Source organism: Lathyrus oleraceus, chromosome 3, assembly GCF_024323335.1.
Source record: "Lathyrus oleraceus cultivar Zhongwan6 chromosome 3, CAAS_Psat_ZW6_1.0, whole genome shotgun sequence".
NCBI lineage: Eukaryota > Viridiplantae > Streptophyta > Magnoliopsida > Fabales > Fabaceae > Lathyrus > Lathyrus oleraceus.
The window spans coordinates 508,620,428-508,692,516 of NC_066581.1; the positions used below are offsets into that span (position 1 = coordinate 508,620,428).

General features: G+C 34.4%; 4 protein-coding genes and 1 pseudogene across 4 annotated transcripts; 2 read left to right on the forward strand and 3 right to left on the reverse strand.

Annotated features, from left to right (window-relative positions):
- The first annotated feature begins 23,096 nt into the window (after window positions 1–23,096).
- On the forward strand, window positions 23,097–27,177 carry LOC127128453 (amino acid transporter AVT6A). The gene is made up of 6 exons (XM_051057804.1): window positions 23,097–23,459; window positions 24,090–24,585; window positions 24,963–25,115; window positions 25,303–25,506; window positions 26,078–26,543; window positions 26,677–27,177. Exons 2-6 carry the CDS (start codon window positions 24,150–24,152, stop codon window positions 26,813–26,815), a joined length of 1,398 nt encoding a protein of 465 aa, XP_050913761.1. The 5' UTR covers window positions 23,097–23,459; window positions 24,090–24,149; the 3' UTR covers window positions 26,816–27,177.
- Window positions 27,178–27,496: 319 nt separating this feature from the next.
- Window positions 27,497–29,191, reverse strand: LOC127131872 (putative UPF0481 protein At3g02645; the record flags this gene model as incomplete). The annotated part of the gene is made up of 1 exon (XM_051060763.1): window positions 27,497–29,191. A coding segment is annotated over one exon (1,695 nt), but the record flags the coding sequence as incomplete, so codon positions are not given.
- Window positions 29,192–29,468: 277 nt separating this feature from the next.
- Window positions 29,469–31,899, reverse strand: LOC127128454 (pentatricopeptide repeat-containing protein At3g29290). The gene is made up of 2 exons (XM_051057805.1): window positions 30,149–31,899; window positions 29,469–30,068 (listed from the first exon to the last, which is right to left on the reverse strand). Exons 1-2 carry the CDS (start codon window positions 31,718–31,720, stop codon window positions 29,907–29,909), a joined length of 1,734 nt encoding a protein of 577 aa, XP_050913762.1. The 5' UTR covers window positions 31,721–31,899; the 3' UTR covers window positions 29,469–29,906.
- A 26,173-nt stretch (window positions 31,900–58,072) lies between these two features.
- On the forward strand, window positions 58,073–67,532 carry LOC127128455 (uncharacterized). The gene is made up of 12 exons (XM_051057807.1): window positions 58,073–58,574; window positions 58,662–58,747; window positions 60,012–60,091; window positions 60,916–60,971; window positions 61,750–61,798; window positions 63,078–63,224; window positions 63,347–63,442; window positions 63,784–63,897; window positions 64,021–64,151; window positions 64,413–64,663; window positions 65,834–66,742; window positions 66,827–67,532. The coding sequence occupies exons 1-12, from the start codon at window positions 58,150–58,152 to the stop codon at window positions 66,874–66,876; spliced, it is 2,394 nt and encodes a 797-aa protein (XP_050913764.1). The 5' UTR covers window positions 58,073–58,149; the 3' UTR covers window positions 66,877–67,532.
- Window positions 67,533–69,242: 1,710 nt separating this feature from the next.
- The window catches only part of LOC127131873 (uncharacterized), a 3,715-nt pseudogene continuing 868 nt past the window's right edge, over window positions 69,243–72,089 (reverse strand).

Sequence of the window (72,089 nt, forward strand, 5' to 3'; positions counted from 1 at the left end):
CCGAACCATTTTTTTAGGGCTTTTTCGGGACGAGCCAAAAAGGCCCGGAAAAATATGGGCTCCAAAAATAAGGCCCAAGCCCTAACTTTTTTCGGGCCCGACGGACCGGGCCATGGGCTTCGGCCTATTTTGACAGCTCTACTGACTCCCTAACGAACACCAAACATAAGAAAAATAAGAAATCCAAAAAAAATAACACAAGTATTCATCTGATTCCCTTATTTTATGGCTTCGATAATTCAGTAACACTAACCAATCAACTTCTCAAATTACACCAAGACCAACAAAGACCTTGGCCGAGGTTGAGAGTTCAGAAGACAAAAAAAAACTCTGATTTTCTTGATACCTAAGTGTCGCACCTCGGAAAATGAGAACACGACCTAGCGAAGCGCAATCGCACGCTCGCAATGATGGACTGAACAGAGTCGCCACCGAACTTTATTTATTCCTAAAAATGAAAGGGTAAATATCGATAAAACCTAAGAAAGAACGACAATGATTATGGTCATCGCAACCAAATCAGGGTTCGGGAGTCGATTACGCAAGGGGAAGGTGTTAGCACCCCTCACGTCCGTTGTACTCAACGGGAACCTTAGGCTAGTTGTGCGCATTGTTGTTAGTTTGAAATGTTAGGCTTCTCAAGTTATTAGGTGGGAAAGAAAGAAGAGAAGAGAGGAGAATGCTTTTGGATTTTCGACGAAGGACTAAACATAAGTTTTTTATTAGTGGGCCTGACAAGATTTACAAATCCTGCTCCAACATATCTCAATAGAGAAATCAAGGCTTACGTAGTTCTGGGTAGAGAAATGTTTGTTCGTTGGTCGATTTTAACGAAAGCTACTTTGTGTCAATCGACGAAAACATTGTTGGACTACCCAAAACAGCTGGAGAAACATTGTCTTGCATTATCTTGAAACAAAGTAACTTTTGTTTGAGAAAAGGTTTAAGGGTCAATCGCACGGCGGCGAGAAAAGAAATTGATTGGTTTGATGTGTTTTGAGTAATGGAGAGAACTTGGATGGGCGAGATATCCATTTCGAATCCTAGTCTCAGGAGTGCGTGGTATCCACCATGTTCCATTTCCATTTTATTTGCAGAAGTATTTAATAAGGATTAAGTGTTTTTTTTAATTTAATTGAGAAAGGGGTTTGAAGAAACTGCTTTGACAATTTTGAATGATGGCGAGAACTAAAATAGGCGAGGCATCCACCTCAAATCTTAATCTCAGGAGTGCATGGTATCCACCATGTTCCATTTCCACCTTTATTGAAAAAAGTGTTAAATAGGAATTAAGTATTTTTAGTTTTATTATGAAAATGGCTTGACGTTGGATCAAGCATTGATGGACGTTTTAAGAGAAATTTGAATGAATGTTTGAGAGAAACAGAATAGATAAATTGGGATGATGGCGAGAGCTAAGATAGGCGAGACATCCATCTCGAACCCTAATCTCAGGAGTGCGTGATATCCACCATGTTCCATTTCCATCTTTATTGAAAAGGTATTAAATATGAATTAAGTTTTTTTTAGTTTTTATTGTGAAAATGGCTTGACGTTGGATCAAGCATTTGATGAGTGATTGAGGAAGATTTGAATGAAGTGGTTTGAAAGAAAATGGGTGGGTAGAAAGGGATGAATTTTGTTTATTGAAAAATGCTCGACGTTGGATCGAGTCTTTATTTTCTTGATCCTTTTGAAAAGGTTGATTTTATTCTTGTGTTAGTAGCTAGCTAAAAAGTCAAGCAGATAAAGAAATAAAATAGTAAAATTATTACACATCAGGGGAGTGGGGTACATTTTATCGAATGGGGCCCCCAAAGTAATGCGATAATCAAAACAGACCAATCAATGAGTAAGCAATGCATGAGTGTATGTGTAAGGGAGTTGTCTCATTGTAAGAAAACCCAAGAGTAAGCTGTGTGAGGTGGGCGACGATGCTTAAAGGCAATCGACTTACAAGCGTGTGGAGATGGGACTCGACATTGAGTCGATAATTAGGTGATTTATTTCGGTTTGAATGGTTTTTGGTCAATGAAATTGAAATGGTTTATCATAATTGTAAAATACCACACACATAAAATCAATATTTTGTACAAATGAACGAACAAACACAAACATAATAATTCACATAAATCCAAAAAAACATGAACGAATAATTTCCCTAGTTATATTAAATAATGAGGAAAATATGTTCACTAATTAGATTGTGAAACTATATTATTAAATATGAGTTATTAATAATAATGGTAATAAAGATTTTAAAAAATAAAATAAAATAAAGCTTCATCTAAATCAAACAAAATTTGATTTATTATTTTTTTAAAATAAAGAAAAGAAACAAAAAGGTTAACCTAAACACAAACTTCCCAAGGAGGATGGGCCTTGAAGGCTCCCAAGGCCCACTAGGGCACACCACACTACATAGAGTGGAAGCGGGTCGCAAACCCGAGAGGCCCACTAGAGCAGAATCTAGACGGGTCCACAGAACCCTAGACCGGATCCAACACCCTTTCTACATTCTGCATGAGAATATGTGAGGAAACGAAAGTTCTCCAAAACGAACGGTCACACGAGGTGACCGGAAAAAAAAGATCATTAATGCATAGGGAGAAACGAAGCGGTAGACAATCTCGGGTTGTGGCAAAGAGCTTTGTTATCAACAAACTCTCAGGAAATAAACCAGACCCTCTAGGGAAAAGAAGGAACCAAAGTCCCCCAAACACCTTAACTTCTCTCTCTCTCTCTGTTCAAAATGTTTACCTCCTTCTACTCTAAAAAAGGCTCACAGAAAACCAAGGTCCTACTTCTCTTCTTCAAACGCAAAACAAATTTCAGTATTAAGGGAATACATGCACTCAATATGTACCGATTTCATGAACCTTAATCACAAATCGAACCTAAACACCACACGAAAGAACATAACAAATCATTTACAGAGATGTAAATCACGCACGGAAAAAGTGAGCTACACATACATTCGGCGGTATCAGCATAAATCCAAGTACGACATAATAAAGAAGTGAGAAGAAAAGAACTACCAGATCGAGATTCTTCAGAGGCAGATGAATAGGTATGTGCTTTTCTACTCTTCCTATTTCTTCGAGTCCTTTACTTCTACTCCAAGTTCTTCATGATCGTTCTCTTTTGCTTACAGTGATGTTGTTATGTCTGTGAGGAGGTGATGCGGTTTATCTCAATACACACTCAGGTTCTAATGATGAATCTGAGAGGCATGGTTGCAAGAGCTTTTGGTATAAGGGTTTTTTGAAATTTCTTCAGAATTTCGTTCCGCCCCTCTTAGGGTTCGTCCTCCTTCTCCTTGAACAGTGGTGGCTCCTTTTATAGCCACACTGCTAGGGTTTTTGAATTGGCCGCTGAGATCAAAGGGGTATCGGACTTGGAAGTGCTTGCGGTGCTGCCAGTTTGTCTACCCTATTTTGATGTTTGTTCTGAAAAAGTATGTTGTACCTTGTACCTTCTTTCTTGTAAAAATGTTTGCTTAGTTTTTGTTGCTGCGGATTTTTACTGTCAGTAATTGGTTATTCACTGCTGTGAATTTCGTCGACATACTTTAAAAAAGAATGGACTGTGCGTTTCTGAATTAATGGAATGAGATTGTGTTAACTTGATTTGTTGTTGTTGATACTTGCAGCTTAACATTTCAGATGAAGATATTGGTCCATACTTTCCAAGATGTTGCAAGGCTACACAAGGTTATCATTAATGGAGTAGGAATCTCTTATCTTTGCTTTGTAACAAAAATTATTTCAAGTGAATTTCTTCATTGGTAGCAGCGACCACTCCCTCGGGATAACAACTTCCATTTGAATTTGATGTGATGTCAATAGACTTTGTTGTGGTTGATGTTGTACAACCAATCTCTGGCTAATGGTATAGAAGACAATTGGGTGTTTGGATTCACAGGTGCAAGAGAAACATCAGAAGCCAAAGCGCTTTTTTTTTACTTGCACTCGCCAGAACATTCATAGTGTTATTATTTCTTCCAGGCACTATACTATGACGCCCATCACTTGCCACTTGCCTCTTTATTGACTTATTATGCTTAGAAACTCGATTGGTGCTTGCAACAGCAGAGGAAAGGGGTGGCGTGCTGCTGATGGAATCAGGCTTGGGCTTGGACAGTCCAGTAGGACATGACAGACTAACATCAGTTGGCTGGCAATTCGTAGCCCGTAAATCCCATGCAGTAGGGGGAGCCATAGGCTTTGCAGGATTTCCATTAGGAGGAGAACGTCTTACCATGCTAACAGAGTTAATAGAAGTATTTTTCACAATGGGTTTCTCTGAATTGTTGCTCGTGCAATCATCCATCGGATGAGGCAATACATTCCCTAAACGATGTTCCATGTTGGTTGCCGCACCAGTAATATGTTGAACATGACCAGTTTATGCTGAAACAATTTCATCTTTGGTGAAACTGTCTTCTTGAGAGCCAGTCTTATGAAGATCAAGGCCTACGGAAGATGTTTGAGAAATCCCGCCAATGTGATGCTTGTTCAATGCTGAAGGTACAATTACACTATTGGAATGCACATTATTTTTATCTTTTATATTTTCTTTTTTTTATGTTGTGACTTCATTTTAGCACTCAGTCTTTGACAGTTAGCTGTCGTTGCCACAAAGCGGTCTTTTCATAGGCTGAACGGCAGGCATGACAATGGCCCGTAGATTCGTCCTTGTGTTCCATTTCCCATATATGATGTCAGCACCACACACATGTTTCAAAGCCGCATTTGCATAGTTTTGTCACCTATGGTTGTCCCGGATATTCAGGGTGAGAGCAGAGAAGAGAGAGTAGAGGCGAAGAAAATGTGTGAGTGAAGTAGGTATTGGGATCCTTGGGGTTTTGGGATCAGTTGAATCTTGTCTCATTGCTTAGTTTTTGTAAATCTGTATGCTTATGACTTGTAATGACCATAATGTTGATGTGAATGAAAGATAGGTAACATTGTGGCAAAACCAAACTTGTCCTCTTGTAATTTAAACCTTCCATATATTCATGTGATGAGATGCTTTGTTCATATGCCATATCATGATTGAATGAACGAAATAAATAAAATATGAATGAGTACGTAGAATTCCTTTAATACGAATGGAAATTTTCCAATGTGAATGAAGAAAATATGGATGCAAATTTTGAATGTGAAAAACGTAAAAATATGAAACAGTAAATATGAACATGAATGAAGGAATATGTATGGGATTTCTTCAAATTATGAACGAATGGGAAAGTGAACATGACTGGTGACCAACAACGTTCTTTTGCATTTGACACCTAATTTCTTTGAAGGGAGGTGAAAACTAGTAATAAGACAAATGAGAGGTGAATAATCACCTCGATGAAATTGGAACAAAAGATGAAACATGAGGTTCATTTGATTCTAACAAATGAAAGAGGTTTCAAATCTTGCATGGCTAGGGAGATTAATCATCTTATACCAAAATAAAAAACAAGGCCCAAAAGACAAACATGGACTGGTCGGGGTAGCAAGTCCAACAACAAACGTTGATGGGTAGCATCATGGCCAGATGGAATGGTCATGAAAAAAAAGAATGCAAACGAATGATTGATGGGAAAAAATTTCAGGGCCAAGATCAAGGTATGAAACTAAGCCCAAGGTTTCACCCGAGCCAGGTGTCGGCAGGATAAAAGGCTCCACTAAAAACACAAATCCCCTAAAGGAAACAATGAACTCGGTTGATGGTCCTTCTAATAAAGGAGAAAAATAAATTAACGAACCCATGGTATTGCTTTACACCATGATTTCAGAAAATTTTGATTTCTCGAGTCTACCAAACTTCAATTAATCATTCCTTTACCTTTCAGGGACCGCCACAGTTGGACGAGAATATGGTGAACAAATTCATAGGTATCCTCCGTTCGATTCCCATTGAAACTTTTCTCACATCCACTGGTCAGATTTTATTGATTCCAGTCTTTCATCATTTCATCCAAAGGATAAACCAATTGGTGAAGATGCAAGTGCTTCTATAAAGCTAAATCCTACAGCAGAAACTGGCGTCGACCCACCATCTCCCCCGCAAACTGAATAATTTTACGACACCATGGTTGTTGTCCATGACAACTTGTCTATGGACGATCCAAAAACTAAGAATTCTGAGAAAACAGATGAAGAGCAAGTTGCTCAATGTCGTCGAAAACACGGTCAACTTGGTATTGGTATTCAAAAGTTGTTGGCTGAACTTAACAAACAAAGGGTCCTAGATTCCATGATCCAGTTTTTGTTTGAGTTTGAAGTTTACTTCGATTAGGTATCCCGAGATATCAACCTCAAGAAGACCTATAATACCGGACTCCAGCAAACAAAAGAAGTTATGGTTGTAGTGTGGGACTTAAGTGATGCTTCTAAAAATGAGGTCGATGTGCTTGAAAATCAACTTCAAGAATACTTGGACAAGAAGGCTTCACTTGATGAATAAATTTCAAATCGTCGCGTCCAGATTGCTGAGTTGACCAAAGAAATTAACAATTTGGAAAAGCAAAAAGTTGAGCTTGCATGAGAAAAATCGCTTCCTACTAGAGAAATCATTAATCAAGAAGCGACCAATGGCGTCGGACACGGCGAAGCTGTTTTTTGACTAGGAATTGACGTTGATTCCTTAGAAGAGGCTAGTGATTGTCTGAACTCAAGACTTGAATTTTCCAAGGCCAAGCTTGAAGAATTCAAATCTAAATTCCCTGCTTAAACTTGTACTTTGATTCTCTCATTTCCAATTTTTTGTAATTACTTTGTCATTTTGGCATTTTATGAATACCATTTCGGCGTTTTGTTTTTTATGCTTTCTATTCTGTTAAAATTCAAATTTTATGTAGCATAGGTTTATATCTTTACAAATATTTACCATTTACTCTCAGGATTCAAGAATCAGATGATAACTCTTCGATCTCATAAGCATTATTCGAAAAGACTTGAATAATTTGAAACGGGTCTTCCCAATTAGGATACCATTTTCCCAAAGTCCTATCTCTTTGATCCATAGGAAAAATAACTTTCAATACATAATCTCATATCGAAAATGTTTTGACTTTAACCTTTTTATTATAGGCCTTAGCTACTCGTTCTTTCTGCTTTATCAAAAATCTAACGTAGTTAACCTCTCCTCATCCAAACCGACCAACTCATCTAGCATCATATTCTAATAATGATCAGATGGAATTTCATTTTACTGCTGAATCTTGGTCAACTACAAATATATTTCGACAAGTAAGACGACCTTATGTCCGTAGGTCAATCGAAAAGGGGTAGTATTTGTTGCCTCTTTAGGAGACGTTCAACATACCCATAATAAGACTTGGTTCAGGGTTTTATGCCAATTCCTTGGCTTCTTCCCCATATGCTTCTTTATCAGGCCAATGATGATTTTATTGGCTGCCTCGACCTGGCCATTTGCTTGGGCATAATAAGGTGTAAACGCTAATAACTTAATCCTTATCTCAAAGGCAAATTCTTGCCTCTTTCGACCAGCGGACACCTATCCTTGATCAATTGTAATGGTCTCATGGATTCTGAATCTATAATAATATTCCTTTGGATGAAATCTATTATTTCTTCTTGGTCAGTGTTGACAAGGGAGCTGCTTCTATCCATTTAGTAAAGTAATTAATACTTACTAAGATGTAATTATGACTTTTCGATGATGTTGGTCAAATTTTGCCAATAAAATCCAGATCCCAACCTCTGAAGGGCCATGGTTTCATAATCACATGTAATTCGCTTGCAGGGACATGTTGAATGCCTGCATGTATTTGACACTTTTGATATCCCTTGGCAAACTCAATACAATATTTTAACATCGTAGGCTAATAAATGCCTTGCCGATACAACAACCATATCATTTTGTGTGATGGACACCATATGCTCCACTATGGACATTCGATACTGCTAAATTGCCTCATTTTTGCCAAGACATTTGAGCAAAACACCTACGGGTGTTTTCTTGAACAATTTGTTCCTTGTGATAACATAGCTTAGAGACTTGTAATTAACCTTTCAATCAGTTGATCCTGTTGGATTATGTAAATACTTGACTATTGGTCTTCGACAGTCAATATCAATCAAATTGTCAATGGTAAAGATCTCAAAGTTTTTAGGATCTACTGACCCTAACTTTCTCATTGACAAATTCGAAGGAGATAACCTTTTTGACTTTACTCTTCCTCGAACCTCAATCAAATCTTCTAACTTTTCCTTTGCCATATTGTACCCTCAGGCAATTTGCGTCAACTCATTTGCATCTTGATTTTCTAGTCAGGGGACATGCTGAACTTCGAAAAAATTGAAACACTTAATCAGTCGGTTTACTATAACAAAGTACATGATTAAGTTTCCCTCTATACATTTGTACTCCTTTGTTATTTGCATAACAACCAATTCAGAGTCTCTTATTCCTTCGACTCTTTTTGCCCCCAAGTCTAGCAAAATTTTGAGCCCAACTAACAAAGCCTCGTATTCATCCTCATTATTTGAGCAAGAGCCATCAAATACCCTTGATTTGCTACCACATTTTTCACAATTCCATCATTTTATCAAATTGCTACCCTCTGATGGAGCGACAAAGGTACAACTCATATGCCATGTGTAACACCCCTATTTCATTTTAATATTTTAATTAAATATTAGGATATTTGTTTGTTGCGTGTGGTATGATTTATTTTGATTAATTCTGTTATTTTTAATGATTTTGGTGTTATAAGGGTATTTTGATCATTTAATAATTACTGAAATAGTTGAATTGAGAGCGTTGAGTTTAAAAATTAGAGTTTATTTGAATATTCGTGATAATTAGTTCATTTTAAGATATTTAGTAATAATATAAATAATTATAGTTTTTGGGATTTAATTATAGATTTTAATTAAATAATTATTTAATCAAAATATTTATTTAATTATATTATTTTAAAATAATTATTTAATTAAGTTAATTTTAGTTAATAAAAGAAACTGATTATTTTAAGGTTGGAAACTTTAACGGTAGTATTGGGGGTGTGATAGTAAGTAGGAGGTGAAGTATCCAAATGAGATTTTGGACTATAAATTCTAAAGTGAGTGTGATAATTAGGTCAAAATAGGAAAAATCCCAAAATTGGTGAAGCGGCGCATCTGAGAGAGGAAAGTGGAACTTTGGGAAGGGAGCGACAGGGGCGATAAGATTTTGTGAAAAAGCTTCGATTAAGGTAAGGGGGAATTGCTTAGTGTAAGGTGACTTTTAGGCGGGATGATGAGGGTTCCCTTACCATCTCATCAGCGTCAAGGGATTTTGGCCTGTTAACCGTGTTTTCTTTACTGATTATGTTTTCGCTGTATTTCTGTATCTTTGTATTATACCCAAATGGGGTTTGCTTAACCCCTTTAGTTACCAATCTATAGTGTTGTCTCTTAAGTGTTAATAATAATGAAGTTGTTATAATATATGTTATATATGTTATATATGTATGACTGAGTTGTTTTTAAGATTGATCATTGTTACGACCTGTGACCAAATGAGATTAGTCTCGTTTGGTCACTGTTTGTTGATCGATAAGTTTATTGATGAAAATTTTGGGTGAGCAAATGGGATTCTGAAAAAATCCCTTTTGGTCACCGTACGATGAAAATGGTGATTGTAATAATGTAATTTGTTGTTGATTATAAAAAAATGTTATTTTTAGTCAAATACCAAAAATTGGGTGTAAAGAATCATTTTTCCGTAATAATCATTTTTTTCGTGAGAAATTACTTCTTTTTTTTTTGTAAAAATCATCTTTTTTTGTGAGAAATTTATTTTTCCCGTACAGAATTGCATGGCAGAATCGAAAAGTCGAAAAAATTGCGAAAATCGAAAAGTTGAAAAATCATAGAAATCGTGAAAATCGACAACGGATGGCTGATGATCGGTTGGTGGGAGGAGGATGACCGACGATCGGCGTCGGTTCAGGAAATTTCTGGCATTTTTTTATTGTTTTATCATTTTTTGAGTTCAGATGTCTCTTCTTTGACTTTCGTGTAATACCGAAGATAAATTGTGTTATTTTGGATTAAAATTCTTTTTTTGAATAAAATAAAAATAATTATAGTTTTCATTTGAAAATATAACCTTCGGTGAATCATATTTGATTGGGTGAGCTATATTGTTTGACTACTAGTATTTACATGCATGCACATACATTGGAGTTAGGTAGGACTTCGGTCCATTTGGTGGCCTCATATCTATTTGGTGGAATCGTTGGTCTAGTTGAGAGACCAGAGGTAGGTCTCAGATCTATTTGGTGGGGATCGTTGATTCAGGTGAAGGACTGAAGATTGTGGAAGAAATCAGTAACATACCTCTGATATCCACAAAAGTTTCGTACCACATGTATATAAGTGGTGGAGTTGGTGTATTACATCATTGCATATATTGAGAATGATATATGTGTTTGTATTGGTGTAAGTGTTTATGTATTAATCTAACTTTTGTATTCATTTATCATCTTGTTACTAAATTTCACCACTATTACTTGTAAGTGTATTCTCACCCCTTGTTTATTTTTGTTGAATTGGCTTTGTATATTATTGTACAAGCAATCAGCAGGAGTGATAGATGTGATGTTCGTGAGATGGCTTTGACGTCCTCTTAGTATTTATTATTTTTCCTTATTTAGTCGAATAAATGCTCTAGTCTTTAATATCGGGGTTTGTGGCGTTTGTATTTTATGTTTTGAGATGTAACTCTCTTTTATGGAGTTTTTCAGAATTGTTTTTATCCACTCTTATGACATGTTTTTGTTTATCTTCCGCTGTGAATTATTGAATTGCATGTTTATGTATGAGAGTTTTTTGGTGAATTAACATCCTATGTATGATTTTATCATTAAAAAATTAAAGTTTGGGGTTTAGGGTGTTACACCATGTATCCACTCCTGACCAAGGAGTAGATTATATCTCGTCTTTGATGCAATTACCATGAAAACAGTAGGTCGGGTTATCGATCTAACTGTCACACTGACCTGAATAACACCCATTGTATGCCCTATTTTCCCTTCATAATTAGATAACACCATATTGTGCGGCCTTAGATCAGTATCATATTTTCCTATTTTTCTTAACAAAAAATGGGGCATCAGGTTAACATCAGCCCCTTCATCGATCAGAATTTTATTAATTGTAGTGTTTTCGACCTTAACATTTATGAAAAGAGGCTTCAGGTGACTCTTAATTCCTTCATATGGTCTCTCAAAGAATGCATTTTGATATTCGATGTAGTCTTTATTCATTACAAAGTAGCACGCGGGTTTGTGCCTCACCATTTCCTCCTCATCATAATCCATTGGTTCAGACACCCCCGTGAAACAGTCGTACTCCCTTAGAAGCACCAAAACCACATTACATATTACATCAAAGTCATCCTTCGATCCTAAATCGAAATTATTAGTTACCAACTCATCTTTCTTGGGTGGTGCCTTCTATTTTGCCTTCCCCTTCGACTTAACGGGTTTGGGGAAAAAACTGCCTCCCAACTGGTTTCTTGACCTGATCACTCACTTGATTCTGATACGATTTATTGCTAGTTGACTCAGCAGCCTCTTTCTCATCTTTCTTCTTCCTTTGAAACCTCTTGCAATGGGTCCTCGACATCTGATTCTTCCCTTTGAAGTTGTTACGGCCTTATGAGCATTTCTCCGATACTTGAAACTTATCCCGATACATCCGTGAAGAACCTCTACCCATCTCAAAATTTCTTCATTTCCGGTGACCATATTCCCTCTTGTCAGTAAGCCTCACCCATTTCCCCCGGGGAGAATTGGATGTTGGCATATAGGTGCCAGGCTTGTCCCTCTGATAAGTTAGATACTGCTACCTCTTCTGGGGTACTCCCTTCTTATCGAAGAAGAATCGAGGTTTATTATTTTTCCATTTATCCTTCCACTACGACTATTGAGCATTCTCCACCTTCTTAGCATCCTTCTTGACGAAAACTGCACTGCACCTAGGGTAAAGCATCACCTCTGAATCCTTAGCCTTACAGTTGTGAAGGAAATTGAGCAAACTCTCTCCAGCTTTAAGGTAGACAAACTCTATTTGATTCTCACTAGTTTCGACAAACTCATCTTCAACTTCCATTTCGAAATCTTTAGTAATCTCTACCATGTTAATTTCCACAGGTTCCACATAACTAGCCTCCTCGACCTGTAGTGGATCAAAATCTATCTTCATGGGTGCTTTACCCTTAGCAAATTTCATCCTTCCATCATTCAAGGCACTTTGGACAAAATCCCTGAAAAAGAAAACATTGTGAAGTTTTATGCCCTAAAAATTATGATATTTACAAAACCCTCTTTTATTTTTTTTGTTCTAATGGTGGCACTTTTGTGCCTTGTGACACTAAAATTTAGCCATCTGCAACCAACAAATTGAATATCTCGTTACACTTGGTCACATCGAAAGTATAGGGTTTTTTGGGGAATTTATCACTATTTTCAGGTTTCATAAGGGTTCTTCCCATTTGGTGGTGTAAGAAGTTTACACACATATGGGGGTCCTGGTTTCAATTCGACCAAATCGACCTCGTTTTCTTAGACATAGTTATATTCGACATCTGACGCTAGGTCACTGCCGTCCATGTTGACGTAAGCCACCATTTCTTTCTTACTTTTGTTCACTATGGCTTTCTCAGCCTTCAACCGTTTGACTTTTCAAACTCTATCTGCCAGTTGGGCCATATCCCTTAGATATTTTGTATCTAATTTCTTTCTAATAGAATAATCCAAGCCCCCATCATCCATTTCGACTAACTCGTGTTCAGGAACTTGGGTAAAATACCTCATCTTCAACAGTCAGAACCTATTATGGTAGTCGTCAATGGGTTCAACAAACTTTTGCTTCACACTCGACAACTCTTTCAGAATGATCTTAGATTGTCCCATATAAAACTGTTAGTGGAACAATTTTTTTAATAAAGTCCAATCATTAATGTAATGCACATGGATATTTGTAAACCATGTAAAAGCGTTTTTTAAAGAGAACTAGGAAAATATCCCATCCTTAAGTTCTCATTATTCATTATGTCCCCCGCTTCTGTCAAATATCGAGCGATATGTTTGACTGTAGACTCATTTGTATCACCAGCAAATTTGGTGAACTTGGGGAATTTCCATCTGTAACACTCATTTTTCTACCCCAAATTATTTAGCATATAATCAGAGTAAATAAGCGCGCATATAAAGAAAAGGGCATCACAACGACGTTTTCGAAACTTAAATCTTTCAAAAACCAACAATACTCCTGGTCATTCAAAATAACACATTTCACTCCTCATGAATATTCAAGGAATATGCGTTCGCAGCGGAAAATAAAGAATACTCATGTATTTCATAATATGATCCATGTCCCATACCATGATCATCTCTCAATAATCACCTCAAATAAAATAAAACAATTAATGACATAAAGCATATCAAAGTAAGATATGAGTTCAATACCACTAATCTACCCAGTGTTACATGACCAGAGCATTGACTCAGTACCTAATTTCAAACTAAATACGGAAACTCTCCAGCTATTCTTGAGCGAGCTACCGTCCACCTACTCCAGCAATACTACTCTGTAGTATCTGCATGATACCCATGTAAAGGTAACATTCAAACAGAAAGGGTGAGAATTCAAATCATTATGAAATAGCATAATAAGGCACAATGAATTAAAACACAATTTAAGAATTCATCACACTTGGTATAATCACGTCAATAATATTAACCAACAATCATCTCACATATTTCAAACGTTCATCGCATCCACATCAATACATGCATTCAATGATCACATAACTATAGACGACTCAATGCAAGACAATGTGACTCCATGCATGTGGTACCTCAATGTGAACTCCAAGTTTCACCGCTTTCCGATTCAATATCTAGAATCCAAGCCACGCTTCCGATCCGGACAAGACCAAAGCCCTACGTCTGTTTCCAATGAAGGATCACCGCTTAATACTACGCCTAATCCCAATTAAGGATTAACGTCTGCTACGTCTGTTTCCAATGAAGGATCACCGCTTAAATACTACGCCTAATCCCAATTAAGGATTAACGTCTGCTACGTCTGTTTCCAATGAAGGATCACCGCTTAAATACTAGCCTAATCCCAATTAAGGATTAACGTCTGCTACGTCTGTTTCCAATTAAGGATCACTGCTTGACCACTTCCACAATGAAGTCAACCATGCTATGAATGAATGCACACATACCAACACATATGCAATTAAGACCATCTATATACCGTCTTAACATCCCACATATCACCATGACTCACAATTGGTACATATACACATTCATCACAACACATCAATTACGATTACATATACACATCCATAACCATAAATCATTCACAAATCAGTACTGGTATACATACACATTCGTACAATATATTATTCACCAATATAGGCCAATCATCAAACATGTACACATAAATTTCATTCCAAAACGCACACAACATTTAAATATCAATTTTTCACTTTTCAAACAGTGTTAACCGGTTAACGCCCTGGGTTAATCGGTTAACGCAAAACAGAATGCGCTTCTTGGCAATTTTTAACAGTGTTAACCGGTTAACGCCCTGGGTTAACCGGTTAACGCAAGACAGAATTCAATTTTTTCAATATTATAACAGTGTTAACCGGTTAACGCCCTGGGTTAACCGGTTAACGCAAAACAGAATGCTGTTCCTGCGCTAACACGAAACAGAATGCAGATTTCCCCGCATTTTTCATCGTTAGAGGACTTCCGGACCTCCGATTTCGATTCCGTAAAAAGCTACACGTTCAGAAAATTATGACTCATCCAAATATATATTCATTCACAGTTTTAGCATAATTTAATCATCACAATTCAAGAGTATTTATCAAGACCTAATAATTCCAAACCATGCCAATTAAGGATTTCAACCTAAAACATGTTCCTACCCATTGACCCAATCACACTAACCCATAATAATAAGGATTTCCCCCCCTTACCTTGTCAATTTTATGGAAACCTTGACTCCTCTCGCTTTTCCTCTCCTCTTTCTCTATTGCTTTCAGTGCTCAAGTGAATTCTAATTCTCACTTCCTTCCCTCTTACTATTTATAATAGTATTCTAGTTGGGCTTAAATCATCTAATTTAATCACTAGGCCCAATAATACCTAATATTTAAATACCTTTATTTAAATTCAAATAATTAACCACTCACTAGTCATACGAATTTAATTAATATAATTATTTAACTATATCTCATATCAACTAATTAATTAATTAACATACTAATTCAATTAATATAATCAATTATTATACTACCTCACAACCACTTAATTACTTAACACTCCAAATAATTAAATATAATATAATAATTAATTCCTAAAAATTGGGCTGTTACAACTCTCCCCCACTTAAAAGATTTTCGTCCTCGAAAATTCCTCAAACGAACCACTCCGGATACGATTCCCTCATCTTATTCTCGAGTTCCCAACCTGCCAATGGAAAATAAAACAAGCACCGACAGTGTTCTCACACACATGTCGCATACTAGGAACAAACCTAATTAAACAACCTGGCCGGACGGACGGACCTGCTACTAATGTAACACATTAGTGACTATTGACCAACTGATCGACCATACTCTGATACCACTATTGTAATACCCCTTTTTCTACCCCAAATTATTTAGCATATAATCAGAGTAAATAAGCACGCATATAAAGAAAAGGGCGTCACAACGACGTTTTCGAAACTTAAATCTTTCAAAAACCAACAATACTCCTGGTCATTCAAAATAACACATTTCACTCCTCATGAATATTCAAGCAATATGCGTTCGCAGCGGAAAATAAAGAATACTCATGTATTTCATAATATGATCCATGTCCCATACCATGATCATCTCTCAATAATCACCTCAAATAAAATAAAACAATTAATGACATAAAGCATATCAAAGTAAGATATGAGTTCAATACCACTAATCTACCCAGTGTTACATGACCAGAGCATTGACTCAGTACCTAATTTCAAACTAAATACGGAAACTCTCCAGCTATTCTTGAGCGAGCTACCGTCCACCTACTCCAGCAATACTACTCTGTAGTATCTGCACGATACCCATGTAAAGGTAACATTCAAACAAAAAGGGTGAGAATTCAAATCATCATGAAATAGCATAATAAGGCACAATGAATTAAAACACAATTTAAGAATTCATCACACTTGGTATAATCACGTCAATAATATTAACCAACAATCATCTCACATATTTCAAACGTACATCGCATCCACATCAATACATGCATTCAATGATCACATAACTATAAATGACTCAATGCAAGACAATGTGACTCCATGCATGTGTTACCTCAATGTGAACTCAAAGTTTCACCGCTTTCCGATTCAATATCTAGAATCTTAGCCACGCTTCCGATCCGGACAAGACCAAAGCCCTACGTCTGTTTCGAATGAAGGATCACCGCTTAATACTACGCCTAATCCCAATTAAGGATTAACGTCTGCTACGTCTGTTTCCAATGAAGGATCGCCGCTTAAATACTACGCCTAATCCCAATTAAGGATTAACGTCTGCTACGTCTGTTTCCAATGAAGGATCACCGCTTAAATACTAGCCTAATCCCAATTAAGGATTAACGTCTGCTACGTCTGTTTCCAATTAAGGATCACTGCTTGACCACTTCCACAATGAAGTCAACCATGCTATGAATGAATGCACACATACCAACACATATGCAATTAAGACCATCTATATACCGTCTTAACATCCCACATATCACCATGACTCACAATTGGTACATATACACATTCATCACAACACATCAATTACGATTACATATACACATCCATAACCATAAATCATTCACAAATCAGTACTGGTATACATACACATTCGTACAATATATTATTCACCAATATAGGCCAATCATCAAACATGTACACATAAATTTCATTCCAAAACGCACACAACATTTAAATATCAATTTTTCACTTTTCAAACAGTGTTAACCGGTTAACGCCCTGGGTTAATCGGTTAACGCAAAACAGAATGCGCTTCTTGGCAATTTTTAACAGTGTTAACCGGTTAACGCCCTGGGTTAACCGGTTAACGCAAGACAGAATTCAATTTTTTCAATATTATAACAGTGTTAACCGGTTAATGCCCTGGGTTAACCGGTTAACGCAAAACAGAATGTTGTTCCTGCGCTAACACGAAACAGAATGCAGATTTCCCCGCATTTTTCATCATTAGAGGACTTCCGGACCTCCGATTTCGATTCTGTAAAAAGCTATACGTTCAGAAAATTATGACTCATCCAAATATATATTCGTTCACAGTTTTAGCATAATTTAATCATCACAATTCAAGAGTATTTATCAAGATCTAATAATTCCAAACCATGCCAATTAAGGATTTCAACCTAAACACATGTTCCTACCCATTGACCCAATCACACTAACCCATAATAATAAGGATTTCCCCCCCTTACCTTGTCAATTTTATGGAAACCTTGACTCCTCTCGCTTTTCCTCTCCTCTTTCTCTATTGCTTTCAATGCTCAAGTGAATTCTAATTCTCACTTCCTTCCCTCTTAGTATTTATAATAGTATTCTAGTTGGGCTTAAATCATCTAATTTAATCACTAGGCCCAATAATACCTAATATTTAAATACCTTTATTTAAATTCAAATAATTAACCACTCACTAGTCATACCAATTTAATTAATATAATTATTTAACTATATCTCATATCAACTAATTAATTAATTAACATACTAATTCAATTAATATAATCAATTATTATACTACCTCACAACCACTTAATTACTTAACACTCCAAATAATTAAATATAATATAATAATAATAATATAATAATTAATTCCTAAAAATTGGGTTGTTACACCATCCCCTTGGGAGTTCATTTTGTAGCACATACTCCGACAAGGGAGATGTATAATTTGGCCTTTGCAAACCCATGTTCACACCAATTTGCGTCATTATTCTTTCGACCATGTCTGTAAGATTATCCTTTCCTACCATATTTTTGTGTCGGACTTGATGAACCACTTGGTCAACGTCCTAATTTTGATTAATAACTAAAATTGGTGGGATATCGACTTATCTAGGCCTCTCTTGTTCAATTATGTGGGTCACAAATTATTGTCCCTGATTTACTATGCTTTCTTGAAGAACTATTCCTTTATTTTGAATCAGCCTAGCCAATCGAGGTTGTATAGTTGGTCAAACTTGCGCCCAAGGGGCGCCAAAAAAATCAGCGATTTGAGTTGCCAATTTTTGGTAACTCTAATTCGTATTTTGAATCAAAGGGTTAAAAATAGTACCCATTTGTTGGGTAAGTGTGTTAACCATATCATGTTTACTTTTGTCCATCTGTTGTCTTATCTTCGTCACAAAATTTGCAATGAATGTTGGCATTGCTTGGGAATCGAATCCCATCCCCAGTTGGGGTTGTAAGGTCCTACCATGGTTGCCTATAGCTGATCCTGATGCCAATAATGGAGAATATGCATTTGCAGCATTGTCAGCAAATGTCAAAAGATTAGTATGTAAGTTTGTCATCATTGATGTTGGCATACCATAAGGTTGTTCATGCCCAAGCATATGCATTGTGAAACTTATGGAAAAAGGCCTAAAGTCAGTTTCCATAGTCGGTCTAGGAGTCGCTGGGTGACTTTGTGTTATTGAGGGGGAAAATACCACCCCTTCTTGTGCAACCGTCAGTATAGCCATGGTCGACGACATGACCGTGGTTGACGTTATGGCCTTCATTCTAGCAATAGAGGCGATTGGTTCAATTGAACTTGCAGTGAATGTGCCTGGCCTTATTCTATTGGATGGTTGTTCTCCATTGTTTTTGTTTAGGGGAGTAACCATTCTCCTAACGTATCTCCTCGTTGAATTTCTAACTTCTTTTTTGGTTCTCTTACCACTCCTCAATCTCATGCACACTCGCAAATTTGAGAAGTTTCTTAAATGAAGAACTTTTTAAAAATAAAAAAATATAAGTTTTCACACAAAAGGGTCAAATTTGGTAAAAAAAACAAGTTTGATTTCACTTAAGGGATGAAACTCGAAAAGGTCTCAGGACATATTGTGTGAAAATCAAGGGTTTGAAACATATTTTGACACTGAATTTGAAATATAAAAGAAACAAAAGATAATTTAAATAAAATTCAATGCAGTAAATGACTGAAAATAAAGATTTTGATTTATAAAAAATCGAACGCATATACATATATTCTTGACTCTTTTCTCACAAACACACAGATACTTTGAGATTTACAGAATTTGTATACAATTGCGGACCCCTAAAACTATAAGTGATTGCTACTTATGTACTAGTCCTAACTTAACAGTATGCAATGGTCAACTAAACAAATTATGTTATGTCTTCGTCTTCATGCAACCTTCATCTTCGACAAGCCTCCACGTGTTCTAAAATAACTATCTGGTCTTATCCACTTACACCTCATTAGACTGCATGGAGAATAAACTTTTAGAACTCTAAAATTCACTAAGTCCCAAAACTAACAAAATCCTTGATCTTTAACCAACTGACTGGAATCTCGACCAAGGTCATCAATATCATTTGATGGAGATGCCTCTTCGAAACATGCTTATTCTTACTTGATGGTTAAATGACCATTTTGACCCAAATTAAACAAGACACTAAATTGTCTTCAAAAGTACTAAATCTTAATAAAAGCTTGTTGAAAATTCGAGGTAACACAAACTCAATCTCAATTTCTATTTTGTATCTAAGACATGAAGAAAATAAATAATTAAGTTTGGAAGTACAACAAATATGTATACAAGAGGGTAAAGAAGTGTGTAGAAATGAAAGTTGGTTCCACATCTTTCACTCCACATTTACATTTGAATTTGACCATATGGGACTTGTTAGATATTTTGTAAGTCGGACAAGTCTCATAATACCATCTAAATTTGGAGGCTTTGAATCTTTTGGTAGTGCCAATCGTTGTGGCGAAGCACTCCTTTTATTAAATTGCAAAAACTCAGTCAATAGATGAATAAGGTTATGAGAATTGGTAAGGAACGAATAGAACATACCTTTACCAATTCATTGATTTCAAGAATAGTCTTGACCTCATTCAACTTAGTACATTTTTTGTCAGTGGATTATGCAATTGATTCTAAAGTTTGGGTCTTAGATTGAGACAGTGTTTGAGAAATTTTTGTTGATCCTAAATTGTATCCGTTAATTGAAAAAGAAAAGGTCATTTTCTGAACATGAAGCATATGAATATATGGGAAGTATGAACAATTGCAATCATAAAACTAAAATTGTCATACTTTTATTTAAAAGTCTAAACTCAGGGATGTCTAAATTTATGTGAAGTCTAGAGCCAGACCAAGCGTTAGAAAGGCTTGGTAGTTTAGATGTTGTACCATAGATTGAGAGATATAGTAAGAGCAAATCTCAAAAACAGAAATCACACATCAACGAGAAAGACGATTGATATAATGTGACAAACATGTATTTTTCTTACACCATGCATGTGCTAAGATAATAATTGTTAGACCTATATTGATGTTTGAGTTGTTATAGTTCATGAACTGTTTCTCAAAATCTTCCCACAAGGCAACCTTAATAAAATTCCCAGCTTTATCACGTAAAGTGATATTGGCACATGATTTCTTACCACCACCGGCCATTTGTATCCTCATAACATCTTGTAGAACTCTAATAACATCTAAAGAACAACAAAACAATATAACGAAAGAATGATAGCAAGACATATTGACGATGTTTCAATCCAGTAGTAAAACAAAACAATGATATTGGAAAACATTTAGTTTGCATAGTAAAATATCACCATATCACATATCATATTGGAAATTTCCATTGAGAAAGTGTTCAATGGGCTTAAAATTGAATTGGTCTTACAGTATTTCTAGTATGTCAAGATTGGTAATAGTTGTTCGGTTTCTCCATTGAAAATAAGTTTAAGGTTGTTGGGACAGATTTTGAATGGACCGTCATTTAGAACCAACTCTCCATTATATAGACAATAAGTTTGATATTCCCTAATTTATTCATTCCAATCTTTAAACTCCGGGTTCCGAGTCGTCACATTAATTTGGCCCCCCTAAAATGATTGATAAATTAATACGAATAAAGTCACTTATACAGATTAAATGTAAACAACTATTACATTCCCATCTTGAATGACCAATTTGAGATGTTGTTGTCCATTTTTATCCTTAACAACCCAAACAACTCTCATATTCATTTTTCAAACTTGATTTTCCTTGACCAAGTCCTTGACGAGAATAGATGTCCTTGAAATTGTTGAGAACAAAGGATGTGAAATGAAAAGAAAAAACAGAATCAGTCTTGAATGCTATATAGAATCTTAGGTAAGAATCATTCTTGAATGAGTCATAGTATAATGGTTGACAAGTTAGAGTAAAATGGAAGTGAGAAAAGTGTTTGAGTCTTAATTAAATGATAAAAATTAACGAAAAACATAAACAAACAAAATGCTTATAATAATACTATTTGATAAAATCTTACGTAAATGACAAATACAAACATTGTAGATTTGATCCATGAACAACAAAAGGCAAAGACAAATACAAACAATGACAAATATCATATGTAAATTGTTAAACAAACAAAATAGTAATTTTGACAAACAAATAACAAAGTAATAACCAAAACATATACAATATATATGTTGAAACAGTTGAACAAAGAAAATGAAGATAACTTTAACAAATCAGATGAAAAACATGTTTAAGATCCACGTAAGTTACAACATATTTAATCATTTATCAGAAACATAAACATAATAAATGCACAAACATATGACCGAATCCTTCAAGTAACACACAATGAACAAACAAAATATCATTTTCACTGAACCCTTCGAAAAACATAATAATCCGGTTCAGTTTGGTGAGAAACATGAATGAATCCTTCAACAAACATGAACGAACCGTTTAAGTAACACACATTGAACAAGCTAAATGATATTTTCAGTGAATCTTTCAAAAAATATAATGAGCTGATTCAGTTGGGTGAGAAACGTGAAACAATATGTTAGTGAGAAAAACCAAAAACGGCATCTTATGAAATGGATGAACAACAGACCACATTGATTCAACCTGAAAATGAACAATATTATTTTAAGAGAAACAAAAACTAATTGAAGAAAGATGAGTAAGAACCTTGGAATGAATGAAGTTTGATGAGTTGAGATTGAAGCTTCCCAAAGTGAGGTTGGAGACAAAGAGAGGGAAGGTATGAAGATGGAGTGAGCTCGGAGAGAAAGAGAGAGAAAGGATATGAAGTGAAGTGGAAAGAAAGAGAGAGTATGCGAAGAAGATTCGTATTTTGGTGGGAATTTTTTATTTATTAAAAAACTCAATAAAAAAATGCCACATGGAAATGTATGAGAGGGTATAAGCGATATAATTGTTACATTCATTGATTATTGATTAATCTTTATGGTAGTGTAATTTTTTTAAAGGTGAAAGGCAATTTCGGGAATTAATGACAATCTAGTTGTAATTCGTTGATAGTTGATAATATATTTGATTTGTTCCATAATAATAGTCATATTTTATTATTTTATATAAATTAGATAAATATAAATGAAAAAGAAAATAATAAATTTATTAATTTATCTTTATATTTATTAATTATTTATTATACATTTTTATTACAATAATATACAATATTAAATTGTCTTAATTAGACAATACCATTAAAAATTACATTGATACCATGAATACCAATTTTTTATGACAAAACATTGATTAATTTATCATATGTACTTTTCTTATACTATCAAATAATTTAGCATATGTCCTAATACAAAGGATGACAAAAGCATTTTCCTACCAAACAAAAAAGCTCAATAATGCAACATGCATGTTTCAAATTTCAATCATAAAAAAAATTAAAATAATAAATCTTTTTGACAATAAATAAATAAATAAAATAATATTGCGTGTAATTTTGTCCTTTTAATTTTTGCTATAAAAAACCTCATTGGTCAGCATTCTCAAAAAAACAACTCATCCTTTTCGCTTTTGATTCTCTTGATACCAAATTTTCTTCAAAATCTTCATTTCAAAATCTTCGTGTGAATTTGATTCCTTCTTTCAATTGGAATCCATAAACCCAGAATCTTGTTGTCAATTCTTGGATAATTTACTTGTTTTGCAGCAGAACGTTTGGTTTTGGCCCCAATTATTGATTCTTCTCAACAGGGTTCTGTTGAATTTGAATCTTTGTTGGGGTTGTGAATTCTACGTTTCTGAGTTGAAAAGTTGATTCCTTTTCAGTTTTTGGATTTGGGTTTGTTTCAACTCTCTTCTGGGTCTCCAATAGTAATTTGTTGAAATTGGGGTATTTTGATTTTTTTTTCAGGTAATAAATTGAACTAAGTTGAAGTTATTGTTCATTTTTGAAGTGTATGTTTGGTTTAGCTTTTTGGGATCCAAAAGCAATTCTAGAGTAAACTTGATTTTGGAATTATTTTGACTTGATTTGTTCTTCTAAAGTATAATTAATTATGTCTTCAAAATTGATTCTTCTTAAGCTAGAATTTGGAGTGTATGTTTTTTTTAGCTTTTTGGAATAGGTACAAGCAATTTTAGAGAATTTTGGAATAGGTTGAATTGATTTTGGAATGATTTTGATGTGTTTGGTTCTATTAAGTAAAATTGATTCTACTTAAGCTAGAATTTGTAGTTTTTGATTTTTATGGTTCAACTTACTTTATACATAAATTTATCTAAACATAAATCACTTTATATCTAACTCATCTAACTCACTTTTAATCGGAATCAGTTCTACAAAATCAATTCACGTCACGCAGAACCAAACATAGCTTAATTATTGTATATTATTGTATTGTGTTATTTTTTTTATCATCAGGGTTTGTTTGGTCATTTAAATTCAACTTAACTGAAGTTATTGCTTATAAAGTTTGTATCTTTGGTTAATTTTGTAAGTTGGGTTAGTTCAATTTTTGATTTTTGTGTTTTTGTTTTTCAGGGTTTGTTTGGTTGATCTGAAATTTTCAAGGGTTGAAAAGTGAAAAAAAAGAAGCTGAAAATGACAATTGGAAGTCTTGCACCTAAGACAGAGAAGAAGAAATCAAGAAAGAACAAAGCAGTGGTGAATGAGAATGCACCCTTGTTGCCTAAAAGTCAAGCCAATGAAAGTGATTCCGGGTTCGATGATTTCAACGGAGCTTCATTTTCTGGTGCTGTTTTCAACTTGGCAACAACAATTATTGGTGCTGGAATCATGGCTTTGCCCGCAACCTTGAAACAGTTAGGATTGATTCCCGGTCTTCTTGGTATACTCATGATGGCTTTTTTGACTGAGAAGTCAATTGAGCTTTTGATTAGGTTTACAAGAGCAGGAAAATCCGTTTCATATGCTGGTTTGATGGGTGATTCATTCGGGAAATATGGAAAAGCTTTGACGCAGATTTGCGTTATTGTTAATAACGTCGGCGTGCTTATTGTTTACATGATTATAATTGGTATGATTCTATGACTTTTCTTTAATTTTAGTACTTCAAAGTTCATTGTTAGCATATGTTTAGGATCTGTTTGGAAAAACAACTTAATCAAGTGCTTATCATATCAAAAAATTTATTATATAAGTGCTTATGTAGAAGCTATTAGCTGTTTTTATATGTTATTCTATAGAGCTTGTGGAAATAAGCCGAAAACACAAATTATGGACATGCCATAAGTTGTTTACATAACCTTTCTCAAAGGGTCTTACACGTGTTTATGCAAGTAGATAATCTCAAATAAGTCAATCCAAACAGACCTTTTAACTTTTTTACCTTTGGATCTCTATAAGCAAGGCTTTATGGTTGTCGAATTCAGATTTTTATTGTTTACTTTACAGGTGATGTGCTCTCTGGAACATCTTCGAATGTAAAACATCACTACGGTATCCTTGAAGGATGGTTTGGTGTGCATTGGTGGACTGGAAGGACATTTATTGTCTTTCTTACGACGGTTGCTATATTTGCTCCCCTCGCATGCTTTAAGCGAATCGGTAAGTGTGTGATGTTTGTTATCTATGAAGCATCGACATTTCAGATTGAAAGCACGAATAGGTCCGACAATTTTTTGGTATCCACCACAAACACGATAATGACACACGTGATTACATTCAATACTAGTTGATATTACTCGCTAATTCTAATCCTAATAATAAACATTCATATGCTCTTTGGTTGCAGATTCGTTGAGATTCACATCCGCCCTTTCCGTTGCACTGGCGGCTGTTTTTCTTGTCATTGCCGTGGGAATTTCTGTCGTCAAGATCATAAGTGGAGGCATTAGCATGCCGAGACTCTTCCCAGTTGTTACCGATGCATCATCTATCGTTGACCTATTCACCGTGGTTCCCGTGTTTGTGACTGCCTATATCTGTCATTACAATGGTATGCATTTTATTCAATTCAATTAAGTGCTTAATGCGTAAGTGCTTATCATATAATTGCACATGTATAAGCTATTTTTCATAGTAAAAGATAAAATAAGCCGAAAACTACTTATAAGTTATAAACATGTCATAAAGTGTTTCTATATGCTCTCTCAAACAGTCTTTACAATGCTTATGTCAGTACATAAGCTCAAATAAGTCAATAGAAACAAGCTCTAAATTGAAGATTCTTGCTAGAGATTTTGAGATTGACTTTGGCAACTGTTCCAAAAGTTTCAAACTTATTTTATGCCTGTTTGGATTGACTTATTTGAGCTTTATCTTCTGACATAAGTTTTGTGGCAATATTTGGGAAACCTTATCAAAACAACTTATGACATTTTTTATAAACATTTTTGAACTATTATTTTATCTTTTGTTATAAAAATAGCTTATGCAAATTTAATCAGAAGCCCTTATTATAATAAGCACTTGTGCTATAAACTGCAAATAAGTTGTTTATCCAGTTAGCTGTCTGCATTCTTTTGCAAGAGTCTTATGTGTTCACTCTTTTTTTTGTGTGTGTGCAGTTCACAACATTGATAACGAACTCGAGGACAACTCACAGATGCAAAACGTTGTACGTACGGCCCTTGGTCTATGCTCATCCGTGTACATGATGATAAGCTTCTTCGGGTTCCTCCTCTTCGGTGAAGGAACCCTTGATGACGTGCTTGCCAACTTCGATACCGATCTCGGAATCCCTTTTGGTTCTGTGCTCAACGACGCTGTTCGTATTAGCTACGCTGCACACCTCATGTTTGTATTTCCAGTTGTGTTTTTTCCGTTGCGACTCAATATAGACGGTCTTCTCTTCCCTTCGTCAAGACCTTTGGTTCTCGATAACTTCAGATTCGCATCAATGACTGCTTCCCTTATTGGTGTTATCTTCCTTGGAGCAAACTTCATACCTAGCATTTGGGATGCTTTCCAGTTCACCGGAGCAACAGCCGCAGTCTGTATAGGATTCATCTTTCCAGCCGCCATCACTCTCAAGTAAGTTTTCTCAATGAATTTCTATTCTGTAACGTGATTCTTTCGTCTCTCGACAATATCTTACTTCGTCTGAGTTTATGCTTTTGCTACTACCTAATTTGAGTTTCCTTCGACCATCTTTTAATCGATGCAGGGATCGCTACAATATAGCAACAAGATCAGACAAGATTCTATGCGTAGTTATGATAGTCCTCGCTGTTGCCTCGAATGTTGTGGCTATATACAGCAATGCATTTGGATTGATCACGAAGAGCAATACTTCGCGCGAATGATGGTCACGGTTCTTGTCGAAAGGAACTGAATTGGCCGAGTAAATTCAGTTAGTCAGAAAATCAGGGTTTTCTGAGAGAGGGTCTCATGAGTCGTCGTCGATTTTGAATAAACGTAGAAGCTACTACCCTGTGTACAAATTTGCTTCGAAAGGTGTCGAGGCCTGCTGCAACATGTATTCGGTTTCGTTTGTAATTTGCGAATTCGGTTATAGTTATTGTGGTTTTTCTTTTGAGTAATAAATACTCCTTGATTTGTTTTAAAGATGTAATAGAACTTTTTGCTGGCTTCTGTATGTATTGTATTGTGTTGAGTGAAGGAATGAACTGTGTATTCTTGAATTGGACAAGAGAAAATTGCTATAGCTCCTCTCTCCTTTTGTTAAAGTAAATGGCTTCACAGTTGGTATTCAAATATTCCTCAAAAGTAGAAAAGTAGAAGTCCGTTGCTGATAGATGTTTGGATTGATGAAATCAGATGGAGCAAAGTGGTATGAGTATCAGATGCAATGAAATGATATTCTATTGTTATGATCATTTAGAATTTGATGAAGCGGAATGGAGTGGAATGAATTTTTCATTTTACTCTGCTCGATTCTATTACACTTTGCTCCTGTATGCAACTCACATAAAGGTGTGTCAGGTGTCTAACATGTGTATAACAAAAATATAATTCCTAGTGATTCATCTAATCACATTGACACGATTTCTAGCATTGCATCTATAAAAAGAACAAAAGACTTGCAATGACATCAAACACAAGAGAAAGATGACAGCAAGAAAAGTTAGAAATTGCCATGAAGCAAACACATAAACCTTCATGAATTTCCAAACTTTGATACTCACATTACTATTATAGTGCTGGTTAACATCCTCAATGACCTTGTCCAAGAATGGAACTCTTGTCAATTTAATGGATTTGCTCATTCCATTCCACAAGTTAGCAACCTCTTGATCACTTTTTAAGTGGTTCAAAATAATCCCTTTTTCTCTAAGAATCTTCGCATCTTCCTCAGTGTCTATGATTCCGTTCATCAACTCGGTGTAACGGGCAAAAACCAACGGTCCCGAGGTAGTTGATGCTTCATAAGCAACTAAATTTCTCATGAAGACTTCGGTGTTTATATCTACACTAATTGTTGGAAGGTAAAGAGTTGTTGATTTTACATCAAACAAAATAGTTGATATGTCTCCTTTAGTAGCTACGAAACTAACTCCGGACTTTGAGAGTTCTGTAACAGAAGGAATAGCGATTTCATTGATTAACAACGATTTATTAGTGATATCTTCTGAACTTAAATTCTCATTTCCTTCTTTCGTAGCTTCGTTTTCTTTTGAGAAAAGAAAGTATTCAACCGGTTGCTTTATGATTCCCACCACGGGAAGATTAGAAATAACTGTCCAAGGCAACCAAGTGATAGCTTTCATGGCTCTACATTGCTTGAGTTTCTTAAAGAAGCTTATTAATGTTGTTGTCAATTTCAAAAGCACCCTCCAAACTTCACATACGAGTTTCTTAGCATAATTCACGAACAATTTTTCATTTTGTTCATTATCATTGTGTTTATTCTCTAATTCTACTATTATTTCTGATTCTTCGTCCAATTTAGGCACAATCATATTATACAAAAAATCTAACAAATGCGCACGATCAGAGATAACAATATCTAGATAATCTCGTTCCACCAATTTGAATGGAGAAACCTCTTTATATAATCCTATAAACATCGAAAACAACATGTCATCCCCTAATTCAAGTGATGCGAATTTAAACTCCAACATCTTTCTCAAAATAAATAAAGGTATTTGATTTTCAAGCATTACTATGTCCTTCAAAATCACATTATGACCTAATTTCCTCCCTCCATAATCAATCAAGTGAGACATCCTCGAGGAAACACTTAATATCATTGATTCATCCTCTATGGTATAAACTTGAAGAAATTCTAACAAAAATGATGCATCAACAACCATCATCCACACCAAAGTTTCAACATTAAAATTCAAACACTTATGGTAACATGCTCTAATTTTGTGTTCTAACCTTATCAATTGGTCAACAATATGTTCTAACTTGAGGCTTTGTAATTGGTTTTGGAATCTCTTTGTTGAAGCAATCTTATATCTCTCCATTTCATAAAGCTCTTGCCTCCAAAAATGGTAAGGTCCAATTGCAACTTGTTGAGGAATATAAGAATATGGATCACTAGCCATAAGTGGTTTAGGAACATTGAAGATAGACACAATAAACCCATCATCATCATCATCAAGTTCTTTATCTAAGGATGCACGAATTTTAATCACCCATTCAAGCTCATGAAAATTGGTTTTGGAATCATTTCCCATTAGGGGTTTAAAACTAGACATGTTTTTGTAGAATTGAGTTGTTTTGGTTTTTCATGTAGTGAAAGTGAAAGAAGTTTAAACTATAAGGAGTTATTATGCTTTTATTTAATAGTTATTATTTTAAAACTTCTTGAGTTAAATGACAATGAATTTAGTAAGTTGTTGATCACAAGTAAAACTTATTTGTGAAGGTAAAATGCTTATTATGAAAACTTAGGTATTAATGCATTTAACAGTTTATAACATGATTAAATGAGGAAAAAAAACTCATATCTTGATAAAAAAAACTCATATATACATTAAACATGAGTATTTCTCAATCCACCTTCTATATACTTAAATCTGCAAAAAATACATTATCGAAAAAAATCTTCTCGAAAATCTTCTACTAAAAGAATCTTTGTAAAGTGACACTAATGACCATTTTACAAACCGTTTCCGAGAAGATTTGAACTCGACTCTAAGGTTACAAAGTCAAACTCTAACTATGAGATGACACCTAATGGACGAAAAACTCTTACATCATTTACATAACTCAGGACCATAGAAGGAGACAAAGGAGAGAAAGGAGGACAGAAGGTAATACCGACTTACAGTAACGTTTGCGTCTGTTGTTCTGTTTCCTAGCACTCTAACAAGAGTTATTTATCGTTTGCTCGAGCTGACAGCGATTCAGCTCACAATGATATTATTCACCCTTTGATCAAGTTTCAAAACTCTGTCATGTTAGTCGATAGCAATTGATAAACTATTTCCTTATCTTAGGATGCATAAGTACTCGTGTTTTGACGTCGGGTTCAAGACCGTGATCTAGCATTTTTGCGTAAACCTCATTCGCCAAGTTAACCTTGTCGCGTAAACACATCCCTTGAATAGCAGTGTTATAAAGAGCGGCGTTTGGCACAGTCTTCTGCAAAAGGAACAGAAAATGAGTCAGATAAGTTATTCTACAATTTCATTTAAAATTCGAAAAGTGATTTCTTTACTCACATTTAAGATTTCTTCTAACTCTTCATAGAGATCTTCTCTAGCGCAGCATCTTATTACGGACAGATAAGTAAATATGTTTGGACTGCACTTCTGGTGAACCATGTGCTCGTACACCTGCCATGCAATTTTCGGTTTCGACGCAAGCTCGCAAGTCCGGATCACTAAGTTATACGAAACTGTCAAATCCGACAGTCCAGAAGCTTCCATTTGCCACAGAATCTCAACAGCTCTATCCCATAGCTTAAGCTTCGAGCAAGACATTAAAGCAGTATTGTATAAATGTTTATTGAATTCAAGCATTTGGTTTCTTTCTATCTGTTTGTAAAGACGAAGAGCTTCCCCGTGCTTATTGGCCTTGTTAAGAGAACTCATAAGAGCGTTGTATGTATACGCATCGGGTTTTAGGCCTAACGATTTCATTGAATAGTAGACGTGAAATGCTAATTTGAGCTCCCCTGCTCTTCCAAGCGAGTTAATCAATGTGTTGCATGCGACTAAGTTCGGTTTGAAGTCGCCCGTCAACATTTTCTGAAAGAAACTCAATGCATCATCCCATTTTCCGTCCTTAGCACATACACAAACGATCGAATTCAATATATTATTGTTCGGTTCAAACCCATTTTGAACCATTTCATGGTAAGCATAAAGAGCGAGCTCACTTTGGTTACAATGTACAAAACTACTAACTAACAACCGATACGTAACAAGCGTTCGAGCACAGTCATTTTCCTTCATACTCCTCCACAGCCTCTCTATTTCACTCCAATTGCCAACCTCCTTGCAAATAGACATCACGGTATTGTAAACAACCGCGTCAAAATCTCTCCCCACATCACAATCCCTTTCCAGTTTTCTGAAAAACTCAACGGCCGAATCACATCCTCGAGCTCTCGCACATGCCATAAGAATCAAACTATAACTATGCCCCGTAGTTATCCTTTTCTCTTGCATAAAATCAAACACTTTAAAGCAATCATCAAACGACCCGTTTCTCAGAAGACCCAACAAAAGAGAATTACACGCATGGATATTCGGACAAAGATCAAATAACTCCATAGACCTAAAATACTCCATTGCACCTCTAATCTTGTTAGTTCGACTAAGCTCCAAAATCCTATTCGACAAAACATTCACATCCGTTTCCTCCAAAAACATAACCTCATTCTCATTCACACCTCCCAATTCTTCCAAACCCCGGCATTGCAAATCCTTCTCCATCACAAAAGACACATCCAAGGGACACAATTTCTTGTTTGACACAAAATATGAATACAATTCCTTCCCTCCTTCATCAAAATCATCAACAACAACATCATCATCAACAACATCATCATTATCATCAATATAATCATTTTTTTGTTGAGGAAGACCAATCTCAACACTATGAACATTGGACAGATGAAACCCTAATGAACCAATTGAGGGAACATGATGATTTGTTTGTTGTGACAAGAAAACAATGTTGTTACTATGACAAAGATTTGTATGAGTAATAAAAGAGTTGTAACCATGTTTGTGGAAACAAGTAACAGGCCTGTGAAATTGAAATGGAAAATTCAACATAACGGGCATACCTAATCGGCGACAGTCGGAGGAAAGCGGCGGATGGCGGCTACAGTGATGCCACGGGAGGCTGCCGGAAATGCATTTTACGAAAACAATACGGCGGCGCACTCGGAGTTTCACGGCCGCTACGATGAAGTTTTTTTGAAAAATAAATTAAAAATAACGGATAAACCTTCCAATTATTGTTATTTTTTACAATTTAATCCTTATATTAAAATTTTCGATAGTTATTAAAATATTTTTCCATTCTTCAATTTTATCCTCTCTTAAGACTCGTCTTATTCAACAATAATATTATTTAATATTAATTTTAAGAAATTTATTTAAAATTATTTAATATAAATTTTAAAATGATATATTTGAATTTAATACCCAAATCTTGTGTAAGTGCTCATTATATTTGGTTTGTTTAACCTATATAAAAACTAAAAAACACAATATGAAATTTTTACGACCTCCATAAATTTCCTTTGTTAGTTGTTTTGAGCAAATTCGTTTATATTTGGGTTAATTGAATTTGTTTTAAGAATATATTCGTGGCGGGTATATCAGTTTTTGTTAGACAAATTATTTTATCAAGGATATATTTTGATGGTTATATTAGAGTATTTTTAAACCGTTTGTTTTAAATTTGATTTGAGTGACTAATGCGTTTATAAATATCACTCTCGTTGTAATTGAAACATACACGATAATCAATATACTTTTTTCTCTTAATCACTCTCTACTCAATTTATCAAGGAAGACCTCGTATAGATCTAGAAATATAATATTTCTCATGATAATGTGGTTTTAATTAAGGTCAACATAATTGTGATCTTATGAGATTTAAGACTTAAGAGAATTTGTCTAGGTTGACAAGAGTATCTTACACTGTCATCATAAAGTTTTAGAATAGTGCGGAAGCTCACGAGATAATTTTAATCGAGTCTTGATTGTATTAGGATGCTTGTAACTTTTCTTCTAATTGGTTGAGGTGTTAATCGCTTTATATGACAACTTTTCTTTTCAATTTTTAAAAAGGTTAAATATGTTTCTGGTCCTTCTAAATATTTTAAATTTTGTTTTTAGTCCCTCAAAGTATTTTCTTCAATAAATGGTCTTTCTAAAAATTTTAATACACACTTTTTGTCCCTAATACTAAAATCTTTGTTAAATTTGTCGTTAATGCAGTCGCTAAGTAATAAACCGTCATTAATTCAGTCGCTAAGTTGTAAAAATCATCGTTAAGTTGCATGAGGGACGGAAAGTGTGGATGAAAATTTTTAATAGGATCGTTCTTTGAAGAAAATATTTTGAAGGACTAAAAACAAAAATTGAGATATTTAAGAGGACCACAAATATATTTAACCCTTTCTAAAATCATCATTGATATGCGTTGTCTATTTGTTATAACATTTTCTTATTTTTCATTTGTTAGCAAATTGATTCCAATGCCATCAAAAGCAGTTTCGGGCTATCATGGATAGTAAAACTCAATCTCGCAAGTTAAATACAGATTTGCTCAAAAACTGCACGAGCTATGGGAGAGATAAGATGAAGAACAGAGGAGAAAAGGGGTGGCGGATACTATGAGTGAGTTTGCTCAAAGCAGTTGACAAGGTGAATTGATGGCATGCAGAGGTACTAGTTTCAGTTTAAGTCTCACGTCATTTTCTTTACAAAATTATTTTTAGTCTTTATATAGGTTAAACAAATACAATATAATGAATACTTATGGGCTGGAATGATCTTACAAAGATTTGGGCCTTGGTCCTTAAGCCTAAATAAATCATCCATGTCACTCTCACGTCATTAAAAATTAAATTTTTATCTTAATCATTGCAAAAGTGGAGGGAACCAATAAAATCTCTAAAAAAATGTGAGTTTTAAAATAGAGAATCAAAAAATTAAAAATAACTAAATAGAGGAACAAAAGTGTATTTCATTTACGAATATAAAATAAGAATTATTTTATTCTCATGTTTGGTAATCGTACACACAAAATATTCCAATTAAATCATTTTGATTAAGTTTTTATTTTTATTTTTTATTCATCATATTACTCTGTTTTTATTCAAAGCACGACCGAGTGTGATGCTTTATCCTTTGTAGTTATTATTCTTTGTTTTTAAAATGTTCATCCAAGTAACATGCTAATTTATATTCTACACATAACCTTCTTTATGTCTATATGTTGATTTTACTATAAAATAAGACCCTGCACACTTTTAACAATTGCTTAATTGGTTGGATAAGTGTATGAAATCAATAGTAATACTCAAGTAAGTTACAAAATTTATCGGTTGTCTAGTATGTTTAGATTTGTAGAATGTGAAAAATGAAATGAAATGGTATATAATCAGTTTCTATTGTTGGTTTAGTAAATAACGAATTGAGTAGAATAAAACGTGGTAGATCGATTTCATCATATTTCATCAATCTTTCAATTTTCATTCTTTTAAATTGAGGTGTGTGTAATGAAATGAACTAATTTGTTTTGTTTCATTCTGTCAAATTATAAAAAAATACACAAATAATTGAATGAAACCTATGTTTCATTTCACCCTGCTCCACTTTATTTCATCATGTTCTGTTTCGCCTCAGCTCAACTCTAATACATCAATCTAAACATAGTCTTGCATATCTATATCTTGAGATCTAAAGAAGCTAAAAAGTTTGGAATTCCAAAAATCAAATATTTCTCCATCAAACATATGAGGTTTGATTGAGTAAGAAATACAACTACTTTCTTTACCAATGTTATCATTTCTAACCATCGTGTTTCTCTAACATCTTTATTGTAGATAAATTCTCCTTTCTTTTGATAAAAAAAAAAGTGTTTTGTGGTTCCTTAATTGTACAGTTTCGTTCAAAATGAAGTATTTGGCGAGGAATGCTTTAGACAAATGCTCTCATGTGGTTATAGATTCTCTTGCTAATGAACGAACATATTCATGCTCTGTCTATATCACTTAATACAAAATAAAAATAAAAATATGTGTAATATTGGGGAATCCTAAATATCATCTTTCATTTATAAGGCATCACTATATTCTAGAAAGAAAAAAAAGACAAGTATAAATCTGGATCATCAATTGGTGAATCTAAAAGTTGATTTTACTGTACCATGGACATCAAAGAGGTTTTCAATTCAAAATTATTTGCTTCAATAGATATGAGAGTCATATTCAAGTGTAAATCTATATTGTTAGGTGATGCATACTCTTTTAAAGAGTGATTTTCATCCATTACTATTTTTTTCAAAAATAAATTCCGGTTGTTCTCGTTTACTTTTATGTAAGAATCTCACTATCTTGCATATAAAAAAAAATAAGAATACTAATAACAAAAAAAAATTAAACATAAATTTAGCATAACTGATACAAATAAAAACAAATATATATCGAACAAAAGTATCAGGAAATGCTGCATAAATCTTGATACACCCACAAGTTCATGGTTATATCACGTAATATAATTTTTTTCCCACGAGAACTTATTTTGAGTATCGATTTTCTTGTCTGTGGTGATTAGCTGAACAGGTAGAAAATAGTTGAGATTATTTTATTTATAGAAAATATTGATGATAATAAAACCTTGGAATGATGGCTCTTAACAATCATAGGTCTATATTTTTATTATTTCCCTATTAGTGCGAGTATAAGTCGTTAAAGACCATACTTTATTTTTGTAACTCAAGTCTCTTTTTCTGTAATAAAAAACCATACTTTATACTAGTAGCCTCCCTAAAAATACACCTTTAAAGTCTAAAAATTGCAACAACAACAAAATATGGGCATGCCCGACAGAGCGGACTCATTTTGCCACCCGTATCCAAAATCATTCAAAGTATTTTCAAGTTTTATCTATCTTGTTCAATCTTATAGACCGCGTAATAAAAATTCACATTCCAGTCATTCGTTCAACTATATGGGATTATAAAATTGTACACTTACAAGATTGAAATGTGTCGATATTGAGTTAAAGACTTTTTAGGCCCAACAATAAGGAATCAAATAAATTCTATAAGAGACCTATCATTGGGATCCCATAATTCTAAGATAAATGACTTACTCCTACATGATTAAACATAAATAAATAAAGCTCTCATAAACTCTTGATGGATGCACTGATATGTATTAAAAACCATATATTTGGAAGTTAAAGGTAACATAACTTTTTGTTGTCTCAATATGGATTGATCATGTTATGTACTAGTTTTGTCATTCTATTTTTGTCTTTCATAATTCTTCATAATGTCTTGTATAGAGAGACACAATTGTGTTGCATCAAGACTACTTGATTGTGTTGCTAGTTATTCATTCTATTTCCATATTTTCTTTATCTCTTCACCCTTTTCATCCAATATTTTTCCACTGTCTTCCTTTGATCATATTATCCTGTAAAAATTCCTTGAAATCTTGTCTTGTTCTTGAAGACAAAACTAAAGAAAATGTATTAAAAAATATTAAAACTAAACTAAATTCATTACATTATCCTAAAATTTAATAGTTAAAAATTGGTTATTTTACATATCATCAGAGCTTAAGGATGGATGTGTTCACTTTGATTCTCCTATAGTTTCTTGAAGGTTTATTGATGTGTACTAGTGTACTTACTAAATAAGTACAATGAAGGAGCTCTATGTTTGTAGGAATGTTTGTGGTGTTTATTGTGTTTTGATTGTGGTTACAACTAGCTCACACAGAGTCGTGAGAAGCTCTTTATATGACTATCTAGATAGAAAATTGAGATCCCTTATCAATTATGGGATTGAGCTATTTATATTAGACCCCTTGGACCTTTGCAGAAAATCCAAGAGGAGGTTTATCTCATTATATGATAAAAAACATTTAAGTGTGAAAGACTCATTGTCTCTCAAATAGTGAGGGGGTGGTTTTCCCTTTTGACTCATTCCTACAGCCAATTAATAATTGGACACCTCATCGGCCACACATGATGAGTGAATGGATTAATTTGGACGGTCTAAGACCAATTAAGCGGCCTTATGGCCCCATTCTCGACGGTCTAATGCTTTATTTCAGGTGATTTATCATCCTGTATAGAGAGGCCTCTTTGATCTTAGGACTTAGTAAATTTATCCCCGTACACAATCCCTTAACCACGAGGCATTTGAAGAGGGGAAAAGTGATTTAATTCAAATGCCCTGCGATTTTAAGTATATGTTACAAGAATAACTTCAGACTGACCTTTGATTCAAAGGCCTGAGGCGACCATTTTCGGATGAGACTTTAAGTTGGGGCTCTTAGGAAAGACTTTAAGTTGAGTCCCTTAGACGAGAATTTAAGTTGAGTTCTTCAAGCGAGACTTTAAGTTGAATCACTCAGGCAATACTTTAAGTTAAGTCCCACAGGCAAGACTTTAAGTTGAGTTGCTCATGTGACACTTTAAGTTGAGTCCCTATGGCGAGACTTTAAGTACACTTCATTTTATTGCTCCAATGGAGGGGTCATGTCAAAGGGTACTTTAGGATCTTTAGTAATAAAATTGTTATGATCCTATGGCCATTTGCCTTATTTCATTTGGATTTCTTTACTCATTTTTGACATGTGTGCGACTATGAGTCAAAAGTGGCGTCGTTGTCGGGGTCTCTCTGTTGATTTTGGCAATTTTAGAATTGTAGTTTAGAGTTTTGTTATCATTTTTTTGTTTATTAATTTTTAGAGTTGCAATATAGTGGTAAGTATCTCAGCCCATTATGTGACTATGTAAGCTACTGTTTTCAATTAAGGTAAATGTTTTCCAAAAAATTAGAAAAAAATAAAAAAAAACAATACTCCCATAGAAGAAACTTCTAAGAGGTTTCGACCCTAGAAATCACAAATTCCTCTTTTTTCTATTTTATAATAATTTGTTTCTATTTTCATATTTTCAAAAAAAGTTCAGTTTTTTTTTTAGATTCGTTGTTTTATTTATTTGATTTTTAGTCATATTTGGATAATTTTTAGATTTTATTTTATTCATTTTTTCATTAGATTTTATTATATTTTAATCATTTTATTAGATTTTTAGTTATGTTTTACTATATATTTTTTTCATAATTTATTTTATTGGAATTATCAGCATTCTTGTGTTTGTTTGTTGCATGGTCAAATCCTAATATGGCTGAAGCTCAACAAACTCTAAGAGAATTTGTTGCATCTGATTTACTTTTTGCTGACTTTGCTTATTTGTCTGATTTTGATGACACTTATACTTGTGATGTTTGTACTGATACTCATTTATGTCTAGTTTATACTAAAATTGAAGATGCTTTAAAGGGTGACATTTCTTCTCAAATCCAGTTCTCGTCTGGAAGTTGAGTTCTCAAATCTAGTTCACGTATGATAATCTATCCTTTTTACCAGTTCCCGTCTGGTAGCCCTTATTAAAGTCAGTTTTCGTCTGCTACTTGTCATTTTCACCAGTTCCTGTCTGGTAGTCATTTTTTAAAGTTAGTTCTCGTCTGGTAGTTCAACTTCAAAGTCCACACTTCATTTGGCGCATATCCATTAACCCATTGCAAGTATTGGTCATTCATATCATCGCATAAATAATTGTCATGCATTAATCATGTCATTTCACTCAAGCATGTCATGTAATGTATGAGCACATTACACATCATGCATAAAACATATCATGTACAAAACAGATCATGCATAAACCTCAACCATATTCAACAACCTCTCAAGGAAGTTCAATGTAATCCTCAATAGACCAAGATTCAAAAGTTGTTCTCAATAGTAGAATAATTCTTTTCTTTAGTATAAGTGATTTAAGAAGTTGATCATTGTTAGTGATGATTCTCAAGGCAAGTTTCTTCCCCAACAAGGTGATGGATATTCTCCTAGTTGACCCATGGTATCAACGGAATATCTGCTTGTTTCCCCAGTAGATATCTCCCCACAAAGTTTTCTCTGGAAATTTTCTCAAGCAAAACTTCATTATCCTCAAGCGAGTCTCATATCAACAGGATGCCTTAAAAAAGGTATCCCCAACAGCATTATCCTCAATAAGTCTCTTCGAAGTAGTTGTTTAAGATGGACATCTCTTCACAAATCTACAATCTCCCTAGTGAGTCTAATGGGCAAGAGTTCCATAATAGACAAACTTTACTGAATGGTCCTCAGTACATCTCCAGCGAGTCTCATGTGCATTTATTTCCCATAGAGTATTTTGTACTCCCCAACAGTTTATTTCAATTAATCCCTAGTAGAGTTAGTATTCCTTACTGACCTACTCTCCAAAGAAACAATTGGATTGGATCATTCGGTCCAATAGTTAAAACTAAATGCTAAGCCTTTTGGATATCATTGAGTTTTCATCCCTAGCAAGTCTCTGGGATCTTCTTATTCCCCAAAGGAGTCTTCCGTCAGCCAAGAGCAACTGAATATGCAGTTATTCCCCAAGGAAAGTCTTTTGTTTATTTCCCAACATTTTTACTTCAACCAAGGGCAGTTGAATGCAATGGTTTATCATATATTAGTTTCAACCAAGAGCAACTGAATACTATTTTGCATAGTTTGGTTCAACCAAGAGAAATTGAATGCAATAGTTTCAGCCAAGAGTAGCTAGACACTATTTTATTTTTGCCCAGTTTGCTTCAACCAAGAGCAGTTGAATGCAATAGTTTCAGCCAAGAGCAGCTGGACACTATTTTATTTTGCACTATTTTATCTTCAACCAAGAGAAGTTGGATACATTAACATATTATATATTAGTTTCAGCCAAGAGCAGTTGGATACTATTTTGCACAATTTTACTTCAACCAATAGCAGTTGAATGTACTAGTCTCAGCCAAGAGTAGCGGCATATGACATCCTTAGCCAATAGCAACTGAATATGATCATTTGTTCCCCTAGGAGAGTCTACCTTCAACGAAGAATGTTTGAAGAATAGTCAAGCATGTTACTTTGTAACAAATCCATCCCCAAAGATCTATTGTCAGTCAAGAACAACTCAACATGATTCTCTAATCCCCAATCATTTGCATAACATCTAAGAAATCAAGAGCATTTCTTAGTTCATTTACACTCATGTTTAAGAAATCGGGAGTTTATCTTATTTTATTTGCATAGCATCTAAGAAATCAAGAGCATTTCTTAGTTCATTTGCATTCTCATGATTAAGAAATAAAAAGTATTTCTTAATTCATTCGTACTCATCTTTAAGAAGTCAAAAGTACTTCTTAACCTGCATATTATTAAGAAATCGAGAGTATTTCTTAAAACGTCATTTACATTCATGTGATTAAGAGATCAAGAGTATTTCTTAAAGCATTTACCTTCATTTCTAAGGAGGCAAAAGTACTTCTTAGCATACATATCATTTGGCATTTGATGATTAAGAAATCAAGAGAATTTGTTAATTCATTTGCATTCATTTTAAAGAATTCAAGAGTACTTCTTAACCGTCATTAAGTTTATATCATAGTCATTTCATGATGTAAGAAATCAAGAGTATTTCTTAATTCATTTATATCATTGACATCCGATGATTAAGAAATCAACAGTATTTCTTAATTCAGTTGCATCACATTTGATAATTAAGAAGTCAATAGTATTTTTTAACCTTCATTACATTCATTTGCATCACCATTTTATGATTAAGAAATCAATAGTATTTCTTAATCCCAGTGCATTCATTCATAACTATAAGCATAACATTATATTATATAAGAGGGTAAAATTTGGGTCTGTTTGATATTTAAACTATCTTTCACCATGACGATTTGAAGACAGGGGTTCTTCACATCTTCAGTTAAAGATGTTTAAATAGGGGCAACTATCATACCCTAAATTTTACCCTGATTTTTTTGACCTGCACCAGCATAACAAGAGCATATCATTTTATCATGTATTTCATCAGTTAAACTCATTCACCAGGGTTTAGATGAAAAGTCAGAAGTCATGGTATTTCATATAGTCTTGATGACGTTCATTAAGCCATTTGTTGATTAAGAAGTCAAAAGACTTGATTTCTTAGCCATCTCATGACATTCATTAAGCCGTATGACGTTTAAAATATCAACCAGAATAATTTTTTGGATTTACAGACAGACCAATCGAATTGTTTCTCAACTGTATGACAAATTAAAGGGTGAAAAATTCTAAAATCGAGCTTGCAGACGTCAGTTTTCTTAATCTACGGTTCGCGTAGTTTAACATGGCGTGCTCATTTTATTTTTTGACTATTTTTTTTCTGTTGCATCTTGATCAGTGTGAGCTCGTTTAACTGATCCCTTTTATTTCAAAATTTGATCAATATCTGTATATTTCCGAGAAGTTTATTTCATGTTCATCATTTTAATGCGTTCGGTTTTTTTTGGGCATTTTTGCGCTTGATTTTAATTCAATTTTTGTAAGATTATTTTTGTTCTTTTGCCAAATTAATCAGAAGATTTATTTAGAATTATCTGTATTTGTGTTTGTTTATTTTTAATTTAATTAGTAAAGATAAAAAGTTTAATTTGTTTTTAAATTAAATTAGAGGACCAATCACCTTGTGACACTTGTCTTTGTTTTATTTGCAAAATTAAATTAAATTTGAGTCATTGAAGGAGGAACACGTGGCTTTGGCTCATATATTTTTCTTTTTTCCAACACACGAACAAATATCTCTTACTCATTCTTCTTTTTCTCACATGTTAAAATTCCAACACTTCCTCCTTTCACTTTTCCATTGCTCTTAAAATACATATCATTACATCTCACCACACATACTCCTTCATCACTGTTCATCACACCTTCATCGACTACAACTGCTCACCATCATTCCATCATCCTTAAATTCGCTGATCCCCTTCCATCTTCAACAACACCACTTCATTATCACTGACACAAAAACAACACACTTTCTACATACTTCTTCTATAAACCGTTAAATCACCAAACATCCATACAACCACCTCTTGCATTTATTCTCTCACTCAACCATTCCACCACCATCACCTATCCATCTTCATTTCTTCATAAGAAAGCTTCGCCTTTCCGCTATTAACCTCCACTCCACAACCGTGAACCACTAAAGTCAATGAACTACACATCAATCATCATCACCTCACCGAAACAACAACCGCTTTCAAACTCAACAACAATGTTAAGTTTTATTTCTGTTTTTGCTTTTGCTTTGTTGTTTGGTTGTCATCAATTCCATTTTCATCGTCGATAGTTTTCTTCAAGATCTTTATTGTATTTTTGCTTATCTTTGTTGTATGTTTGATTTAAGAGATTGAGAAGTATATATATATATATATATATATATATATATATATATATATATATATATATATATAATATATATATATATATATATATATATATATATATATATATATATATATATATATATATATATATATATATATATATATATATATATATATATATATATATATATATATATATATATATATATATATATATATATATATATATATATATATATATATATATATATATATATATATATTATATATATATATATATATATATATATATATATATATATATATATATATATATATATATATATATATATATATATATATATAGAGAGAGAGAGAGAGAGAGAGAGAGAGAGAGAGAGAGAGAGAGAGAGAGAGAGAGATGGAAAACAAGATCTTTTTTCTTCTTCTCATTTTTTACTTTTCTTCTATTTATGGCCGTGTGAGAGGAAGAATAAGACTTTGGGTTGTTTTATTTTCCCCCCTTACATGTTTGCCATTTGTCAAGTCTTTATTGGTTAAGTTTTTAAATTTGAAAAATTCTAAAAAAACTTTTCTTCTTGTAAGTGGAAGCGCCACCTATAATCTTGTTTCCTTCTTGTTTTATATTTATTTATGAGAAAAGGGGTGATGCACTGACAGTGTAAATTTATTTTACACTGTCAACTAATGACGATCATGCATCCCGCCAAGTCAGACTGAAAATTTTAAAATACTGGTATGACATGGCGAAATGATATAGTTTTATTGGATGACAGGGTAAAATTATTTTACACTGTTAGTGCATCACCATTAAACCCTTTATTTATTTATTATTTTATTTTGTTTATTTATTTTAGTTTATATTATTATTATTATTATTTGATTATTATTATTGTTTTTTTATTACTATTATCATTATTTTATTATTTGTGTTATTATTACTATTAATTGTCATTATTCATTATTTATTATTAATTATTATTGTTTTTTTTATTATTATTATTATTATTGTTAAGATATTATTTATTTTTATTATTGAGTGATAATTATTATTTATTATTATTATTTTTAAGCATCATTATTGATTAAATTATTGTTATTAACTATTATTATTATTATTATTATTATTATTATTATTATTATTGCTAATTATTATTTTTATTATTGTTTATTATTTATTGTTATTTATTTTGTTTATTATTATGATATTATTATTGATATTATTATTTAATTAAATTGTTAAAGAAAAAAATTTGATTTATTTTGTCCCATCGGATCACAGATGCAGTGCAATTTCAGAGTTAAAAATTCAATTTAACTTCAAAAACTACTTAAACGCATAAAGTTTTGTTGACCGACCTCGAATAGGGTGATTCCTACACGAATCACTTTACGATTATTTAACATAATTTTAAATTCTTTTAGTTTATTTTTCGTTTCCTTTTTTCGCTTAAATCATCATTTTTTCATAGATGCGGTGCAATTCGGAGTTAAAAATTTAATTTAACTTCATAAATTGCTTAAACACGTAAAGTTTTGTTGACCAACCTCAAATAGAGTGATTCCTACAAAAATCGTCTTACAATTGCTTAACTTAGTGCTGAATTATGTAGTTCAAATTTCTGATTTTTATTTCCAGTCTCTTGGCTTTCTCTTTGGCCTTTTTACAACGAGACTTTTTATTCACTATTTGTTTATTGAGCCTATTTTTGTTAATTACTGTACTGTATCCCCATTTGATAAATTGTATCCATATTCCCGTAATGTGTAAATAAATTTACCGCTTTCATTTATTTCAAAGAGTAAAATCAACAACTTTCAGAAAAGAATAAAAAATAATAAACACTCAATCCAACATCGAGTATTTTTCTCAATGAAATTCTGGTATCAGATATGAGATGTCGAAGGTAATGTCACGACACTAATATCTGAACAACAGATGAAATATAAACAGAATAAAATTATTAAACAATTGAAAAACGACACAGTCACTTGTTAACCCAGTTCGGCGCAAACACACCTACGTCTGGGGGCTACCAAGCTAGGAAGGAAATCCACTAAACAGAATTAGTTCAAAGACTCTCAGTAAACAACTTCAAGTTACAGTCTTTTCACCTAATCTCTACCCGTGTGACTTCTATCTAAGAACTATTAGATATGAGACCCTATTCACTCCCCCTCAATCACAACAGTGATACTAGAACAAATACCACAAAGAAAGAAGACACACTTCAAGGACACACACTTGATCTTGCTTAAAAGCTTCAATCAAGTAAACAAATACACTTGTACTTCAAAGCTTAGAGTGGATAAATTACAACTCAAAACTCAGTCCAATTCACACATCAACAAGATGAATAAATGGATCACAATTCACAAACGTACATTAGGCTAACAACCCTAATACTCACTGACTTCAACGTTCGTATATTCTCTGTCTGATTACACAGGGTTCACATGGTCTTTAAATAGAAGCTTTCTGAATGGGTCTGGGCAACATGAAACCCTAATTCTATTTAACGCGTATTCCCTATAAATTAGTAACAAATCATTCCTCTTTGGGAAACAGAATATTTTGGTTTTAAATAGAATTATTCCTTGAATAACGCATCCAATCACCACACATAAACACACAAAGACTTGCATGAAAAGCGCATAACATTTAGACTGAATGTTCTGTATGCACATGTCTTAACATCGGGTCTAACATCTTGAATAAATCCTGCACAACCATATTAACCATCCTGCAGAAAGCTGATATCACATGTCAAGACTACAAGCATGACATCTTGTGATCATACTAAGTTTTACCAAAATTGATGTCAATACATAGAACCAACAAACTCCCCCTTTGGCAAATTTTGGCTATAACAAACAACAAATCACACGTTCACAAGAAATCAATCAAAGTATCAATTCAGCAGCAGAAGTAAACATACACACATTACTAGCAAAAATAACAACTAGTAAACACGCGCTTGTACTCAAAACACACCATCTCCCCCTTCAGCTAGTCCACAACAAGCAACAACCTGCTTCACACAGACAGAACATCAGAACACATCATCTCCCCCTTCAGCTAGTCCACAATAAGCAACAACCTGTTTCACACAGACAGAACACCAGAACACACCATCTCCCCCTTCAGCTAGTCCACAACAAGCAACAACAAAGATACTCAGCCACATCATTTATAGCTACTTCTCCTCTTTTTTAGCCAAAAGAGACCAAAGAGACAAAATAAATGTTTACCCAGTCATTAACCGAAAACCAGAAGTTAAATGGTTACAACACTAAGTATATAACCAGTTGTAAGCAAGCTGAGAAACAAATCAACAAAGTAATACTAAAAACAAGGAAATCCACCAAAACAGCAAAAAAAAACCATCAACCCAATAGGGACCAAAGTCAAAGGAGCTACTCAGTAGAGCTTGAGCTTGCAGCTTCATCAACACCAGAAATAGAATTGCCACTTGTGTCATCATTATTAGCAGACCTCTTACTAGAGGTGTGGGCTTCAGTTTCTTCTTCGTGGTTGACATTAGCATGTTCAATATTTTCACCCTCAGCCTACTCCAAGCTTGCAATCAAGGCTTCCAATGATTGTTTTCTAGTTGTGGCTACCCTTATCCCTTCACCTAGCTCTTTGCGTGTCTCCTTAAGCTCAGCAATTATTCCAACTTTTGAGGTTGGCCTCTTCATGGCAGATGTCAGGACAATATCCTCGACATGACTTCCTTCAAACAGTTTGTAGTGCACAGACAGAGCAGGTTTTCTTCTACTAGGTAAGACATTAGAGCATAGAATACCAGAATGTTGATTCAAGATAATACCATAGATCATAGAGGGAAACACAATTGGCAGCTTAACTACATTAGTAGTTGCATGCTTGATGATTTGTTCAAACATAAATCTACCATGGTCAAATTTCACTTTTGTTCCAACAACAAAAATAAACCTCCTAAGGGTATTAGCAATGCTGGAGATATGGTCGGTAGGGACCCAATTAGCAGCTCCTATTTTATGCAGGATAGCATACTTGACAGTCAACTTCCCAGCAGGAAGATGCTTTTTAACAGGCCAAACTTTCACCTACCTAGCTGTAATCTCCCTACAACCCTGATTGTCTGTAACTTCTAGTTCTCCTACACCCTCATTATCTCTGCCTAGAAAATGATTAATAATAGTAGGAGAAAATGTTATACATTTACCCCTCACATACACCTTGCAGAACTCCTTGCTGTTCTTATCAGAAATATCCTTAGGAATGTTAACAATAAATTCCTTTACTAAACCTTAGTAGCATTGAGAGAACCCAACAACAGTCTTCAACAGCCCAATAGCTTTTATCAGGTCCATGACCTCCTTGACATCAACAACAACTTTTCCCAACTCCCTTTCCACAGCTACCTTTCTCTGAATCACAAATTTCCACTTAGCAGCTTCATCCTCAAGATGGAAGGAGATGTTATCCAAATGAACAACAGGGACTTTACCAGAAGACTTCCTAACAGTGGTTGTCTTCACAAGAGAGATGTCAGGGACATCTTCCTCAACATCCTCTTCAGGCTCAGAATCATCTCTGACCTTCCTCTTTTTTACTTCAACCTTGCTCTATGGTTTTGAGGGACCAATACCAGCAGTCTTCTTAGCTCTTCTAGCTGACATAAGTTCAGCTACAGATTTTCCTTTGTGAGTCTTCATTCGTTTAGCCACACTTGGCTCTATGTGATGAAGTAAGCTTTCCTCTTGATCATCAGAGCTACCATCCTCTAGATCAATCACAACATTTGCATCATCATGTTTCTCAGAGTGGGAAGCATTGGCAGTTTTAGAGGCCACAACTTTCCCTTTTTCAGACACGGTTTGCCCTAGAGAGCACAACCCTTCAGCAGCCAAATCCTTTTCAGAACTGGAGGAATCGTCATCCTTATCACTATGTTGTTCAACCTCGGGATAGGGGTACATTTGAGAAAGGGGAGTAGAAACTCCCTTCACAGAGTGGCCTTCATTAAGAATTCTAGTGACTAGGTCTCTTATAACACGATCAATGTAGTGGTGTATCTTCCTTAGAGCTAGTGGCAGGAGTTGAACTAGAAGGAATACAAGAGGGGTTACCTTGATTGGAGCATGCAAAAGCTGAGGCATCAATGGAGATGGGTTGGTTCAAATCAATGTCCGCGTCGGGAATAACAGAGAGAGAAGCAGCATCCAGAATCTCATCATCAGGGATGCCCATGGGATGAGCATTAACCTTTGGAGTAGACTTAGTATTTTTAGAAGCAGATGTATCTCGATGTTGTGACATTTTGGAGTTTTTCTGGAAAAGGTAATGTTGCCCTAACAGAGGAATGTGGAGAAACAAAAGGAAGATGGAAGAGTTGGAGTAGGTAATGATGTTATGGGGGTAGCGTGTGAGGATGGTATTTCCAAAACAAGGTGAAGATTTACCATAATTGGGGCACTTTATTTTAGGCACATAGACAATAATTTTATTACTTTTTCCACTCCATATTAATTGCTACAAGTCTTCATAAATGCAAATCCCTAATTTTCTTCTCAGGAATTCAAACTGACTTGCATCCAAAGCCTTTATAAAAATATCAGCTAACTGCATCTCAATAGCAACATGCTCTAAGACTACAGTCTTATCCTCCACAACTTCTCTAATAAAATGGTGACGGATATCAATATGTTTGGTCCTGCTGTGCTGAATAGGATTCTTTGAGATGTTTATAGCACTCAGGTTGTCACAGTACAATGTCATGACATCTTGTGTGACATTGTATTCAGTCAGCATTTGTTTCATCCACACCAGTTGAGAACAACTACTTCCAGCTGCTATGTATTAGACAGAGAAACACAATTTTGCTTCTTACTAAACCATGATATTAAATTGTTCCTCAAGAAGAAGCATCCTCTTGATATGTTTTTCCTATCATCAGCACTTCCAGCCCAATCAGTATCACAATATCCAGACAACACAAATTCATATCCATGAGTGTATAGCATCCCATAGTCACAAGTGTCATTGACATATTTCAGGACCCTTTTCACTTGGTTTATATGGCTCACCTTTGGTTGAGCTTGATATCTAACACATACACCTACAACAAAAGCAATGTCATGTCTGCTTGTTGTAAGATATAGCAGACTCCCTATCATGCTTATGCAGAGACTTTGATCCACACTGACACCATTTTCATCTTTAGACACCTTCATATGAGTAGGAGCAAGTGTCCTCTTGTGGCTTGCATTCTCCATGCCAAACTTCTTAACAATATTCTTGGCATATTTACTTTGAGATAGAAAGATAGAATCTTCCATCTGCTTGACTTGTAGGCCCAGAAAATAGGTTAGTTCTCCAACACGACTCATTTCAAATTCAGACCGCATTTGCTCAACAAATGTTGAACCATCTTACTTGACATCCCACCAAACACAATATCAACCACATAGATCTGAGCAACCATGAGCTTTCCTCCTTCATCTTTGACAAATAAAGTCTTATCAATGCCTCCCTTTCTGTACTCATTGTCAATGAGAAACACTGTGAGTCTCTCATACCAAGCTCTAGGAGCTTGTTTCAACCCATAAAGAGCTTTCCTCAACTTATACACATGCTTTGGAAGATCTGGGTATGTGAATCCCTTTGGTTGTTCAACATATACTTCCTCATTCAAGTAGCCATTTAAGAAGGCACTTTTCACATCCATTTGGAACAGTTTAAACTTCAGAATACATGTCACTCCTAGCAATAAGCTAAGGGACTCCAGGCGAGCTACAGGAGCAAATGTTTCATCGAAGTCAACTCCTTCAACTTGAGTGTATCCTTGTGCTATTAATATTGCTTTATTTCTAGTAACCACACCTTTTTCATCAGATTTATTCTTGTAAACCCACTTTGTTCCAATAACATTTATTCCTTCGGGTCTTGGAACCAATTCTCATACTTCATTTCTCTTGAATTGGCCTAACTCTTCCTGCATGGCATTGATCCATAATTCATCAGTTAAGGCTTCTTTAACATTCTTAGGCTCAATCTTTGACACAAAACAGGCATGTGAGATCACTTCCCTTAATCTAGTGGTGACCCCTTTATTTGGATCTCCTATAATGAGATCTTTAGGATGATCCTTCTGAATTCTGCTAGAGGGTCCCTTATTTACTTGATCAGCTTCAGGTTCAGCTTAAGTGGACTCACTCTCACTACTTTTATTAGGGAGTTCAGCTGGGGCATCATTCAGAAATGTTTCAACATTGTTTGTGACATCAGTCTCTTGATCATGAACAATAACATTGATATATTCCATCATAACTCTAGTTCTGGAATTAAAAACTCTAAAGGCTCCGTTGTTTGTTGAGTAGCCCATAAATATTCTTTCATCACTCTTGGGGTCCATTTTCCTTCTTTGTTCATGATCAGTCAGGATATAGCATTTACTATCAAACACATGGAAGTATTTGACAGTAGGCCTTCTTCCCTTCCAGACTTCATGTAAAGTGGTTGAGGTCCCTTTTCTCAAGGTTACTCTATTGTGAACATAACAAGCAGTGTTCATAGCTTCAGCCCAAAAGTGGTAAGGCAACTTCTTAGCATGAATCATAGCTCTAGCAGATTCTTGGAGAGTTTTATTTTTCCTTTCCACCATACTATTTTGCTGAGGGGTAATGGGAGAGGAGAATTCATGTCCAATCCCTTCAGATGAACAGAATTCAACAAATTTACTGTTCTCAAATTCTTTCCCATGGTCACTTCTGATTCTGATAACATGACTCTCTCTTTCTCTTTGAAGTCCTTAGTAAAAGGTCTTTGAACACATCAAACACATCAGATTTTTCCCTTATAAAATTCACCCAGGTATATCTGGAGAAGTTGTCCACCACAACATAAGCATACCTTTTTCCACCAAGACTTTCCACCTACATAGGCCCCATCAAGTCCATGTGGAGAAGTTCCAACACTTTAGATGTGGTGTCATGTTTGATCTTCTGATGTGACATCTTTGTCTGCTTTCCAATCTGACATTCACCATATACTCTTCCTTCTTCAATCTTTAATTTTGGGATTCCTCTGACAGCTTTAACAAATATGATCTTCTTCATTCTTTTAAGATGCAGATGACCCAGCTTTTGATGCCATAGTTTCACTTCTTCTTCTTTAGCTAGAGCGCATATTGATGAATAGCTAGTTTCTTGAGGAATCCACATATAATAGTTGTCCTTAGATCTGTCTCCTCTCATGATCACCTTATTTTTTGCATTAGTAATTAATCATTCAGTTTTTGTGAAGTTCACATTGAGACCTTGATCGCATAGTTGACTGATGTTGATCAGGTTTGCATTCAATCCTTTAACAAGCAACGCATTATCAAGGTTAGGAAGTCCAGAGCAGTTCAGCTTTCCAATCCCCTCGATTTCACCATTTGCTCCATCACCAAAAGTTACATAGTTGGTGACATGAGATTGAAGGTCAATCAGCAGATTTTTGCTTCCAGTCATGTGTCTGGAGCATCCACTATCAAAGTACCAATCTTATTTGGCTGAGACTCTAAAGGAAGTGTGAGCTATCAAGTTAGTAGCACCAACCTTATGAATCCACTGTTTTCTGTTAGAAGAGATGTGTTGTTTGGGTCTAGGTTGATGAGTAGGACTAGGATAACCATACAACCTGAAGCAGAATGGTTTTATGTGACCAAATTTCCCACAGTAATGACATCTCCATCTTTGGTGTTTTCCTTTATGTTGTCTTCCCTTGTGATGTTGAGACAACTGATGTGACATCTTTGGTTTGCTATCAGAGGGATTACAATTAGGAGAAGATTCATTGAACCCAAGGCCAGTCATGTCTCCTGTCATCTTTCCAGCCTGGAGGATTCTGTCTAAGGTGTCAGATCCACTATTTAGCATTCTGACATACTTTGTCATCTCATCCAGTTTAGAATTCAGGAATAAGGCTTCGATCTTCAACTTAGAAATGGTTTCTAAGTGTTTTGTCTTCTCAGCCTCTAGGTGGGTTATCAGTTTCTTCTGATTATCCACTTGTTGACACACTTCTTCACTTCTGAAACACAACTTCCTGTAAGAATTAGCTAATTCATCAAAGGTTAATTCATCATTGCTAGAGTCTTCATCAGGATCCCATCTCCCAGTCAAGGCAATCACAATATTTGCAGATTCTCCTTCTGTTTCTGTTTCAGAATCATCATCAGACCAAGTAGCAACAAGACTCTTCTTCTGTTTCTTGAGATAGGTCTCACATTCAGCTCTAATGTGACCATACCCTTCACACTCATGGCCCTGAATTCCTTTGCCCTGTTTGGATTTTTCTTCAGTTTTTGTTCTTCTTCCAGCATCATTGGGCCTACTGATGTCAAATAAGTTGTTCTTGACATTAGACTTTGACTTCACATACATCATCTTCAGAGTTTTGTTGAATTGTCTTCCAAGTAACGCTAAGTCATTTGACATACCTTCATCAACATCCTGACTACTTTCTTCTTTATCTTTAGTGTTTGACATAAAGGCTATGATTTTGACTTTCTTTTCAGATCCATCACTCATTCCCAACTTGAATGTTTGAAGGGATCCAATTAGCTCATCCACTCTCATCTTGCAGATATCTTGAGATTCTTCTATGGCTGTCACTTTCATGGCAAATCTTTTAGGGAGTGATCTGAGGATTTTCCTCACAAGTTTTTCATATGACATCTTCTTACCCAGGGCTCTTGAGGAATTATCAATCTCAAGAATATTCATATGGAAATCATGAATACTTTCATCTTCTTTCATCCTCAAATTTTCAAACTTAGTAGTAAGCAACTGCAATCTAGACATCTTCACTCTCGAGGTACCTTCATGAGTGGTTTTGAGAATATTCCAAGCATCTTTAGCCACCTCACAATTGTTCACCAGTCTGAAGATGTTCTTATCAACCCCATTGAATATAGCATTAAATGCTTTAGAATTTCCAAGAGCTAGTTCATCCTCCTCTTTAGTCCATTCTTCCTTAGGCTTCTTATTAGATGTGACTTCTCTATCCTTAGTAATGAATAGATGTTCCCAGCCTGTTAGAACAACTTTCCAAGCCTTATTGTCCAAAAATTTCAAGAAGGCTACCCTCCGAGGTTTCCATTAGTCATAGTTAGATCCATCCAAAATTGGTGGTCTATTTATAGATCCTCCGTCTCTGTCCATAGTACCAGAAAGTAATGCCCTAAGATTTCACCCAGAACCAGAGCAGGATGTCTGCTCTGATACCAATTGAAATTCTGGTATCAGATATGAGATGTCGAAGGTAATGTCACGACACTAATATCTGAACAACAAATGAAATATAAATAGAATAAAATTATTAAACAATTGAAAAACGACACAGTCACTTGTTAACCCACTTTGGCGCAAACACACCTACGTCTGGGGGTTACCAAGCCAGGAAGGAAATCCACTAAACAAAATTAGTTCAAAGACTCTCAGTAAACAACTTCAAGTTATAGTCTTTTCACCTAATCTCTACCCGTGTGACTTCTATCTAAGAACTCTTAGATATGAGACCCTACTCACTCCCCCTCAATCACATCAGTGATACTAGAACAAATACCACAAAGAAAGAAGACACAATTCAAGGACACACACTTGATCTTGCTTAAAAGCTTCAATCAACTAAACAAATACACTCGTACATCAAAGCTTAGAGTGGATAAATTACAACTCAAAACTCAGTCCAATTCACACATCAACAAGATGAATGAATGGATCACAATTCACAAACGTACATTAGGCTAACAGCCCTAGTACTCACTGACTTCAATGTTCGTATATTCTCTGTCTGATTACACATGGTTCACATGGTCTTTAAATAGAAGCTTTCTAATGGGCTGGGCAACATGAAACCCTAATTCTATTTAACGCGTATTCCCTAGGAATTAGTAACAAATCATTCCTCTTTGGGAAACACAATATTTTGGTTTTAAATAGAATTATTCCTTGAATAATGCATCCAATCACCACACATAAACACACAAAGACTTGCATGAAAAGCGCATAACATTCAGACTGAATGTTCTGTATGCACATGTCTTAACATCGGGTCTGACATCTTGAATAAATCCTGCACAACCATATTAACCAACCTGTAGAAACTGATATCACATGTCAAGACTACAAGCGTGACATCTTGTGATAACACTAAGTTTTACCAAAATTGATGCCAATACATAGAACCAACACTCAAATTAAATCCAAATTGAATGCAACAATGAGCATCTACCCCCGCCACATCCAAATTCTTTTTATTATCAAACTTATAACGCTTGATCTAACGTCAAGTCGTTGATGCAAAACCTCTTTCGTAATAAAACTGAAAGACAAAGGACCAAAAGATGCATATCTCTTTCAACCCCTTGATGGTCGAGTGTTCAGAGCACACCAGATTCAAAATGATTATTAGTCTTTCAAAAAAATGTTAAACAAACTTAGAATAAGGGGACAATGAGACCACATCCATGCATACCCCGAGTAAATGCGCACTTGATGCACACCTCTGCTCAAATGTTTACTCACCTTCTGCAAAGATAAAAACTTCTTGATAAAATCAAATCAACCAATCAAACTTATTTTCTGCCCTTGTGCAGCCCCAAAAATATTCTCAGAAACGAGTATGGTACATCCATTTCAATGCGAAACAAACAAAGACTTCAACCTCAAAGAGCAAGCAACAAGTAACAGTTTAACCGCTCATATGCAATCTAAGTATCACTCCTTAAAAAGCAATCAACCTAGTAGTTCTCTTTTAGTAGAACTACATAGTCTTGAGTTCTCCATATCACCTGGAGATAGTAGGAGCAAGATTGAGAAGTTTTGTCAGACACCACTTTAATAAAAATGTTCTTTTTTTCTCTTTTATCACTCGATAGGTAGAAGTTTGCAAACTAATATCATGCTAACACTTTTGCACCAAACTAATTAGATGAGTCCCATTGAGTACAACAAATGTGAGGGGTGTTAATACATTTCCCTTGCATAACCGACTTCTGAATCCGATTTGGTTGTGACAACCATTTTTTTTTGTTTTTCGTGGATTTTATCGATATTTTACCTTTCCCTCTTTGGGAATAAATAAAGTTCGGCGACGGCTCTGTTTTGTTTATATTTTGAGCATTCCTTACGCTCGGGTATTTTTCGCGTCGCGATAATATGCTTCTTTGAATGATCAACTTAGGAAAAGACACAAGCTTGTTGTTATGAGAGATTCAACAAAAAATGGATTTCATGATAAAAGAGGTTAAAAATAGTAAGATAAAGATATTCACAAGATTAGTTTATTTAAAGATAAAAAGCTATAATCATAGAGGATATTCAGAATAAAACAAGACATTCATTAAGTTTACACGCGAGACTTAAAGATTTGTCCCCTTGCTTTACTCTGTATGTTTATAATGTCGTAGAGATACACTATAAGATCAACTTTTGACCTCTTCTGACACAACATAACACATCATGTACACATAATACACTGGTTATATTAACATATCATTGCCTAATGTGCTCTCCATTATTGACTTCATTCTACTCTTATTAACTGTTTTTCTCATTGTTTACTCCAAAATTTGAACTTGTGACAACAACCAATTATTTTTATTCATGCTCATGCTCATTTACAAAAGGAAGTTTTACAAATTAATATAGGTTATTTTCCACTCCCTGTGTGTTTGACATCCTTACTAATCTATCACTTGTTACTTTAAACGTAAATATATACTTTCATGTGACATCACATGCTTTCAAGCAACAAATGCGCACGAGGTGTAAATCTCCTATAACAAGGTATAAGATAATATTATGGTAAAAAGAAGATTATGGAAACATAACCTTGTAGTTGGTCAAGAGGCTATGACTCAGAATGGGCTATCTCAAGGTGGTCGGTCCAAATGAATATGGCCGACCCAAAACACATATGAATTTGCTTATGAACATGATTAATAACATAACATAATTTTCATTTAACTAAAATATAATCTACTTCTGAATTTTGACAGAACATGATAGTACATATCATATAACCTGGACATGTTAATCTTTAATTGAACCCAAACATAATTTACTTATGATTTTTGACAGAACATGATAACACATATGACTTAACCCGAGAATGATAACACATAACATGATAATACATAACACATATCACATAACTAGAATACAACATGTTTGTTTGAAATCTGAATTGGAATAATTTTGATAACATAACACATAATTTTGACAGCATAACACAACTTATTTGTTTGATAACATAATTTTGACAACATAACACATGATTTTGACAACATATCACATGATTTTGATAGCAAATATGACCTAGAACTTATTTCAAATCTGAATCAAAATTTGTTTCAAAATTGAACCAAAAATTGTTTGAACTAGAATTGGTTTCAGATCTGAACCATAATTTGTTTGATAAATGAACAAGAATTTATTTCAACGAGAATTGCACATAGTTACAGAGTTACACATATGCATAACGCAACCTGTGTCATTTTATTTTATAATTGCACGAAGTTACAAAGTTGAACCAGAATTGCACATAATTGATAAATATATAACCAGTGTATGAAATACATCATAACCAACACATGATAAACATAGGTGTAACACTTGTTTGAAATAACCACTCTATGAAATTCATAACCACTCTATGAAATTCATCATAGCAAGTGTATGAAATACATAAATATTACATAAGCTTAGTGAACAAACTAAACTAGTTTGGTCAACACTTGCTTCAAAACATATAAAATAACTTAAACTAGTAACTAGTCTTAGGTTGATTGTGGTGCTTATGACAATTCTTCTATAACAACTTGTCCATAACCATTCACTGAGTTTTTTCCCTTTGTCTTCACCTTTTTATTGCCACCTTCAGGAATTGCTTACTCAGTCTCCCTTCTCCATTTGTATATTTGCTTGTCATGTCCCATGTTTCAACATTTTTGGTATTTCACGATTTAAAAATTTATGGGCAAAGTGTTTGTGTTTATAAGCTCATCACTTGCCTTATTGCGTTCTTCTTTGGGTGACCAAAGACTCTCCTCGTGATCGAAGGGTTGGTTGGTTCAAGTCCATCAGTTGGCCATAGTTGTGGCCCATTTGTTGGTAGGATAATATGGCTATAATTAGCCATCATATTAGACATCCAATACACAAACACACAATTCTCATTTGTAAGCTAACATACAAAATATCATGAAATGAAATAGTTTGCATATATGATGTGTAACTTATAGTATGATGAAAAATACTCTCTCTTCTTCTTCTTGTTATACGATATGCATGCGATAACATGACAACATGGTATCTCCGTTAAATCCTACCTCTTACATGCACATTTCTTCTATAGTAAATTAACAACATATGTGCCAACACCATTTGACACCCCAAAAATTGCAAAGTCATAATCAGAACCTAAATCATGACAAGTTTCACTTACATCATCGTCTTCCTCACTTTCCTCATAATCATGAACAATTTCACTTTCATCGTCTTCCACATTCACACCGACTTCAACATCCTCCATATTTACATAATTCACATCATTCACATTTACACCAATTTCAACATCCCCCACATTTACATCATTCACACCATTCACATTCATATTTTTTATTCATCATTCATATCATTCACATTATCTTGATCATCATTCACACTCACATTCATATTATCTTGATCATCATTCACATTCACATCATGAATCGAAGCATTAACCTTTTCAACATTAACTGGTTTAACAACATCATCTATGATTTCAGGCATGTCAACATTATGTTCAACATAAACATCAATTACCTTAAACCGTTTAACATCTTTAATAAAAGTTAAACCATATTGGTCATTATTCAATGGTCTAAGCCCTTAGGTGAAAGAAAACTTAGGGTTCCAATACTAAAGACACCTCATACTACCATAACCTTCATTTTTTTAAATCTTTTTTTAATATGCATATAAGACATTAAGTTCACGTCCCAATCACAATTCATTTTAGACAATGTTTTGACAACATACCACTTTACATGACGAATGATCAATTGTCCCATATGGTGTATTCTAAGTCTAATAATTTATTTATCTATCGATTTATGCAAAACAGATTGAACAAATAACAATTGCATGCATGCGGGACTAAAACTTTGTAATAAAGTAACCATTACATACTTTAGGGACCACATGTCAACAATAAACTAACAACAACAATTGAAGACATTAGGGACCACACATCTATAAAAAAAACTCACAACAACAACCATTTCAAATAATAAGGACCACAAGAACAAAATATTAGGGGAAATTGAACTAAAATGACAACAACCATTTCGATTCAAAAAATGCAAAAATATTTGAAGACAAAACCACTTACCTTGATACATATTATGAGTTTGCTATTTTAAACTCAAATGTACATGATCAGGATGAAGAACAAACACAATCTAGAAGAAGACGAACAAAATGATAAATCTAAAATAATGGAATGTTGAGTTGAATGCACATACGCTGAGTTCAATGCACGAACGTTGATACTTAAAGAGGATAATTGAATGTTGAATGTCAATTTTTAGGATTCATAGTTTATATGATTCATGCTTTCTGGGGACGAAACGATAATGGAATGATGAGAAGAAATGAAACATGAATGTCAAAGTTTTTAACCTTGATTTTTAGAAATAAATGATTAAGTTAAAAAAATATTAACCTAAATAAAGATGAAATACAAAAATGAGTTCGAATATAAAAAATATTTTGATACTGACTTCACAATTATATGTACGCCGGATAAGCGTCATCTTATTAAAAAATCCTCTTAATTTTGAAAAGAGATTAAAATCTTAGAAAAAAAAACAAAATAAAAAAAAACCAATTTTAAAGTGGAGCTAAAATCTTGTTTCATTTAAAATATGAAACCAATACACTCTTATTAAAAAATCCTCTCAATTTTGAAAAGAGATTAAAATCTTAGAAAAAAAACAAAATAAAAAAAAAACCAATTTTAAAGTGGAGCTAAAATCTTGTTTCATTTAAAATATGGAACCAATAGTATATTTAAATGAATCTAAAATTACTTATTCAATTTAATTTAATTTAAAAAATAAATTTTAAATCAAATCTATTTCTTCCATTTTTTCGTATGTGTCTCAATAAACTAAAGAGGAAAAATTTCAAACAGTTGTTGTTGTTCTGAATTCTTCGTGTTGCAATGACGAACTCAATGGGTCCTCCACCTCCCAAAAACCCTAATCTTCAACCACAGACCCTAACTCCATCACCACCTCCTCCAAATTCCGATTCTCACTCATCCCAATCCACCGTCATCGATTCATCACAACCCGAACCACCTCCACCCTCCGATTCCACCGCCAGTTCATCACAACCCGAACTTCCCCCACCGTCCGATTCCACCACCAATTCATCATTTCCCGAACCATCGCCACCATCCCATTCCACCGCACTATCCGAACCACCGCCACCACCACCGCTGTTCCATTCCACTGATACTCAAACCCCCAAACCCTCTCAAGGTACAGCAGTTCCGTATAAGATTCCGGCTTGGAGTTCCGCTCCTTGCCATGAATTCTACCTCGAGGTTCTCAAGGATGGTTCCATCATCGACAAATTTAACGTGTATGTTTCTCAACTTTTTTTTTTGTTCAGTTCTCTACTTCAACTGAAACTGAAACTGTGTTTTCTTCTGGTTGATTTGGTTCACAGGCATGAAAAAGGTGCATATATGTTTGGGCGGTTGGATCTTTGTGACTTTGTGCTTGAACATCCAACTATTTCTAGGTTTCATGCTGGTATGCTATGAATTACACTAATTCTTGCTCTCAATTTGATATATTTGTATGTTTGGGATGAAAGTGGCTATGAAGCACATACACAACACCAACACGGAGGCACTGATGGTAATTTAAAAAAATGGAATTTATTGTATTGTATGTAACTCCACATGTTAGATTCGTGCGGTGATAGGAACCTGGGCCTTACGATACAAATGACCCAATTACGTCAACAAATCATATTAAGCCCATCATCTAGAAGGCTGCGGAGGAGAGAAAAAGTGGGTCAGATATATGAATACAAGTAAGTTAGAGAATCTTCTGTTATTCTAGGAGGATTGATTGTTTGGGGGAAGGAGAGTCTAGGTGCGAGGCATTTAGAATTGATTTAGAAGATTGGTTAGGAGAGTTATTCTCTTTGGTAGGAGTTCTTGAACTCCGGTTTATGGATTTATCGTTTCCTACCATTGTAAAGCTCTTGAGCTCATCACTTTCTGTTCAATAATATACTGTTGCTTCTTTCAGTTTACTGAGTTCTATCTTGCAATGTCTGGCCTTCAATTTGAAGTGTCGGTGCTACAAAAGAAACTTGTTTAGTCTAATTTAATCAACCATAATGCAAATATTCACTAATGTGTTAGTCTTAAGTTGTGGAAGTGGAACTTAGTTTGAGATTGCAATAGCTGGTAATCCTCATTGTATCCTTTATGATTCAAACATAGCTTGATGAATCAGTTAGTTAAAATCATTCTATTATAATACAGGCAGTTGGCTGTAGCAGCGATATACTGTATGTGTAGTTCCTTTGTTTGATGACAATACTAGTTCTCGACTGAACAATCTCATTGCCAAGATTTTTTTATCCGATCATGACCTTCTTACTTCTTAGGAAAGCTACAGACCTCTTAACTAGCTAGATCATATCTCATATCATAATATGACACCTAAAGTTCTAACACAAAGGATATCCCTTGTAATCTGTTACTATTTTATGGTGTGTTCTGAGTTCTTCAACCAGAATGAAGAATAAACAGTTGAGTTATTCAGTTTGAGAAAATTAGACATTGATTACTTCCTGCTATACATCAGATGATATAAACCCATTTTAGGCTTCCCTATTATAATGCCAGTGTGACCTGATACACCCATCCATTTTGAAAAGATCTGGAAGTCATACTATTATATCAAACCTGTGCATTACATTTGTGAATTTCACCAAAAGTTAGACATTCAAAAAGTTCTCTCAGGATTCTTACCTAATTTTTTATTTCACTCTTGCTAGTTATGCAGTTTAAGAGAAGAGGAGATGCATATCTCTATGATCTCGGGAGTACTCATGGTACCTTTTTGAACAAAAATCGGGTATGGCGTTGTTTTTTCTCTTCCTTTGGAATTTTGATAGTTCTGTTAGATCTTTGATTCTGTTTGATAACTATTTTTATAAGCAGAATATGCCCTGTGACAGAGATACGAGAATTGTTACTCCCCCCCACCCCTTTTTTTCCCCTTCTTTAATTCCTTTATTTATTTATATGTTTTGGATTCAGAATTCCTCTTCCTTCTTGCTATTTCATACTTTAAAGTAAGGTTTAACAACTTACAACTGTATTTAAGATGCAATCTGTGCGACTAGGTTGATTTAAGATGCAATTAGGAAGAATTTGAATTGTGGAGAGACAGGCTCTCGAAAACCTGGGTTGTAATATTCCAAAATTATCTACAGAAATTTCTGTTTTCATTTATTCATTCCTGTTTCTTTTGGTTCGTATCAAGCATAATCTCTGTTTTGTCACAAAACCTTCCTCTTCCTCTTTTGCTACTTGGTTTACATCAAAATTGTTTCCACCTGCACTAAGTACCCTCTTGTTTTTCCTAAACAATATCACGTCTGGACTTAAGTTAGCTTAGCAGAACTCACCTTGACAACATCTCGTACTGTACCCTCAGGCAAACAAGATTGTATGCCCAGAATTATATTAACAGCTCTGAAGTTGACCGGAATAGCAAGATCAATTGATACTCACAATCATTGCGATCTAGCTTAACATTTTCATCTTTAAGTACCTTTGCAGCTTTTTATTTAAAAAATTGGACCCAGCTTCCGGTAAAGAAAAGTATATGCAGGTTTATAACTATACCTTATAGACATAACTGACATAGCTCCATTTCCTTTCCTATTTGCTTAGGTGGAGAAAAACACATACACTGACTTGCGTGTTGGTGATGTCATTCGATTTGGCCGGTAGGTGTTTTTTTGTATAGAATTTTAACTTTGCTCACAATCAAGGCTTCTTCTGTTGTTTGTATTATTTTTCTTCTCTCGAGTCAAGGTTACTTCTTTCATTGTTTCTGATGATGTGATGGTTTTTTTATTTAATTTATTTGTGGTAGTATCGATTAGAATCAGAACCCATCGGTATTTATTAAGCCATTATAAAATTACTAATTGCAGTTTTCTCGATGATCACTTGCTTCTTAAAGGCATGTTGAATGGGTCCAGTTGAATTGGAATATGTACCTGGTCATGTTGAATTAGTATTTTATATTTAAAATCTCATGGTCTTCATTGGGATATTGTCATTTCAGATTGTATAACAATTGGTCTGTGTTATTGCATTAAAATCCCATGGTCTTCATTGGGGTATTGTCATTTCAAATCTATATGGCGATTGGACTGTGTCGTGCATTGCTATTCCTGTGTATTGTTTTTCTGCTTCTAAATAATTTTCGTTTTTAATAGTTTTTCTGGCAGGGTACATCTGATCTGCATTGTTTATTTATTCTCTTTCTAAATAAGTTTCTCTTTTCTACATCTAAAAGTTTATAATATGTTACTCTATCTTGTACTGAATTACAAACTCTTAAAAATTTCAATAAGAATATGTTACTAATTATTTTCTTTATCATCTTTTGCCATGTTTAATAAATGTTTTCTCTATTGGAATGAATGAGTTTTGATTTACGAGGAACATCATTTCTTGATATATGTTTCTAGTATTCATTTTGTATTCCATTTACAGGTCAACTCGGATGTTCATTTTTCAAGGACCGTCAGAATTGATGCCTCCTGTAAGATCTGGTCTTTATATGTTTTTCTTTCATTAAATTTATTGCCATTCACCACTAGTATTTTTGATAATGTGTCATGGTACCTGTCTAAGTGTCATAGTTGAAAGTATTTTATGTTCTTGGGATTAATGGACCCTGCACAAATTTTCCATGTTATGATTTCTTTGTGCAAGTTATTATCATATTTCTTTTTGAGTGTTAGGTTTCTCTTATAGAAAAAAAATCATTTGAAGTGTGCTTGTTTTTAGATGAGAAAGTAAGGGTGTATTCACTTAGTTTTTTTTGCTAGATACGATTGTGCCTTTAATTAAATCAACGGCGGACTCCATTTAGAGACATGCTCTCTTTAAAGGAGCCTTTTCCCTATTTATATGGTTTTTAATTTAGCAAATTCGTTCTCCACCAAGTTTTAACGACCGAATATCAGCTTTGGCTTTAATCATTATTGAAATGAATATATAGAGGGGGACATAGTAAATTTTCCTTGCACTCCCTAGCTGCACTGCAGTGTACATAATGTAAATCTTTACTTAACTTGTTTTATAGCAATCTTGGTAATATGTTCTTGCACATTGTTGCTTATTAGATAAAAGTTGACTTTTGAGTTATGAACTCATTCATTATTAGTAATGGTTTGTGTGTTTCATTTTGCATTGATTTAAATTTCCATAGTTCGGGTGCACCAAGTTTCAATTAGAAATAAAGCCAGAGCCAATATTTATTTTATCTTTTATCGTTAATCATCAACTATCCTTGGACATGGATTAACCATTATTCCCAACTTTAGTTCATTTTCAGAAATTTGTAAGTCAATAGTTCTATCTTTCATTTTCTAGTTTCCTCATATATTTAGTTAACATTAATGGATTTTTATTTAATATGCACCAAAGAGTAAAGAGCATTTAACAGAAGGTGAAGGTTGTGAACAGGGAAACAATGCCTTTACCTTACTAATCATCCGAGAAAGAAAATCAAACATAAAAACATGGCAATAAGGCTGTCCTAATAGAAGATAATTCTATATTTTGAAATATATGGCTATAGAAAATTATATTCCTACTTGGTGTACTATGAACATTTTCCTTTTTATTTCTATTATTTTGAATGGCATAATTAGAAATCATTAATCTGTTAGATTGCAACAGAAACAAAGAGAAAATAAAAGAAATATGTGAGAGAATCTGAGAAAGTGAGAAGCTTCCAGTTTCGGGAAACTGTTAACTTTGCTCTTCAGATTATTGCTGCAATTATCATCTTTTCATATTTATTTTACTTGAAGGAGGCTAATATAAAACTCAAGAGAGAAATGAAAATGCGGGAAGCATTGCTAGATAGGGAAACTTCGCTTCGACGAGCAAAGATGGAAGCATCTGCTGCTGAGGGTATATCGTGGGGTATGGGGGAGGATGCCATTGAAGAAGATGAGGTAATTATGACACAAGATCTATATATTCGTTTGAACTACTTAATTATTTATTCAAGCTTTATATGTTAGAATCTACTTTAATGTGAAAATTCAAGTTGACCATTTTTATCTTCTGATTTCAGGATGATGTTGAAGAAATAACGTGGCAGTCATATAAAGGCCAGCTTACAGAAAAACAGGAAAAAACCCGTGAGAAAATAATAAAAAGAATGGAAAAGGTGAGTAGTTCTTGTTAACTTCGGTTCATGTGCTGTGTTTTTCATCTATGAATTATAGTCCTTAAATAGAATAATTGTTTGGAACCTCTTTTACTTCTCCTGTTCTCAAAATCCCTATCTCCACCAAGATAATTAAAGTAAATTGAAGTTATAGTTTCAAATGAATGGTTGATACTTGTAATGCAAAAGACATCCCCTATAGGATGAACATCGATGATGATATTTGTACCCACACACAGAAACTCTCTCCTCTTGCCACAGAATACAGTTTCCTATTGGCCTGTTTTTTAAGATGCTATACTCAAAGTTTCCTGATATGTGTATTTTTTTTTTGGGTGCAGATTTCTAACATGAAGAAAGAAATAAATTCTATACGAGTTAAAGACATTTCTCAGGGTGGATTAACTCAGGGTCAACAGACTCAAATTGCTAGGAATGAGCAAAGAATGGCAGAGGTAATATTGGAGAAAGTTTATTAGACACGACCCTTGCATATTATTGCTTTCCATATTCTGTGATTGTAAAGGCTGATGCATGAGCACTTAAGCTACTAAATAACATTGTTTTTAATTGGATAGATAATGGAAGAACTTGAAAACTTGGAAGAAACACTGAATGATAGTATTCGAGAAAGTTTAGGTGCACGTACAGGAAAGCTATCTCATGGGAAGAAGAAAGGTGCAGTGGAAGATGAAGAAGAATATTTTAGGTATATTATCATATATTATCAATGGAAGAGTTTTCGTGAAAGCTGAAATTTACTGGGAAGAACCTCATGCTTGAATATCATCTATTAAATATAACTACATATTTGAACTGCTTCAGGCTGTTGTACTTGTTTGCATTTATTTCTTCATATTCTGTGTTCCTTTAGGTCAATGTTGGATATGCTTGCTTGGTTTTCTTATACAACACTTACAAACATGTACTGAAACTAAAAGGAATTTTGGTAATTATATGCGTTTTTCAGTGACGATGATGATGAATTTTATGACCGTACAAAGAAAAAACCCTCAAAAAAGAAGCCTGGTGATAACCAGTCGATCGAGACTGCGGATACTCTTCTTGATAAGAGAGATACTATCATGAAAGAAATAAATGACAAGAAAGAGTTGCTTATGACTGAGAAGAACAAAGTGTTATCAGAGACAGAGAGTACCACACAGGATGATGTTGATGATTCACTTGATGCTTACATGTCTGGACTTTCATCTCAACTAGGTGATAGTTCTCTTAACCTCATATATTAAGCTTTACACTACTTTGGTGTATTTTAAAGTTTTTTTTGGTAAGTTTGACTACCAAATGAGTTTTTTTTTGTCCATAGTCATGTGCTTGCAACAATGTTGGGTTATAATTGTTTTAACATGTAACCCTGTTTTTAATATTATGATTATACTTGTTGGATTACATGATCCGGTGAAGTTTTTCCCCTTCATTTTTCCAAAATATTGTAAGCTCTCTATTGCTTGTTTGACCTTCACTTTTTACATACAATCCTACTATATTTGATTTTTCTGTCTGTTCTCTTCATGTAACTAATTTTAATAATCATATTAAATAAAATAGACAAATAAATACTCAAATCCCAGCACCAAAATTGTTTGTTTTTTTCTCCTTACAAATATACCACTTTTTTGCGTTTAGCTCTTGTTCTGTTTTAGTCTCTAAAATTTATTCTTGTTGGAGCTGTTCCTTGTCTCCGTGCAATATTTGTGTCAAATTGATTATAGTCCATAGTCCATAGTCCATATTTGAGAGGCTAAAATCTATTGATCCAACATAAATAAATATTGCATAGACTCAAACAAAACAATAAGGATTAAAAATATAAAGGGGGTATATTTGCAAGGTCTAAGGCAAACAATTTTTTTTACAAGGATCGAAAGTTAAAGGTGAAGTATTTACAGAGACAATATATTTGTACCTTTTTAAATCTTACAATCTGGCTTATGTATTAGAAAGCTAGAAATCAAGAGAGAAGAGAGAATTCGTTCCGTTAAGTATATTCTAACTGTTTTTCATTGAATGAGAACTGATTACAATGAATTCAGTTAAGAGTTTATATAGTGTAACTAACTTGTGCTGACTCAGCACAGTTAGTTACACTCTAGGATATGCTACTTTAGTTAGTTACAAGCATTACAAGTCCTTATTAGGACTGTTGCTAGACTATACACTATTATTATGATCATATGTTTTATGTTTTTTCACCCCTAGCCTGATGTAGGTATGATTTTGATTGACAGCCTTGCATGTAACAGTAATACTGATAAATGGCTGTTTTATTTTTCTACATTTTCTATATATCATTATGTGCAACAATAGGTCTTATGATGAAGATGTGTATTTGATTACTCTTATCCTCACATATATTTTCTTTTATGTCAGTTTATGATAAAAGTGCGCAGCTTGAGAAGGAATTATCAACTCTTCAGTCTGAGCTAGATAGGATATCCTACCTCTTGAAGATTGCTGACCCAACAGGAGATGCTTCTAAGAAAAGGGAGTTGAAAGCACAAGATCCTAAACCAGTAAACCCTGAAGAAATCGCCTCTACTATCAAGAGGGAACTGCCGGCAGAAGCCCAGAAAAACAGCGAGCTTTGTGCTAAGGCAGACGACAATAAACGACTTGTGGAAACCAAGAAAACTAGTGATGCTTGTGTTAAGGAAAATGATAATAAACCACATGCGGAAACCCAGAAAGTTATAGATGCTTGTGTTAAGGAAGATGGCTCTATAAAAGGAGAGGAACCTGCCGCTACAGTTGTGGCTTTGGAAAAGTCACAACCTGGCCATGACAGGTCGGATAATGAGAATGCTGTATTTGTTGTCCCAAAGCCCCAGTGGCTTGGAGCTGTAGAGGACAGGGTTCCAGATGATAAGCAACAGCCGACGATCTCTCTTCATCCGCCGGAGATGGACGGATCCGATCAGTTTGTTGACTATAAGGACAGGAACAAAATTTTGGGCGGTGATGATGATAACAGCACTTCATTGGAGTCTAGAATTGAGTCTGCTGCTCCCGGATTAATTTTAAGAAAACGGAAGCAAGTCGAGACAATTGGAACAAGCAGTAGTGATGCCTCTCAGCAATCAACATCTTCCACCTCAGGTGAACAAATGGCTGAGGATGCCGTGGCTCTATTATTAAAGTACAAAAGGGGACTATATGCTGCTGATGACAATGATGGAAGAGATGAAAGCCAAGAGAAGAGGCCTAAAAGAGTACTTCGGCCTGAAAAACCATCGTTTTTATGTGATGAGACCGATAATGCAACATGGGTTCCTCCTAAAGGTAAGCAGAATTAGGTTCATTATTCTGACCAAATACTTGAACTGTCATTTATTGAATGATCATACAAATCTTTGTTCTGTGCAGGACAATCCGGCGATGGACGAACTTCCTTGAATGATAAATATGGCTACTGAGGTACGATGAGGTGCATTGTTCAACAGAAGTGTTCAGGCTGCTTATTTACATATGAATGTATCAATGAAGGATCGGGATGAACCTGCTCAGCATCGACTCACTTTCAGGGAGTTGGATCATGCATGACTTTCAGTGACCTTCCTTTGTTAAGCTGAACTGCAATGATAAAGTTTGTTGGTGAAAGGACTACTGTTAGTATAACAGAGACACGGAAAGGGTGAAACGACTGCAGTAATGAAGTAATGTTGCTGATTTAGATTTATTGATTCTTGATGACATGACTCCCTCGTGTACAGCCACATGATCTGAGTAGGAGTTGGTTTTGTTTCTGAGAAGTTCTGAATGAAGTGTGACCTGACCTATGACCACCAAAAGATTAGCCCAAAAACATAGTCAGGCTGTTAGAAATCTAAAACTGCATTGATTATGCAGAAAAATCCTTAACCGATTTCTTCTGATTTTTATTTTATGTATTTTCTGTTTGGATACAGTGTAAAATCTATTTATAGATTTTTCAGGACTAACTAATTCTGTTAGTCAGTCCCTAGAATCTATGGATCAGTTGCCTTGCTTGCTGCTGTCCTTTGGAAACCTATTTAAGCTCGAGAAACATTTTTTTCCTTTTGGATAGGCTTTACTAAGAAATTTTAACAGATTTTTTTTTTTGTTATTTTCTTTCAAGTGAAAAATTATGGCCATCAAATGTGAGAAAAAAGGGGATACGAGGTGTTTGTGCTATTGAGTAGTATAAGCAATCTCTAGTATAGATAATACTCTCTCCGTTCAACTCTTTGACTCAAAGATAAGAAAAAAGGATATGATTCAAGCTCATATCCTATTTCAATGTAGTAGATAATAGTGGAGTGTGCGAATTGATGTGTATGTATATGGGTGACACTGTTGTTGCTGTAATAAAAAGGCAGTGCCAAAAAAGAATTAAAATGTTGGAATTCTAATTTTTTCCGCAATAGTCTGAGAATTGAGACATGTAAAATTTCAGAAAAATAGTTTCATTAGCATTCGAGATATTATAATAAAAGATCATGATGTAGATATATTATTTATGACTTAAATGAATATTATTTATGACTTAAATGAATAGGAAAGAAATAGATTAGAATACGAATGAGATATATTTTATGAAAAAATAAAAAACACATTTATTAAAAAAAGTGAAAACAATAATTTGATTAAGATTTTGTTGAAATAAATTATTTTGAGAGATGTAAAAGCAATTTTAATTGGTTGAAAAATGAAAGTTGTTTTTTTCTCTTATTGATAAGAAAAATATACTTTTTTTTCCTTATATTTTTGGGATGGATGGAGTATAGCCGAGTTGTTAGAATTTAGTTTCAGGGCCGGTAAGAATTAAGTCTCGGTAACTAAGTGTGCTAAGTCAGCATACTTAATTTAGCTATAATTATTCAATTCTAATTGAGTTGTAACTACTTTTAAATGACAAATTCTTAATTCAGTTTTCACAAATTCTACTATATATTTATCAGTTTTTAATATTTCTCAATTTCTCGATCCATAACTATGGCTTCCCATGCAAATTCAATAAACACAAGGAAGAATCATGTGCAAGAACCTTCATCTCTCTTGACCTTCAACACTAAGAATATTTTCAAGACTTTCACGCACTAAGTAACACCAAAATTTGATGAAAACAACTTTCGATTATGGAAACATCAGATTGAAGGAATTATTCAAACACATAAACTTCATCGTTTTCTCGTCAATCCAGACATTTTGCCGCGTTACCTAATCGATGATGATAGCACCAATGACATTGAGAATTCGACGTTTGTCAGTGGGAGCAGTAAGACTATCTCCTCTTTACTGGGCTTCTCACGACGCTTTCAGATTCTGTTCTTCCTCGTGTTGTTCGTTGCGTGCAACCTAATTTTATGTCCAATTTTAGTGATAACTGTGGAGGCTTTCTGGGTGGTCATTCCTTTGGTCGTGGCAGAGGTGGTAGATTCAAGGTACAATGATAAATCTGCTACAAAGAAGGCCATAATGCTAGCATATGTTAGCATAGATATTTATATATGATGCCTTCTCCTTGAAATTACTCATCTCAAAATCCTCGACCTGTTTGGAATCAGTGGACAGATTCAAGCACTCCTCAGTACATGCCTCCTGCAAGCCATAATCAGTGGCTTGCTCCTTAATATATGTCATCCACTAATCAAAACCAATGGATATCTCAAGCTTTCAGAGGTCCTCCTTTAGGATTTTCTCCTAGGCCTACATGTCAACCTCAAGCTCATCTCACTGGAAATCAGGGACGAAACCAGAAATTTTGAATAATGGAGTCAATATAAATATAACATTTCATTTTTAAAAATATAAATATAAATTATAATTGTTCTCTACGATTTTTCATGTTCTGAAAATGTTGAATGATTTTCTCATTTTCAACATCAACAAAAATATCTCTCTCAATGTAAGTAACTAAACAATCATTTAACCAATCATCATCCATGTGATTTCGCATTTGATTCTTGATAATATTCATAGCAGAGAAAACTCTTTCAGCTGTTGCAGTTGCCACCGGTAATATCAGAGATAACTTTAAAAGCAAATATACCAACGGGTACACAACATGTTTTTTGATCTCTACGAGCTTGATAGAAAGATCACCAATCACCTCTAATTCTGAAAATTCACTGTTAGAGCATACATCTAAGAAATAGTTTTCAAGCTGACAATCTAGTGTCAATAATTCAACTTGAGAAAACTCTAAAGGATAAAATTGAGCTAAATGAATCAACCTCTCCTTATCAAATGTAGAAAATGAATCTCTTGGACTTAAACAAGCTACACAAAGGAGCAACTCAGTATTCACTTCGGTAAAATGATTGTTCAACTCTTGAAGTTGTCGATCAATCACTTCATAAAACAATCCAACTTGAAAATGGTGTAAATTAGATACTTTCTCCATTTTTTTCTTTGGTTTTTTTTTTGTGTCAGTTGAAAAGTGTCATCCATATCTGGAATGTCAATATCATTATGCTCACAAAATAATGAAACATCATTCAACAAAGAATCCCAACCATTATCTCTTATAGTTTGTAGCCTTATTTTGGACACTTTTACTAACTTCATAGCATTTATAATATCTTGATCACTTCTTTGTAATGCTTGAGATAAGTCATGTGTAATTCCTAAAACTATTTTCATCAAGTGCAAGATGAAAATAAATTCAAAAGATTGCATATAATTCATCAGCATTAATGCTTCACATTTTTTTAAATCTAAATCTGTTCTATCTTCCTCAACCATTTCTAGCACATCAATCATAGAAGAGAATAGAGAAACTATACTAAGTAATGTACCATAATGTGAGCTCCATCTTGTTTCCCCCGCCTTCTTAATTGTCATTTCTTGATTCAAGCCAGACCTACTTGAGATTTCTCCATGTTCGAATGCTTGTTTCACCTTTGTAGCTTGACTTTCACGAAGAATATCTCGGTGCTTACATGATGCTCCAACAACATTATCCAAATTAGCAAAGCAAATTAAAAAATAAAGCAATTTTAGAATGCTTTTTTGCTAATGTCACAAGAGCTAATTGGAATTGATGGGCAAAACAATGAATAAAAAATGTAGAACAATTCTCTTTAAAAATCAAGCTTTTTAGACCATTGTATTCACCCTGCATATTACTTGCTCCGTCATAGCATTGTCCAAGTATCCTTGACAAACTTAATCCATATTTTGCAAATAATGATTCCAAACCCGATTTCAATGTTAGTGCACTAGTATTTGAAACATGAACAACACCAAGAAAACACTCAATAACTTTTCCTTCATTATTTACATAACGTATAACCATAGCCATTTGCTCCTTCGCCGAGATATCACGAGATTCATCAATTAAAATAGCAAATAAATCATCTCCAAGATCATCCAGTATAACTTGAGTAGTGATCGTTGCAGCAACTTTAACAATATCCTTTTGAATATCAGAAGATGTTAACTTAAGATTTCCACGATAATTTTTTCAAACTTTATAAATATCTTCATTATGGTTAACAAGAAAATTTATAAGTTCAAGAAAATTCCCCTTATTTCTGGATGAAATTGACTCATCATTACCACGAAAAGCTAAACCTTGTGCTAACAAATATCGAATGCAATCAATTATACCTGTCAAATGAATTCGATAGTCCTCTTTAACTTGATTGGATTGTTTACACAAGACACCTCCAATGTGTTGCTTTTGTTCCATTAGAGCTTGACAATTTTGAAGGAGAATTGCCATCCAAGGCGCAACGGAATTTAAAAATTTCTCCATTTAGTGATCCTTACGAATGGGCATGATCAGTGATAGAATCGTTACCTCTTGTGGCGATCACGAACGTTGAACGATGACAACGTCTCTACTCAGTCCACACGAACGGATTCCTTCAATCTCAGTGCTAGCTGCTACGAATGAAGGCTTTGAGTGAGAGAGAGAGAAACGAAATTGCAAGCAAGAGTGACAAAACTTCTACACAAAGGTTCTATTTATAGAACCACTTGTGTGGGCTGCAAGCTAAAAAACCCACTCAAGTGTATCTGGCCCATATCTCATAATATGCCAAATTCACTTAACTGTGTGGTACCTTACCATATTTCGTATTCTACTTAAGTACACCGTACTTTACGATGTTCTATAATTCACTTAAGGAAACCGTATATTACATCATTCCTTAATTACTCTATCTCTCATCAATCCGTCCTTTGTGTGTGACCCTATAGGTTTTCGCGGCGTTGGCAATTATATTAAATCGCGTATTTAACATAATAAACAGTGAGCGGTATCTAGCAACACATCACTGCTACCCAAGACACGAAAATCTCATGTTATCTGACAAATCCTTCTGTGATAATAATTATGTGTATAATTACCCTTTTGCCCTTATGTCTATATTGAACACAAGGCATAGACCGTGTCATCCTTGTCCAGTTCAATATTGGGCCCATAGACATTTATCCCGTTACGCAGGATGGGCAAATTCCATCTAGGTCACTCATGTCCCTTAGCATGCTTCGTGGGGTATCCATCAACTGTCTTTATGGTTATCCAATTACGGACAACGTTTGATCAACAATAAAGCACTCGACTCTACATCTAGGGTCCATAGTGGTTTCAGGTCGAAGAGTGGTATACACCATCATCACCATGAGAATAACTTATGACACTTTGCATAACATTCTA

Excerpts from the sequence above, each read along its gene's own strand:
- LOC127128453 (XM_051057804.1), top strand. The coding sequence starts at position 24,150 with ATGACAATTGGAAGTCTTGCACCTAAGACAGAGAAGAAGAAATCAAGA. Across the intron at positions 24,586-24,962 it reads TGTTTACATGATTATAATTG|GTGATGTGCTCTCTGGAACA; the intron begins GTATGATTCTAT and ends TTTACTTTACAG. Across the intron at positions 25,507-26,077 it reads CTATATCTGTCATTACAATG|TTCACAACATTGATAACGAA; the intron begins GTATGCATTTTA and ends GTGTGTGTGCAG.
- LOC127128454 (XM_051057805.1), bottom strand. The coding sequence starts at position 31,720 with ATGCCCGTTATGTTGAATTTTCCATTTCAATTTCACAGGCCTGTTACT. Across the intron at positions 30,069-30,148 it reads AGTTAGAAGAAATCTTAAAT|AAGACTGTGCCAAACGCCGC; the intron begins GTGAGTAAAGAA and ends TTCCTTTTGCAG.
- LOC127128455 (XM_051057807.1), top strand. The coding sequence starts at position 58,150 with ATGACGAACTCAATGGGTCCTCCACCTCCCAAAAACCCTAATCTTCAA. Across the intron at positions 63,225-63,346 it reads ATGCCATTGAAGAAGATGAG|GATGATGTTGAAGAAATAAC; the intron begins GTAATTATGACA and ends TTCTGATTTCAG. Across the intron at positions 63,443-63,783 it reads TAATAAAAAGAATGGAAAAG|ATTTCTAACATGAAGAAAGA; the intron begins GTGAGTAGTTCT and ends TTTTGGGTGCAG.